This window comes from Lolium perenne, chromosome 7 (genome assembly GCF_019359855.2).
Source record: "Lolium perenne isolate Kyuss_39 chromosome 7, Kyuss_2.0, whole genome shotgun sequence".
Taxonomy (NCBI): domain Eukaryota; kingdom Viridiplantae; phylum Streptophyta; class Magnoliopsida; order Poales; family Poaceae; genus Lolium; species Lolium perenne.
In genome coordinates this window covers 328,693,895-328,765,983 of record NC_067250.2, presented here as the reverse complement: position 1 = coordinate 328,765,983, position 72,089 = coordinate 328,693,895, and the positions used below count along the sequence as shown (strand labels likewise).

Sequence of the window (72,089 nt, the reverse complement as noted above, 5' to 3'; positions counted from 1 at the left end):
ACAAATACTGTAAGAATGCCTGACAATTTTCTTACCAAAAAGGGTCTCGAATGGCTTGAGTGGCATTTAACCCAAAAATTGCTGTTGCAGTGGCATTTTTTAAAATCATATAAATTGGAGTGGCATTTATCTAGTTAATCCTTTCAACAATAAGGTTACACATCTTACAATCATTTTCAAGTTGACAACCAATCTATGGTTGGGTGGTTCGGAGGGCGGCTGAGTTAATTTAAACCCTAGGTTTAATATTTTGATGTCTCATAAATGCGGAATTTTCTTTAGTGGGAGGCAACGTTTCCGTTGACAGCGAGGCGTCTAAGGTGACTTTGTTAATCTCAAGACTCGTCGGATCAGTTTCTACGACCCAGTCTGTCGGAGGTGCTCATAGGGGTAGGGTGTGCGTGTGTTCATAGGAGCGAGTGTACGTATATATTTGTGAGCGTCTGCAACTGTAACGTGTTTCACAAAAAAATCACTTTCAAGTTTACATAAAAATAATTCATATTTAACGTACAAAAGTTACATTTGTGTGAAACTTTTTAAGACATATTTTCAAAACTTTTTATTACCAGTTTGGTTAAGTTGTCATCTATATTGAACAACCAAAAACTACTCCCTCATATTTAATTTAATTGACTCTACTTTATCTAGATACAGATGTACCTAATTAATAGGCGCAACTAGGCACGTAAGTATCTAGATAAAGTGAAGTCAATTAATTTGAATCGAAAATAGTATGTATTTTAAACATCTAAAACATGTTGTTGTGTCGTGTTACTGATGTCTACGCCCCCTCCTTTTCCTGTAGACAGTGTTGGGCCTCCAAGAGCAGAGGTTTGTAGAACAGCAGCAAGTTTTCCCTTAAGTGGATCACCCAAGGTTTATCGAACTCAGGGAGGAAGAGGTCAAAGATATCCCTCTCATGCAACCCTGCAACCACAAAGCAAGAAGTCTCTTGTGTCCCCAACACACCAAATAGGTGCACTAGTTCGGCGAAGAGATAGTGAAATACAGGTGGTATGAATAAATAGTAGCAGTAGCAACGGTGCCAGAAAATAGCTTGCTGGCGTGTAGTTGATGGTGGTAGTATTGCAGCAGTAGTAACGCAGTAAAACAGTAAACAAGTAGCGATAGCAGTATTTAGGAACAAGGCCTAGGGATTACACTTTCACTAGTGGACACTCTCAACATTGATCACATAACAGAATAGATAAATGCATACTCTACACTCTTGTTGGATGATGAACACATTGCGTAGGATTACACGAACCCTCAATGCCGGAGTTAACAAGCTCCACAATTCAATGTTCATATTTAAATAACCTTAGAGTGCATGAAAGATCAATTCGACTAAACCAAGTACTAGCATAGCATGCACACTGTCACCTTCATGCTATGTAGGAGGAATAATACACATCAATACTATCATAGCAATAGTTAACTTCATAATCTACAAGAGATCATAATCATAGCATAAACCAAGTACTAACACGGATGCACACACTATCACCATTACACCGTCCAGGAGGAATAAAACTACTTTAATAACATCACTAGAGTAGCACATAGATAAATTGTGATACAAAACACATTGCAATCATAAAGAGGTATAAATAAGCACTTCACTATGCCATTCATAACAGTGAATAAGTATTCTGTGAAATATAGCCTAAGAGACCCACACGGTGCACACACTGTCACCTTTACACACGTGGGACAAGGAGTCTCCGGAGATCACATGAGTAAAATTCACTTGACTAGCATAACGACATCTAGATTACAAGCATCATCATATGAATCTCAATCATGTAAGGCAGCTCATGAGATTATTGTATTGAAGTACATAGGAGAGAGATGAACCACATAGCTACCGGTACAGCCCCGAGCCTCGATGGAGAACAACTCCCTCCTCATGGGAGCAGCAGCGGTGATGAAGATGGCGATGGAGATGGCAGCGGTGTCGATGGAGAAGCCTTCCGGGGGCACTTCCCCGTTCCGGCGGCGTGCCGGAACAGAGACTCCTGTCCCCCAGATCTTGGCTTCGCGATGGCGGCGGCTCTGGAAGGTTTCTGTGGGTTTCGTCGATCGTGATAGGGTTTTCGCGACGGAGGCTTTAAATAGGCGGAAGGGCAGCCTCGGAGGGGGCCTGGGGCCACCACACCATAGGGCGGCGCGGCCCCCCTCTGTCCGCGCCAGGGTGTAGTGTGGGGCCCCCAGGGCTTCCCTCTGGCGGCTCTCGGGTGTTCTGGATGCTTCCGGGCAAAATAGGAACCTGGGCGTTGATTTCGTCCGATTCCGAGAATATTTCGTTACTAGGATTTCTGAAACCAAAAATAGCAGAAAACAGCAACTGGCACTTCGGCATCTTGTTAGTAGGTTAGTTCCAGAAAATACACGAATATGACATAAAGTGTGCATAAAACATGTAGATAACATCAATAATGTGGCATGGAACATAAGAAATTATCGATACGTCGGAGACGTATCAGCATCCCCAAGCTTAGTTCTGCTCGTCCCGAGCAGGTAAAACGATAACAAAGATAATTTCTGGAGTGACATGCCATCATAACCTTGATCATACTATTTGTAAACATATGTAATGAATGCAGCGATCAAAACAATGTATATGACATGAGTAAACAATTGAATCATATAGCAAAGACTTTTCATGAATAGTACTTTCAAGACAAGCATCAATAAGTCTTGCATAAGGGTTAACTCATAAAGCAATAAATTCATAGTAGAGACATTGAAGCAACACAATGGAAGATTAAGTTTCAGCGGTTGCTTTCAACTTGTAACATGTATATCTCATGGATAGTTGTCAATGTAAAGCAATATAACAAATGCAATAAGCAAGTATGTAAGAATCAATGCACAGTTCACACAAATGTTTGCTTCTTGAGGTAGAGAGAGATAGGTGAACTGACTCAACAATAAAAGTAAAAGAATGGTCCTTCAAAGAGGAAAGCATCGATTGCTATATTTGTGCTAGAGCTTTTATTTTGAAAACATAAAGAGAGCATAAAAATAAAGTTTTGAGAGGTGTATGTTGTTGTCAACGAATGGTAGCGGGTACTCTAACCCCCTTGCCAGACAAACCTTCAAAGAGCGGCTCCCATTTAATTTTATTTTTGGATGGCACTCCTTCCAACCTTTCTTTCACAAACCATGGCTAACCGAATCCTCGGGTGCCTGCCAACAATCTCATACCATGAAGGAGTGCCTTTTTATTTTAGTTTTATTATGATGACACTCCTCCCAACCTTTGCTTACACAAGCCATGGCTAACCGAATCCTTCGGGTGCCGTCCAACAATCACATACCATGGAGGAGTGTCTATTTTTGTTAATTAATTTGGGACTGGGAATCCCATTGCCAGCTCTTTTTGCAAAATTATTGGATAAGCGGATGAAGCCACTAGTCCATTGGTGAAAGTTGCCCAACAAGATTGAAAGATAAACACCACATACTTCCTCATGAGCTATAAAACATTGACACAAATCAGAGGTGATAAATTTTGAATTGTTTAAAGGTAGCACTCAAGCAATTTACTTTGGAATGGCAGGAAATACCATGTAGTAGGTAGGTATGGTGGACACAAATGGCATAGTGTTGTTTGGCTCAAGGATTTGGATGCATGAGAAGTATTCCCTCTCGATACAAGGTTTAGGCTAGCAAGGTTTATTTGAAACAAACACAAGGATGAACCGGTGCAGCAAGACTCACATAAAAGACATATTACAAGCATTATAAGACTATACATCGTCTTCCTTGTTGTTCAAACACCTCACTAGAAAATATCTAGACTCTAGAGAAACCACTCATGCAAACCAAATTTTAACAAGCTCTATGTATTTCTTCACTAATAGGTGCAAAGTATATGATGCAAGAGCTTAAACATGAGCACAACAATTGCCAAGTATCACATTTACCCAAGACATTATAGCAATTACTACATGTATTATTTTCCAATTCCAACCATATAACAATTTAACGAAGAAGAAACTTCGCCATGAATACTATGAGTAGAAACTAAGGACATACTTGTCCATATGCAACAGCGGAGCGTGTCTCTCTCCCACACAAAGAATGCTAGGATCCATTTTATTCAAACAAAACAAAAACAAAAACAAACCGACGCTCCAAGAAAAGCACATAAGATGTGATGGAATAAAAATATAGTTTCAGGGGAGGAACCTGATAATGTTGTCGATGAAGAAGGGGATGCCCAAGGCATCCCCAAGCTTAGACGCTTGAGTCTTCTTGATATATGCAGGGGTGAACCACCGGGGCATCCCCAAGCTTAGAGCTTTCACTCTCCTTGATCATATTGCATCATACTCCTCTCTTGATCCTTGAAAACTTCCTCCACACCAAACTCGAAACAACTCATTAGAGGGTTAGTGCACAATAAAAATTAACATGTTCAGAGGTGACACAATCATTCTTAACACTTCTGGACATTGCATAAAGCTACTGGACATTAATGGATCAAAGGAATTCATCCAACATAGCAAAAGAGGCAATGCGAAATAAAAGGCAGAATCTGTCAAAACAGAACAGTTCGTAAAGACGAATTTTAAAATGGCACCAGACTTGCTCAAATGAAAATGCTCAAATTGAATGAAAGTTGCGTACATATCTGAGGATCACTCACGTAAATTGGCATAATTTTCTGAGTTACCTACAGAGAATTTTGCCCAGATTCGTGACAGCAAAGAAATCTGTTTCTGCGCAGTAATCCAAATCTAGTATGAACCTTACTATCAACGATTTTACTTGGCACAACAAAACACAAAACTAAGATAAGGAGAGGTTGCTACAGTAGTAAACAACTTCCAAGACACAAAATAAAAACAAAGTACTGTAGCAAAATAACACATGGGTTATCTCCCAAGAAGTTCTTTTCTTTATAGCCATTAAGATGGGCTCAGCAGTTTTAATGATGCACTCGCAAGAAATAGTATTTGAAGCAAAATAGAGCATCAAGAGGCAAATTCAAAACATATTTAAGTCTAACATGCTTCCTATGAAAAGGAATCTTGTAAATAAACAAGTTCATGAAGAGCAAAGTAACAAGCATAGGAAGATAGAACAAGTGTAGCTTCAAAAATTTCAGCACATAGAGAGGTGTTTTAGTAACATGAAAATTTCTACAACCATATTTTCCTCTCTCATAATAACTTTCAGTAGTGTCATGAGCAAACTCAACAATATAACTATCACATAAAGCATTCTTATCATGAGTCTCATGCATAAAATTATTACTACTCCCAACATAAGCATAGTCAATTTTATTAGTAATAGTGGGAGCAAATTCAATAAAGTAGCTATCATTATTATTCTCATCAAGTGTAGGAGGCATAGTATAATCACAACAAAATTTACTCTCCATAGTAGGTGGCACCAAAAGACCACTATCATTATAATCATTATAGATAGGAGGTAAAGTATCATCAAAGAAAATTTTCTCCTCAATGCTTGGGGGACTAAAAATATCATGCTCATCAAAACCAGCTTTCCCAAGCTTAGAATTTTCTATATTATTATCAACAATGGTGTTCAAAGCGTTCATACTAATATTACTACCAGCATGCAAATAAGATTCCATAGGTTTTTTAGTTTTCGCATCAAACAATCCATGTTTTAAATCAGGAAATAGAATAAGAAGCTCATTCTTGTCCATTATGCCAAGCTAGTGTAAACAAGAAACAAAAAGATGCAATTGCAGGATCTAAAGGAAATAGCTTCGAGTACTTACAACGGCGAAAATAGCTTAGTAGCCGAGATCCGGAGTGTGAGTACCTTTTACCTTTCCTCCCCGGCAACGGCGCCAGAAAATAGCTTGATGTCTACGCCCCCTCCTTTTCCTGTAGACAGTGTTGGGCCTCCAAGAGCAGAGGTTTGTAGAACAGCAGCAAGTTTTCCCTTAAGTGGATCACCCAAGGTTTATCGAACTCAGGGAGGAAGAGGTCAAAGATATCCCTCTCATGCAACCCTGCAACCACAAAGCAAGAAGTCTCTTGTGTCCCCAACACACCAAATAGGTGCACTAGTTCGGCGAAGAGATAGTGAAATACAGGTGGTATGAATAAATAGTAGCAAGAGCAACGGTGCTTAAAATAGCTTGCTGGCGTGTAGTTGATGGTGGTAGTATTGCAGCAGTAGTAACGCAGTAAAACAGTAAACAAGTAGCGATAGCAGTATTTAGGAACAAGGCCTAGGGATTACACTTTCACTAGTGGACACTCTCAACATTGATCACATAACAGAATAGATAAATGCATACTCTACACTCTTGTTGGATGATGAACACATTGCGTAGGATTACACGAACCCTCAATGCCGGAGTTAACAAGCTCCACAATTCAATGTTCATATTTAAATAACCTTAGAGTGCATGAAAGATCAATTCGACTAAACCAAGTACTAGCATAGCATGCACACTGTCACCTTCATGCTATGTAGGAGGAATAATACACATCAATACTATCATAGCAATAGTTAACTTCATAATCTACAAGAGATCATAATCATAGCATAAACCAAGTACTAACACGGATGCACACACTGTCACCATTACACCGTGCAGGAGGAATAAAACTACTTTAATAACATCACTAGAGTAGCACATAGATAAATTGTGATACAAAACACATTGCAATCATAAAGAGGTATAAATAAGCACTTCACTATGCCATTCATAACAGTGAATAAGTATTCTGTGAAATATAGCCTAAGAGACCCACACGGTGCACACACTGTCACCTTTACACACGTGGGACAAGGAGTCTCCGGAGATCACATGAGTAAAATTCACTTGACTAGCATAACGACATCTAGATTACAAGCATCATCATATGAATCTCAATCATGTAAGGCAGCTCATGAGATTATTGTATTGAAATACATAGGAGAGAGATGAACCACATAGCTACCGGTACAGCTCCGAGCCTCGATGGAGAACTACTCCCTCCTCATGGGAGCAGCAGCGGTGATGAAGATGGCGATGGAGATGGCAGCGGTGTCGATGGAGAAGCCTTCCGGGGGCACTTCCCCGTTCCGGCGGCGTGCCGGAACAGAGACTCCTGTCCCCCAGATCTTGGCTTCGCGATGGCGGCGGCTCTGGAAGGTTTCTGTGGGTTTCGTCGATCGTGATAGGGTTTTCGCGACGGAGGCTTTAAATAGGCGGAAGGGCAGCCTCGGAGGGGGCCTGGGGCCACCACACCATAGGGCGGCGCGGCCCCCTCTGGCCGCGCCTGGTGTAGTGTGGGGCCCCCGGGGCTTCCCTCTGGCGGCTCTCGGGTGTTTTGGATGCTTCCGGGCAAAATAGGAACACGGGCGTTGATTTCGTCCGATTCCGAGAATATTTCGTTACTAGGATTTCGAAACCAAAAACAGAAAACGACAAGAATCGGCACTTCGGCATCTTGTTAGTAGGTTAGTTACAGAAAATGCATGAATATGACATAAAGTGTGCATAAAACATGTAGATAACATCAATAATGTGGCATGGAACATAAGAAATTATCGATACGTCGGAGACGTATCAGTTACTACAAGCACTGTGCATGTATTTTCTTTTTCCCACGATCATTTTGATATATTATACATTTTTTTCTCGATGTTGTATGCAAGCAGAAAAGCCGTTTTACCGATACGTGATGCAATTTTGCAAAAAAAATCGAAATTCATTTTTGTTAAATTCTCTTGTAACTAGACACACATAACACATGGACATCTCAAAGGATTTTATTTTTTGAATTTTTATCATTTTTTGCCATTCATTTGAATCTTAAAAAGGCGATAGGGGCCGGGTGTGGAGGGGAAAATAAGTTGAAGGCTACGCCGAGTTTGGCCACCGGCGTAGATTAAAAAAGGGGAGGACGCTATGCCAAGGGCAGCCCTTGGCATAGCTCTAACGCGGTGACAACTGACGAGGGATCACCTCGTTAATGCCTACTTATTGTAGACTTGGGTTTCGGGAGAGAGCGACGATGGAGATTCCGGGAGCGAGATTAGGCACACGACGTACCCAGCTTCGGGTCCCCTCGGTGGAGGATCCTGATACGTCTCCAACGTATCTATAATTTCTGATGTTCAATGCTAGTTTTATAACAATACCTACATATTTTGCTCACACTTTATAATGATTTTATGCATTTTCCGGAACTAACCTATTAACAAGATGCCACAGTGCCAGTATCCAACTGAAAATACATCTTATGGTGGATCTATTGATACAGATTTGTTATTCGAGATGCTCCTATTTGTTGTCTCTATATATAGTTAGTATCCAACTGAAGCAATGTTGACTTTTGACTAAATTTATATTCCTTGTTTTATGGAATGGACTAGGGAGGTAGCATTTGGTTAATTTTTAAAATGGGGATACGTTTAATTAGGATAGTTAGAAAATATGATTATTAGTCCGTACGAACGTATGATTCACGTTTTACAAACCTGTATTTCTTTTCCACGATAATTTGCGCTTAGCAGCATATATCAGTAATATTCGACGCTACCGAAGCTTGAGCTAGCATGCGGTGCATGTACTAGTAACGTAGTGTAGCCGACAGCATCGAGCTGGCCATGCATGCAAGTGCAACTAGCTATTAGTAGTAGGACTCAGCGTTCAGCTAGCCATGCATACACGTGCAACTAGATTACAAAGAAGACATGCATATGCATGCATGCACGTACGTCCAGTGTAATTTACTTCTGAGCACGTGCGGGTCCATTATCCACCGGCACGGTTGGGGCGACGGTTGGGGCTAGCTGGTGAGCTTCACACCAACGTTTGGGCAAATTTCTCTACGGTCAAAGAGTGGTGGTGCTCGGTGACCGGCAGTCCGGCACCTTCGGTTAGCGGCAGCGTAGGGGTCTCTTGTCCATCATCTTGCTAACCTCGTTGGAGCTTTGGAATAACGTGAAGGTCTTCCGTAATTCTCATCGATGCCTTCCGTTACCAAAAAGAATGTCGCCTATTTGGCGGAGGGTAGGTGCAAATCATTATACAACTAGAGTTGGCTTTTATTTGACTGGGGGTTCTTGAGGAATTGAACGTTCTGGTACAAGATGCTTGGCCATGGTTCAATTTTCTCAAAGGAATGAAGAACTCTGCAAGAATCTTCATGAGAATATGATAAATTCTCATTCGATTCTACATTTATGTAGCTTTCGTTCATTCAAATATACAAATAAAAAACAACAACAAAATCTGGAAAATAAAACCACAAAAAAATATTTTGGGTGATGGTGCATTCGAAGAGGTGTAAAACTTGCCAAGGATATCTTAGTAAAACGCAACTGACATGGGAGTTTAAAGTCCATTTTTTCATCAAGACGAGGCAATAAAACACTAATTTATCCAATGCAAGATCACCCACTGTATACGGCCAATCATTCAAGTGGCTTAAAACTTGTACCCGCTACTAGTGTTGCAGATACTTTTGGCAGCTCGTTACATAGAATAGATTAAAAGTATATAATTCTCATTAAGGTGTGAAACATCACGGCATGCTGAGTGCGCCACTTGATAGGGTAACAACATCATGTTGATACTCTACTCTATGTTATACAGCCAACAGGGAGATAAAAGCTAAAATGCTTCTTAAAGCTCATTTGTTCTTTGTTTCTATACAAATTTAAAAAATTAAGTACAATTATTCACATACATAGTATCAAAATCAAAACGTCTAACATGTTTGTTTGCACATTTACTTTCATAAAATATAAACTTTTTGAATAAGTTTAAACACTTTGGTATGCAAATGTGTGTTTTATATCTTAAGTTCTAGATATATGAGTGTGTAACAATTAAGTAGTTTCTCTGTTCCTAAATATAAAACGTTTTGGCAGTTCAGTTGGAGCTGCAAAAACATCTTATATTTAGAATCGGAGGGAGTAGCATATTCTGTGAAAACATGGCCAAGCTTGAAAAAAATGGACCTACAACGTGTGCATGGTTAATTTTTATGTGCATTTGCTCGATATATGAAATTGTAGTACACATATTTGGTTAGGTTTTGAAATGGGGATACGATTAGGATAGTTAGAAAATATGTTTATTAGTCCGTAGGAGCGTATGATTCACGTTTCACAAACCTGTATTCCTTTTCCACAACAATTGTGCTTAACAGCTAATATCACTATATCAGTAATATTCGACGCTACCGAAGCTTGAGCTAGCACGCGTGCAAAGTAGTAACGTACTGTAGCCGACAGCATCGAGCTGGCCATGCATGCAAGTGCAACTAGCTATTAGTAGTAGTACTCGATATTCAGCTGGCCATGCATACACGTGCAACTATATTACAAAGAAGACATGCATATCAGCATATGCATGCATGCACGTACGTCTAGTGTAATTTACTCCCTGAGCACGTGCTGGTCCATTATCCACGGGCGGTTTCAAGTTTCAAGATTCGTGCGACGGTTGGGGTTGGTGTGAGCTTCAACACCAACGTTTGGGCAAATTTCTATACTGTCAAAGAGTGTCGTGCTCGGTGACCGGCACCCTCGGTTATCGGCGGGATAGGGGTCTCTGGTTCACCATCTTGCAATCCTCGTGGGAGCTTTGGAATGACGCGAGGGTCTTCTGCAATGTCTCATCAATGCCTTTGAATACCTAAAATAATGTTGCCCCTTTGGCGGAGGGCAGGTGCAAATCATTATATACAAGTAGAGTTCGCATTTATTTGAGTGGTGGTACTTCAAATTTTTGAGTGAGGGCCTATGCCCACACTTAGTTGTACTTGGGTCCGCCCCTAGGCTAGTAGGGTGAACTCGGCCGGAGGAGATCGAGGGTGGGTATCACGAGCCAGGAGCTTCTGCAAGGACGACAATGGTGTGGTCAAGGAAGGATGGCGGCACTAGGGTGATAGAGGCGTGCACCTATTGAGGTTTTGGTCGGAACTCCGGTAGTGGGCGAAGTAGAAAGAAACCGGTAGGAAAAAAGCATGATAGAAAACGGTTCGTCTCACTTGATGGTAGCATATTACCTTTGTAAATACCACGACATATAGCTTATCCAAATCTCCATGGGAGCAACATGAATGCTAGTTCCACATGTGTACATAATTTTGGACTAAATCTATGAATTTAGCTTCGCAGATCTAGGACATTCGTGCCAGCTCTGGCCAAGGGTTTTGAGAAGTTAGAAGCTAGGACGTTACCAAACACGCCCTTTATGTGGAACGAGGTTGAGTACAAATCTCAAAGAACAGAAAGGTGTGTAGGGTAACTTCTGAACTGATCACGTATTAGTTAGTGGTAGTGGAATTGCATTAGTTTGCGACGCATGGATGTGGACGTACTCTCCATCCTCACATAAGTTTGTTCTTTTTATCCTTTGTCTTCTCTCAATTTTTCTCAAATTTAACTAACTTTATAGGAAAGGAAAATGTAGTCACGTTTATTATTACACTAATTTAGTATCACCAGATCCATTTTAAAATATGGATGTATCTAATTCTCAGTCATGTGACCATCAAATCTTAGTTGCAACTTATGTTATAAGGCATAACTAGCACAAATCACAAAGAAAATATAACGGACCAAACATCTCAACAAGTTGCAATGTTTCCAGGCAAATTCGCGAGTTTGCAAATGACGATCGAAGGGAGCAAAAAGTTCTGTGGCACGCGTAGCCAACATGGTCTCAAGCAGTGATCAAAACCGTAGTTCTAGTTCTACTCTCCGTAACCCTACTGCAAGTGCCGGTCTCGGCTGCAAGCACCACCAGCGTGCCTGCGCACCGCTCGGGCTGGAGCTGGCCAATCAAACTGCGTCGCCCGGGAGATCCTTGCCGATCTCTGGCTGCTGCTGCTGCGACTGGATGGGAGGCAGCTTGGCGTCGGCGAGCTCACCATCCGAGTCCGAGGGCTCTCCGACGTCGACGATGTAGTCGCGCATCTCAGCGCGGCGGTCGCTCGGCTGATCAGCGTAGAACTTGCCGCGGTCGGCCCTCCCCTCGCTGGCGGTCTTGGTGTCGATGCCGTGGGCGTCGGACTTGCCGGTAGCATCGGTGACGTGGGCGATCGGGGTGGACCTCGTCGTCGTCTGTGCTCCCACCGTCGTGCTCGGAGTGGTCACCGCCGACGTCGATGCTCCGGTCGTAGTGGTCGCCGCCGTCGCTCCGGTGGCCGTGCTCTGGTTCGATGCACCAGTCCCGCTGCCGACCCTCCGCTCATCGTCGTCGCTCTTGCTCTTGGAGTTGCGTGTGCTTGGCGGGAGGTCGGGGCGTCCCTCGTCGTTCACGTTGCTGCGGGCGACGAGCGGCTCTAGGATGCCGGTTCGCGCAGGCGGAGGAGGAGCCGGCAGCCACCAGAAGAGGGCGTGCAGCACAAGCTGCCCCAGCGCGCAGAGGGCGGCAACAGCGGCGGAGACCTGCACACGATCAGAGGCGAACGCCGGCCGTTAGTTTGCAAGCTACCTAGTCTACGTACTCACCCACGATGTAGCTGATGACATTGCATGATCGATCACAGGGCATATGCAGGAGCTAGATCGAGCACACTGACCACAAGGAACCAGTCGACGTCCTTGGGGTGTACCTCGACCGTGTTGCACAGGATCCATAGGATAGCGTTCACCAGCGCTACGACGGGGACGATCATGGGTGGCATCGCCGCCATGCTCTTCTCCCTCGCCACCCTCGGCTGTGGAAGCAACAGCAGACATCATAGCAAGTACAGTAGTAGCAGGCTGCAACGAGGATCATTACACATACACGGGAACGGCCAACACGCGCGCGCGCAGCGCAGATCGATCAAACAACACGGGAACGATCGACGAACACGCACGCAAGGATGAAGCTATATGCAACGCGACGCAACGCAGCGCTCACCAGGTTGTACGCTGGCGCCCCGGACGCGAAGCAGGAGGAACCGCAGCAGACGGCGTTGTAGACGAAGGAGCCCTTGCCGACGAGGAGGTCGAGGCCGACGGCGGAGACGAGCAGCACCGCCCCGCCGGCGGCGAAGCAGAGCAAGTTGGCGCTGCGCGGGTCGTTGCGGCCGGCCTTGAAGAGGAAGGCGACGACGTAGACGGCCGCCAGTGCCGCCCCGATCCAGCTGAGGGCGCCGAGAGCCCCGTGGCCCCAGTCCACCGCGTACCGGATCCACAGCCCGCAGCTGACGGCCGTGAAGACGTAGGCGTACGGGGAGTAGGTGGTGGCGGAGCGGGCGTACCCCATGGCGATGCTGCGCGCGCGGATCGACAGACAAGAGAGCGCGATTAGTTAGCCAAGCAAGCAAGCAAGCAAGCGCGCGCGCGGAAGAAATAAGCGAGCGAGCGAGCGATGAGTATGTCTTGGTTGAAGAAGAAGGCGGGGCGGGGCGGGGCGGGTTAAGAGATGCTCACGCGGGTGCGAGGTAGAGCAGGACCGCCATGACGCAGGCCGAATCGAACACCGCCTGCATCGTCTCCATGGCGCGCGCGCCCGCCCCCTGCAGCAAATCAACCAGCAGAAACCACCACGTACGCCATGAGATCGATCGAGATTAGTTAGAATGGGGGAGGAAGAAAGAAGCAGCAAGCAAGCAAGCATCAAATCGCGCGCGCGCGCGGTGGACTGGACTGGACGACCCCGGTCGAAGAAAAATTAACAGAAGCAGATCGCTGTAGCGAAATTCCGAGCACACAAGTCTGGATCTAGAAGCAAGCGGGCGAGCAAGCAAGCAAGCAAGGAGGCCTCGATGGGCGCGCGCGCGCGAGCGAGACGGCGGTCCATGGCCGAGGAAGAAGATCTAACCTGCTGCTGCTGCGGCGAGCGAGGGAGGGAGGAGGAGGATGAGGGTGGAAGTGGAGCGCGACACATTCTGAATGGATGGGTGCTAGCTGCGCTGCGCTATATATACAGGCGGCGCGCGGCCAGGATCGATTAATCACGGCCGGCTCTCTCTTCTCCTGCCTGCGCCTGTAGCTGCGGACGGAGCCCACCCCGCAGATACGCGCTGATCCGGTGCCAGCCAGCCACTGGCTCGTGGCTCGCTACCTGCAACTGCAACTGCAACTGCAATGGTGATTAAACCCTTCCAAGCGCTAGTGAAAACGTGAGTGCGAGTGGGGCCGGGCCCGCTCGAATATTCTCCCTCTCTCTCTCTCTAGCGTGGCCTGGATCAGTTAACTTGCGTCGCAAGATGAAGTCGCGCGCTTCGCCGTGAGCTGGTTTTAGCTTTGCTTTCGTGTTCATTACTAATATGTGAGCTATTATATCAATGTAAGGATACTAACGAGTTTTCCACCACTCGCTGAGCTTGATATTACTGAGGAGGTTGCCAAGAGGCGCGACACGCTTGGCAGACTTTTCTTTGTTTTGTTTTCATGAACATGAACTACATGCAGAAGAAGACCGCTACGTACCATCCAGAACACCGCCATTCGCTACTTCACCACCTTCTTCGTGAATTCTATTTTTGGCAAGGGGGTACCCGAGATGTGCGTCATCTACAGCGCCCTTCACCCCAACATGGTGAACCTCGGCGCCCACCTTATCCAGCATTTCCGCCGACAGGGGCCAGCAAACTCAGCTGATATCCGTTGCGGTGGGTTGATTACCCAAATTGCTCATAGCTCCAACATTGTTATGCCTCCCGGGAAACATTGTTCTCGGAAGTAAGTATTTGGATGCTAACCATATGGCTAGCAGCCTAGCACAAAGTTTTGGGGCGTGTATAGGCAGAACAACCAGTTCCGTGCCTATCGATTTTACTTTGAGCCTAACGGTGATGTGTTCCAAGAGTTGCTCCCTTTTCTTGCTGCCTTTGGTATACCAGGAAGGAGCAATTGGGTACTCTCACCGGAGGAGTTTCACTCTTTAAGGGTGGCGGCTGGACGAGAACATGCCCAGAAGGGAACGCTGCTTGGGAGTAGCAGAACGACCAAGCTCGAGATGAAGACCAGCAATAGGGAGAACAAGGGTGGGATGACTACGGTTGATACGTGCATTTCGCGTCATCATTATTGCTACATATAAGTTTAGTTTTCGTTCATATCTATCATCATACATCACTTTTTATGCATTTTTAGTCGATTTCCGGGACTTTCCTACAAAGTCCCCCTCTTTATTATTTAATTTCTGGGGGTGATGATTGTAAACCATAATGCCAAAAAGATCTTGGTACGATGGGACTCCAAGTGCATAGTGTTGTGTCAGTAGAGTATCTTTCCCGCAATGGTGACTCGAGGTTTTATATCGAACTCTCGGGGAACTGGTCAAAGAGTATTCTCTTCTCCCTTCTTCTAACAATCCTGCAAATAAAATAAAAGCCTTGTGTCCCCAACTCCACCATGTGGTTGTCAAGTACGGTTTCGCGTAAGTAAATAACACAAGTAAAAATAAAAAAGTAAAACTAGACTAAAGAGAATAACTAAGTAAAAACTGTAAAGGGGTTGACTATTTTTGGGTGTTTTGGATGCAAATAAGAAAATTATATATTTTTGTATTTTCGGATTAAAATAGTGCAGCAAATAGAAAACAAGATAACGTCAATACAAAAGTGTTTCTCAAGGTAAAAGGTGGATCGGGGTTCATGGGTTAACTTAACTATTATCTCTTTTAAGTTGTAGTGGACAAATAGTAATTCATCAATGAAATATGAGGATGCAAAATAATAATATGAGTAAGATAAGCATTCATATGAGCATCACGTCCTAACATAGAGATGATGCAACACATCTCTCTGATAATCCACAACAAAGGGAAAACTCCATGCAATATTGTATTAAGAATTAACATAGCATAACAATAAGTACTTTGATATGATGCTTGAATATCAAATATGCTACCTTGAACTAACAAGATCATCACTACTGTCACGTGATGAACATAGCACATGCATTCACTTTATCCCTAGTGAGGTAGCAAAAAAAGGCAAAGCTATAATAGATCATGAATTTATTATCACTATCCAATCACTAAAACCATGCTAGTCCATCTAATACACACATCACCCCACACACACTCTTTCATAGATGTTGGATCGGAACAAATACTTAAGAACGGGATACATAATATGCATCTATCAATACATCTTACACATAATACGATCAGATCTCATATCGTAGAATAAGGATCCACCACATAGGTATTACAAATATGGCCATAATCATGTTAGGCAGCTCATATGGCACTAAGAACTATGAAGAACATGAGATAAATAGATCAAGCTACTACCACAAACCCGTAGTCTAGAGGTGGACTACTCTCCCTTGATCATGGTGATGATGATGAAGACGTTGGAGAAGGTGGAGATCCCTCTGGCGGTGATCTCGGCGGAGTTCTTGACCCCCTCAAATCTTCTCTGCAGCAGCCTCCATTTTCGTGTTTCTGTCTTTCTGCGGCTGTCTCCTCCCGAGAACTCTTCGGGACATATATAGATAGTGATTTTTAGGTCAAAATACATCGTTAGGAGAAAAGATCACACGATTTGGATGATCTACGACCGAAAGAGGCTGGGTGGCACGCCACCTATGATCTTTTCGGCCTCATGCCTCTCCAGGTGTGGTTCCAGGGCCCAGGGTGCTTCTCCTGATGAAAAAGCGACGCTCCAAAAATCTCAGGTCAATTTGACTCCGTATAGATCTCTGAAAGTGAAAATTACACAAAACAAGGTTTTCCTGTTATGTGGAGTTATAAACCAAATAAATGAGATCATTGGTAAAGCCCATAAATCAATGTAAAACATGGTATTATCATCATATATTTTGCAAATATGTGGTAATTCATGTAATCATTTTACATGCATCAACGTCCCCAAGCTTAACATATGCTCGTCCCGAGCATGAAGGTGATAAAACTAACATGAACTTTGGAGTTTATAATATATAGGTTCTAAATAATGATGCAAAGTATCACAAGGTTCAGTCAATAAAGAATGACAATAATGAATATGAACTCATCAAGTGTTAACTCTTACATTCCACAAAGCATGTGCATAATAGTAAATAGCATTGTAAGAAACATGAATGATAGGTAATATGAATCATAAAGCATGCTTGGGAGAATTCTATAGAATTGTTGGAAGACTCTTCTCCTCTCTTTTCAGGAATATTTCTTTTGACTCTTGAACACAAGAAGTAAGGAGGGAATGTATGTGCTAAACCTCCAACAAATTAAAAATAGAGAGCATAAAATATGGTTTTTAGCTATTCAATTCATGTCAACAATAATAATAAGGATTGGGTACCAAGTATCTCATGTATGAAGTTATCTAGGTGTTATGACTTTGACCTCTTTTGAGTAAGTGTTGCATCATTTTTCTTGGAGATGCTAGTGACTGTCATGCTTATCACCTCAATCTCATGTTCTACTGCCGCCCTCAAAACCTCAAGAGGGTTGATGGATGTGACTTTCTCTATAATGAGCTGAGACGTTCTGTTCGCAATCGCATGACTCCAAACTATGCTCAGTACATTCAGCAGCTCATTGATGTTGTTGTGCCTGCTCCTTTCAATAAAAATGACCAAGTGATAAATATGGAGCCTTTCAAGTTTCCAATCTTTGGACACAAAACTGAGATTCCTGAGTTGATGCCTTCGGAGAGCAGGTCCAAGGAAAGACATGATCCGGCTGCTAATTCCAGCTCTTCTATGCGCCCTAAACGGGGTGCAGCTCGCTTCCTTGCAAGTCTGTGATAGATGTGCAAAAATACCAATGATGTGGCTCATCAAAGTCTGGCTATAAATCAAGAAACTAGGAGGCGCCAGAATACATTTATGGCTAAAAGGAACCATCATGTTCCTACTGATGGTCCTGAGATGGAGCCTGTGACTGCTCCCAACTGGGAGATGCCTTCCATTGAAGATCCAATGCTCCAAAACATTGATCTCTCTCTCTCTCTATGTTTGCTCCGAGTGGTTCTTCCCATGCTGCTCCTTCCTCCAGGACTCGCTCTAGGACTGCTCCTCCTGCTGCTGCTGCCTCCGGGTCTGGTGATGGTGATGAGGAGGAAGAAGATGATGCTGATGGCGAGGAAGACAATGAGGACTCCCCAGCTGATGGGGATGAGTTATATTGACAAGGAACGCTAGCTTTCCTGCTCTCTCCTGCCTTTTTGGTGTTCTGATGCCAAAGGGGGGGAAGAGAGTAGAGTCTAGGATTACGGGGCTTCCTTGGTGGGTGTTGATGTCTTGCACAAGCCGCCATTGATACTTTATTTGCTTCGTATTTTGGGGCTTGTGCTATTTGCTTGCTTTCATTTCCGGAACCATTTGCTACTTTAAATAATCAATGTGTGGACAAGTTATTGCATGCTTAATCTCTATGTTGGATGATTATGCTTGATGCTTATATCTAGTTATATACTTGTCTATACCATGCTTGCTTCCTAAATATACTGGGGGAGCTTCTCATATTCCACAAATGGTGCACTTTGCATTCAAACGCAAATTCTCCAAGTGCATACATTATGGGGGAGTTGTCTTAATATCTTAAATGGAATCAAGGTTTTAAAGCTTATCATAATATTTATATGTGACTGTACCTCGGTTTGTCATCGTATACCAAAAAGGAAGATATTGTAAGGGTATTTTACCCTTATCCATTATTTTGGTAACAATGACACCGTGGCTAGAGTATTGGACTAATACTTGCCTACAAAGATTACTCTCAGGTTTTAGTTCATCAAGCATATTGGTGTATCAATGGAACTGGAAGGTGAAGGGTGACCCCACCCCACTTCGAAGAAAAGAAATGAGTCGTTTTTCTCAAGAAGCCCGACATCTGGCTCGGCGGCACGGCCGTGGCGCCGGCTGGCCGGGCAAGCACCAAAAGCTCCAGATCTCTCTCTCCTCCTCCAGCCAAACTCACATCCCTCCGGGGAAAAGCTAGAGGAGGTCTTGATCTATAGTATCACCGAGCCAAATCTTGTTCCCCCTTGTACTCTACAAGTTACCTGCTCTCTAGGGTTAGGTGGGCAGAATCGTCCGGAAGCAACCGGGCTATGGATTTTCTCCTGACAAGATTGTGAAGGTTTGGAGGCTATCTCAAAGTCTACCACAAGTGGAAGAGCTATTCCTTCGTGGGATAGGCTCGGAGAAGAAGGTGAGCCTTCGTGGCGTTGGAAAATCCTTCATGGGATCCCCACCTCTCCAAACGTGACGTACCTTCTTGCAAAGGAAGGGAACACGGGAATACATCGATCTTTGTCTCTGCGTGCTTTCGGTTATCTCTAACCGAACTCTTTACTTGTGTTATTTATCCCGTGAGAGCCTTCGTGCTTGAGCTACTTGCATTATCATCTTGGTTGCCTCACCTAGTTTGTATTAGGCTCACATTTATATTCCGCAAAGCCTAATATTGTAAAGAAAGAACTAAAATTTGTAGAAACCTATTCGCCCCCTCTAGGTTTACCATCTCTGAACTTTCAATAAGTGACAAAATAAGAGGCATATATATTACAACACAATTTGAAAATATAATATCTCCACCAAATAAAGATAAGTTGCCAATCAGAAACATGCAAATAGCACTTAAACAATATTGGGGGTTCAATCAATCACAAACTATGAGGGGAATGAAGTGGATCTTGGAGATGGAGATGGTGATCATGATGGTACTGATGGAGATGTTGATGGAGAGGTCTCCCCCTACGCCAAGGAGGAGTGGTGATGACGGTGGCATCGATTTGCCCCTCACCGGAGGCTCCGGTGCTGCATGATCTACCATTTCCCAGAGTAGGAGAGGACTTACGCCTCCGCTGATGCATCTGTAAATCTTGGGAAAAATATGGCGTAGGTTTTCTGATGAGACGGAGGCGTCTGTAAAAATGAGGGGCCGAGACAACGCTCGAGGCCCAAACGGGCCTCGGTGGCGCACCCAGCTAAGGGGAGCGCGCCACCTTGTCTCGTTTGCCCCTCATGGCTCCCCTCTTATGCTTCTGTGGCCCACGGTCTTTCTCCCCTGATCAAATATTTTTTCTTTGATTTTTAGGCATCTAGAAGGTACCTAAAAAATAAAAATACGAAAAAGGAGGGTTTCTACCTCCCAGAAATTAAATACCAATGAAAGGAACTTTGTAGGAAAGTCTCATAAATCAACTAAAAAGACATAAATAATGACGGATCATGGCAAATATCTTCAAAACTAATCATAGAAGTCACTATATTGATGATGTAAAATGCACGTATCACTCACGCATGTCGTTATGAAGGCATAAGTATGATCCCCTATGAAGGCATTATTATGATCTATATGTTCTAAATCAAGCATAAGCTTCCAAATTTATTAGATAGTGTGGCTACATGCTACAATTCAAAAGTTATATGTTCGGAGTGTTCTTTTTTTGTCCCATTAAGAAAACATTACATTAGCATGGCATTTTATTTACGCATTAGTGAATGTACCTTTTTGTAATTTAACTCTCGTATATTCCGGTGCTACATGGAATCAAGCTTGACTATGAAATCATGGAGAGTACAGAACACCATTCTCGCATATTCAGAACTTACATGGAAACTCACACCAGGTGCCAGATAAAATTGTTCGATTTCACTTTCTACTTTTTACACATCCTTGTACATGATGGAGGTGTGTGTACATGAAAGACCTCCTCGGAAAGAGCTGCTGGCATGGGATGAATGTTTAAGTCCAATGAATGTTGCAATATCCGTGCACAACAGTTAAATTTGTACATCCTAAGTGAAGGTGCATCAATGTGTGGACCACAATAAAATTGGAGAAGTGTAAGGAAAGATGCATTTTAGTTAATTAAGTTTTTGTTTTACTTTATTCTTAGTTATACATCATGTTTAAGTTCTCAGTTATCTTTATTGTCGTTGAAGAATAATGAGGGACATACTTTCTAATTGCACGATGCTTATCTTCATTATTTGTAAATAATAAATCAGTACAACATCATGTCTTGTGGTAGGTGAGAACGGTTTCATCTAAAGGTATAATAGATGCCCCCCATGGGGGTCTCACAGCGTTTTGAGCTTCTCAGCCGTCGGATCTTTCCATCTGTGCATCTCGTCCGTTCATCTTTTTCATCGCGTGGTATAAAACGAGCACCCACCGGTGGAAAACCCTAGCCGCCACAGCCTAATCCCGTAGCGGGTCGTCTTCCCCAATCCTCTCGCTCGCTCGCCTTCCCCAATCGCCTCCCTCGCTCGCCCTCCCCAATCCCCTCGCTCCGACCCTGCTCTCCTCCTATTTCCTTACTCCTCTCCCTCTTCCTCCAGCCTTATCCATCTTTCTTGTTCATGGCAGCAAGAGGAGGGCAGGGAAGACGATGGACTGAGCTCCTCCTCCACGCAATGTTTTTTTGCTCTGGACGGGAGATGGAGGCAAGTTAGTCAGGAGCTCTGCTTTCCCCTTTCCACCCCATGGCGCCCACCTTCTCCCCTCTCCCTTTACTCCGTGCCATACAATAGCTCATCCTTCCCTACAGCAAGAAGGGTTTCTGGTCTAGGAGTTGGAGGAAGAAGAGGTGGCTAGAAGAGGAAGAAGAGAAGGAGAAGGAAGAAGAGAAGATCATCACCTTCCCTATCCAATTCCTCTTGATCCAGCTCCAAGGTTGAGTTTCCCCATCCTCCATGATCTTATTAGGTTCTGAAAATGGTGGTTTCTAGATTCTTATGAAGGGGATTAGCAGGATCAAGTGAAAATTAGAGGAAGATGTTTATGTATTCCTGTTTTTACACATACAGGTTCAAATAATATCAGTTTCGAGTATCCATTTGGCCGAATCAGAGGAATCTTATATGGAGTGTTTTGTAGGTCTCGTTCTTGCGATCGTTTTGACTAGTTATTCACTCAATTTGGTTCAGCGGTTTAGCTACAGAGGTGAAAACAAGTTGCTGGCCTGTTTTTGCATAACAGTATTTTATCGCTTTCATTCATAGTTTTTCATGCTATTCCATGGTAGATTAATTTTTTTTTCAACACGCTATAGCTACCCGGTGCCTTATAGTTCATAGATAAATTATAATTACTTTGTGCCTCGACTGGCTAGACTAAGACGCCGGGGTGAACTGTTCCTCTCAAATTTGTGCAGATCTAATTTTTATATGTGCCTACAAGGTGCTTGATGTAAATCCTTGCTAACATAATTGTATGAACTATTTGAGGAGAAGCAAATGCAGCGGGTGGTGACTTTCAGAGATGTGATAGAGCAAGGAGCGTTGTGGTTGGGCTATTTGGTGAAGATGAAGTGGCTCTCACAAGGTAAGAAGGAGCACTATTTAAAATCATGCACCTCATGAGCTTGATTTTTTATTTGGATCATATCATTAGGTAGACTGAGTTAAGATGTTTTGATTCTATATAGCTTCATTGTAATGAAGCCTAATATTGGGTGTTATTGGGTGGATTAATTTATTTTAGCAGTACAAGATTGGTAGGGGATTAGCAAGATCAAGTAAAAATTAGAGGAAAATGTTTTTGTATTCCCGTTTCTGCACATACAGGTTCACAAATTGTCAGTTTCAAGTATCCAGTTGGCCAGATCAGAGGAAGCTTAGTTGGAGTGTTTTGTAGGTCTTGTTCTTGCGATCATTTTGAGTGGTCATCCAGTCAAAGTAGTTCGGCGGTTTAGCTGGTTTAGCTGCAGCGGTGAAAACAAGTTGTTGGTCTTTTTTTTGCAAAACATTACTTTTATAGCTTTTGTTCAAAGTCTTTCATGCTATTCCATGCTAGATTAAATTTTATTTCACCATGCTATGGTCACCTAGCGTATAAGTTCGCCACGGCGTCTTAGCAAGAGAGGACCAGTTCATAGATCAATTATGTCTACTTTGTTCCTTCGCTGGCTGGACTAAGACGCCGGGGCGAACTGGTCCTCTCTTGCTTGTGCAGATCTAATTTTTATATGTGCCTACAAAGTGCTTGATGTAAATCCTTGCTAAGATAAATGTATGAACTATTTGAGGAGAAGCAAATGCAGAGGGTGGTGACTTTCAGAGATGTGATGGAGCAAGGAGCGTTGTGGTTGGGCACTTCGGTGAAGATGAAGTGGCTCTCACAAGGTGAGAAGGAGCACTATTTAAAAGCATGCAGCTCATGAGCTTTTTTTTATTTGGATCATATAATTAGGTAGACCGAGTTAAGATGTTTTGATTATATATAGCTTCACTGTAACGATGCCTAACATTTATTAAGAGTGAGATCAATTCTGAAACTAATCTGTACATGTTAATACAGTATTAACCAACTAATCCTCTCAATACTGTTGCTTTCTGGAAAAATCACCATCTTCCCTAGAACAGGGAAGTACTACTTCGAACTGTTCTTTGCACCATGTTTATATCTTTTTGAGATTCCATCAGGAAATTTAGTTCGTAGTGAATGTCACGCTGCACTGTTCTGATGCTTCGAAGTATTTGGTGTATCCCGTATTGCTGTACCCGTGTCACCGTATCCGTGCCGTCGTATCGGTGCTTCGTAGTTCCTGTCTGGCAGTTGCTTATGAATCTGCCTTTTTCCTTTTTTAAGCTGACACTATATTCCTTGAGCATTTGTTGTTCATTCACTGTAATTGCTGATATTGATGTCTTGTTTACTCAAGTATTTTGTTTTCTTCTTATAAAAGTTAGCCCCAATCGACAATAACTTGAATTGTCGGTCTAGAAGAGAACAATGGCTATACTTCTGTAATCTTTTTCACTGAAAATAATTTTGGATTTGTATCTATTTGACTAATGCCCAGAAAGTCATCTCTTTGATTACATTTTTATTTTGCAGGGCATAACGAAATTATTATTGCTGGCTTTTTCCTAAGTCCACCTGAACAACTTGGATTCCGTCGATGTCATGAGCTCGATGTTTCAGGATTAGATTTTAACTCCTTGGCCTGAAGTTAAGTCATACCAACATCATTTAGTTCTTGAGTTTTTTTTGTAGAGTTTTTGTTTAGTGACAACCTGCAACGGTACTCATGGTCCTTATATGTACTTGCATATGTAGAATACTGAACAATATGTGTTAAACAAAGCATGTAATCTTATTTTTAGATCATTGAAGATGTAGTTATGGACATCCTAAACTGGATTATATTAATATGTGAAGATCTTTAAGTATGACCTTCCAATTTATCTAATAATCTTCTATCCTGTTAGCACACAACTTCTTAAGTTCTTAATATACATTATACAAAAAAATTCTTCTGTCCAGAATTGAAAACAAAGGATATTTTGCAAAGATTCAAAATTAATTCCCTTATATGAGGCTTATACATTAGGGAAATTCGTATATTATTACATTGAAGCAATTACTACTTTCTGCTGCTCTGGGTTTTTTGAAATATTTTCAGTGATAAACCCCCTCTTCTCTGATTCATTCATTTTGATCCATTGATTAGGTTTTGAGTTGAGTGATGTGGTTGTTGTGGGTGCAGGATCAAATGCAAATCTCAAGCTGCCCAAAAAGAAGAGAAGGTTCTTCTCCATGTTTGAGAGGTAAATAATGGATCTTCTTTAAAATATTTTGGTATCCTTATTCTAAGTTGTTGCTGTCAAATTCTGTTATTACAACAAGGGGGTCTCTTTAGCATATTTTTTTAAATCAGCTATGGTTCAGTCTGGATAATGAAATAGGGTAGGTTTTTCTTTGTCTTGAAATGCTTTATGATATCGATGTTGTTTCTTGGGTAATGATATGAATAGGATCTGGTTCAACTCTCCATTTTGGCATTTTGTTGAGATATGGCTTTTTGCAAAGTTAATTTCTATAAAGGAGCTCATATTTATGTTTGTATTGAATAATAGTTTAGCTACAACACTTAGATGTAAAGGGTAATACTAGGCACTACATTCTAAAAGAGGAGGGGAATGAACCCCTTAGGATCACAATTTTTTTAATATCTGGGCACTGCCATTTCATATACTAGGCACTACATTCTAAAAGGCGGACAATTTGAGTCGTTCGTCAAATGAAACACTAATTGGAAAATCAGAATAGTTTCTGTTTTGCCTTTTGTATTCTTTCAGGTTTATGGCATTTGACTATCATAACTATGTGCAGGTTTGCAATTACTGATTCCATGCTACCTTCCATCACTGTATTTGCAAACTGCAAAGAAGTTTGAGGTTGGTTTGTCTGCAATTTTATTCTCTCTTAGCATGGTCATGGCCATTTCCACCTTCTAATGTGTATTTTAGTGTTATCTATGTAATCCAATAAGTAGCCTGAGAGTTGATGCATATGTGTTGCTTATAATTATTTAGTGATATAAGCTGCCATGAGGGGTTGGCATCAACATACATAATTTGAAAAATTATTATTAAGTTAATTTTGTTGGAGCGTTAGTTTTTTTAATTTACAAGAAAATTCTTGATAATAAAAATCTGAAAAGGCACATGTAAAGAAGGTGCATGACTGCAAGATGTACTAGAAGCTAGATCAGTGACGGTTTTTCAGCTGGAATCCATTTTTTTTATTCTCCCCTTGGTGCAGCGATATTGGTTGGTCTATGTACCAGTGAGAGGTTGAGGTGCTCCTTGGGATAATGCGGCAAAAGTGACAGATTTAGGTGAAGTGATTCACTTCTTGTTGTCTAGGATCACACATTGATTCAGTTTGTTGATGGATATTGGTTCACTATTGTTATCACCAGGATTTGACCGAGTCAGAGGTGGGCCGCGATCAAGATGGACTTGAAGAATATACATGGAAGAAAAAACGTGAATCGGCCTGTTATGCAAAGTTTGGGCTAGTTTGCCCTTGTATCTGTAACATAGTAGATTACGTGTCGGTTAGTTAGAGTTTGCCTCGTGCACGGTTGGGATTATTCCCACGTTAGAAAGTCCCCTGGACTATAAATATGTATCTAGGGTTTATGAAATAAACAACAACCAACGTTCAACCACAAATCAATCTCGGCGCATCGCCAACTCCTTCATCTCGAGGGTTTCTACCGGTAAGCATCATGCTGCCTAGATCGCATCTTGCGATCTAGGCAGCACAAGCTTATTTCCGTTGTTCATGCGTTGCTCGTACTGAAGCCTTTTTTATGGCGAGCAACGTAGTTATCTTAGATATGTTAGGGTTAGCATTGTTCTTCGTATCATATGCTATCGTAGTGCAACCCTTGCATATCTGGCCGCCCTTACACCTATCTTAGGTGTAGGGGCGGCACCCCGCTTGATCATTATTTAGTAGATCCGATCCGTTACGGTTGCTCCTTGTTCTTCAAGGATTAGTTTAATATCTGCAATAGTTAGGCCTTACAAAGGGTTGGAGGATCCAGCGGCACGTAGGGTGTCGTTTGCTAGTCCTAGACAGGATGTTCCGGGGATCAACCTCGTGTTGGTTTTTAGGCCTTGTCTAGGATCGGCTTACGATCACCGTGCGTGGCCGCGAGGCCCAATCGTGAGTAGGATGATCCGATTATGCGGTGAAAACCCTAAATCATCGTAGATCGTTTTAGCTTTACCTTGATCAAGCAGGACCACCATATATTCGTGCACCTCGTACGAATCATGGGTGGATCGGCTCCTTGAGCCGATTCACAGGATAACCTGAGAGCCGATCGAGGCTCGTATTTAATGTTTACGTGTATGCCATGCAGGAAACTAAGCGAGGCATCTCCATCACCTTCCTGACCAGGTATAGGTCAGGTGGCACGCCCTTGCACCAGCATCGGACGTGTGTACCAGAGGCTTTGCGGGCCGTCGCTCGGAGGGACCAGGGCCAGCCGCAGCCCTAAGTTGTTCCCGGCTCTACTGTGTTGCCCGTCGCTGCCCGCCGGTGGGTTTTGACCGCAACACATTCTGGCACGCCCGGTGGGACAAGCTTCGACATCAACCACATCGCCATCTACATCTGAGATGGCGGACGGCACCCTGATCCACGTACGAGGATCTGACCGACGAGCTCAAGAAGAAGTATGACGAGGTCAAAGCAATCCTCGAAGCCGACCTCATCGGCTCTTTTCACAGAACCCGTTCACATGGCATCAGGTGGAAGGGGTTCTCGCCTGATGGTGCGCTCGATGGGATAGACCTCTCTGCCCCGTCAGAAGAACGCACCAGGTCCCTACGTCAGGAGATCAACTACCTGGTGGCTCACTCGCTGCATCGCCACTCTGAGAACCTGGTGAACACTTTGGAGCGTGTCGCTCTCCGGGTGATCCAGGAGATCATGAGGCACCAGTATTCTCCGTCAGGACCAGCTCTCGGGACACACCAAGAAGAGATGCCACTCCAGTTCCGTCCACCGCTGCCATTTGCGTTGGCAGCACCAGAAGTGCCGAATTCACCGGCATTCGTCGTCTACAAGATCGGTGGTGACCCTAGTGACTGCCAGTTCTTGCATGAGGCGCCTAAGGAGATCCCTCACGGGTACATGTGCACGTACGTGCCAGACTGCGGTAACTGGGCACTCACAAGCCAGGCCGCAACATCAGGGACTTCTAGGAAAGCAGGGGGAACGTCAGCAATAGATCTTGAGAAGCAGACGTGGCTAACTAAATATGCCACCCCGACGAACCTCCAGAGCTCAGCTCCTGCAGTTGGCTCAGAGCTGGAAAAGCAAGCATGGCTGGCTAAGTACGCCACCCCGGCGAATCTTCAGAGTTCGACTCCTGCAGCCAGCACCGCGGATCAGATCAGCATGATCCTGAGGGACCAGTTCGGCATGGTGCCGAAAAGGAGGACAATCGGCTATTCCAAGCCGTACCCCGATGAATACGAGTTGGTCCCGCTACCACCCAAGTATCGGCTCCCTGACTTCTCCAAGTTTAGTGGATCAGATGGTTCCAGCTCCATCGAGCATGTGAGCCGATATTTGGCACAGCTAGGAACGGCCTCAGCGTCGGATCCACTACGCGTGAGGTTCTTCGCACAGTCCCTCACGGGATCGGCTTTCGGGTGGTACACTTCGTTGCCACCAGACTCGATCCGGACTTGGAAGCAGTTGGAAGAACAGTTCCACATGCAGTTTCACTCAGAAGCTTCCGAGTCTGGCCTTGCCGATCTAGCACAGATACGTCAGAAGCGTGGAGAAGCTGTGGCAGAATACATCCAGCGCTTCAGAAATCTAAGGAACCGATGCTATTCGGCTCGTGTGACTGAAAAAGAAGCAGTCGAGTTGGCAGTGGTGGGCCTTGCCTCACAAATCAAGGACATGGCTTCCCAAGCAGACTACCCTTCACTGGCGCACATGGTTCAGAAACTGTCAGCATATGAACGGCGCCACCCGGACCTGTACCAGGACAAATTCAAGCGTGCAGTAGTCCTGGTCAAGGCAGAGGAAGACGAAGTTTCTGCGGGAGATCAAGAGGTAGCAGTGGCTGAATGGATTCGGGGGGCAACCCCCGTGTCCTGCAAATGGGTTAAGCCACCAGGTCCGCCCAGAGGGTTTGATTTTGACGTGACCAAAACTGAGCAAATCTTCGACCTCCTGCTCAAGGAGAAGCAGTTGAAGATACCCGAAGGTCTCAAATTCCCCACGGTACAGGAGCTGAACGGAAAGCCATACTGCAAATGGCATAACTCACTCTCCCATGCCACCAACGACTGCAGGGTGTGGCGTCAGCAGATCCAAATGGCGATAGAACAAGGACGTCTGATTTTCAACCAGTACGCCATGAAGGTCGACACTCACCCTTTCCCCGCCGTTAACATGGTGGAGTGCACTTACCCTGAAGGTTGCCAGCCAGGATCCTCGTTCAGCATCAACATGGTAGGACCTGGGCACCACTCTGGCAAGGATGGAGACGAGGGCAGCTGCTCTCGTAGCAAGGACACAGAGGAGGCCGCTCCACGCGATCGGCTCCGTCATGATGGCAAGCGCTACGTCACAGAGGGAGAAGTGAAGAACATAAGATATCAGCGACCCCTCTCTGATCACCTCCTCAATAAGTATGTGAGTCAGTATGACCAACGCCGACGATCCAGCGATGATGATGAAAGAGATCGTCTGGCTAGAGAAGCCAGAAGACATCGTCGGCATGATCGCGATGAGGAGGAGTACGAGCGCCGTGCCAAGGAAAAGTCGAGGGAGCAGGACGACGAAGATAAGCACTGGGACTGCCCCTTCTTCAGACACTGCTGGGATTCAGGAATGAGCCGATTGCCTACAATCGGCAATTGCCCAGAATGCAACCAAAAGAAGAAGGAGGCAGCCAACGTGTCCGTGTTCCAACGCTTAGGGCCTCTCCCGCCTCGAAGCAAACGCGCTGAGTCCCCTCGGATGGAAGATCTTGAGGATTTGGAAGACGAGGGACAAGAAGAAGAAGACAGGTACCACCGGCCAAGGTGGTGCCCTGATGGACTCAGCCGTTCCCAAAAGCGTAGGGTTCAGCGATTGCGCGGCTTGGAGGAAGCCGAAAGGTTATACCTGCACACGCTAAGAAAGGCGCGACCTGATCTGGCCGCGAAAATTCAGCGAACCCTGGATGAAGAGGGTCGACCACGGAAAATGGAGTGGCGCCCCAAGCAAAGGAAAGCCGATGATGATACATCGGCTGGCACAAACATGGTGCTCGTCCTTCCGACGGAGCTTAGTGCTCCAGGATTACACGATGCACTCAAGGTGGACGACAGCGAGCGCATCGACATGACAAAGGATGAGGTTGGGCTGGTCTTATCCACCGGCCTGACCGTGTAGCAAGAACAAACCGATGAGCAAATGTGGCGAGGCCGATTCTTGGGATCGGCCCCCAAAGGTATATGAAGGAAAAGCACAATGCCTTCATTGAACACTTCGATCAATATGGAGGCCGATTCCAGCAATCGGCCAAAATCATCCTCACCACATGTTCTGCTTGTGTTCAACATCAATCTACTTGGCAGCGGTTTTTACGTCGGCTAGTGAGTTAAGAAGAATCAACATTGGTCCTACCGGAGCCGACGAGAAAATACAATGCCTTGGCTAAACTACAGAGCCGATATCTGCAGTTACCTGACAAATTCGGCTCGGGGGGCACCTAATCAGATGAACACGTGCAAATGAACATGTGTGCAGTGAAACATTGGGGGCCGATTAGAAAAAATCGGCCAGCTAAAAAAAAAGCATACAGCCGATGCAAGGACATCGACTTTAGAACTAAGGGACAAAGCCGATGCACAGTCATCGACTCTAGTACAATTACACAAGACCAAGACCTACCGGCTATGTGCTCAGGGCTCACATTTTTGCCAAGATGGTTTTCAGTTCGGCTGCAATGAGCCGACAACCCTTTGCGTCAGTTAAGCTGTTGGTGTTTCATCTACAACATCGGCGTTCAGTGGAAGAAAGCTGATCAATGGGGGCAAGTCTGGCTGACTCTTCAGGGTGGCTATCTCGGATTACCAGATTACCTAAGGTCAAAGCCTTTTGGTTTGACCTGTGCATCCTCGTCGGTATTCTCGCCTTGATTAAGGCTCGGGGGGCAACTAACTTGGTAGATGCTCTGTTTTTGGAGCCGATTGGAGTTGCATCGGCTGACCCTGCATCGTAATCTTCTCCGAAAGCAGTGAGGTGTTGCAGAAGAAGACTGCTAAAGCTATGGAGAGGAGCCGGAAAAGGAAGCCGTCGGCTTTTACGGGGTTTGGACCGTCCTGTTGCTGCGAGAAAAGGAAAGAGACTGGATTCTCAAAATAGCCGATGAATAGTCATCGGCTATGGGATTGCGAAATTTTATGGTCAGGTATCAAATCGCGGTCTGAATTTGAGAAGTACTTGACTGACGGTCTAAGCAATATTTGAGTCCGGCTTCACGGGCGTCTAAGGAAAAAGAATCCGATACGTTGCTATCGGTCTTGGTGTGGCAAGCGGAAGGATTGGAATTGGATTAATTGAAAGATGAATTGGAAGAACAATTTTCATTAATTCAAAGGAGCGGCTTTACAGGAAAGAGCCGATGGCTCTCAAAAGGGGGATCTGGTGCCTAGTGCACTGCTACTACTAGTCCTACTCTACTAGTTGTCGCTGTCCTCATCGTCGCCGTCGTCGATGTCGTCGGCGCTGCTCCCAGGAAGTTCCTCGTCGCTGCTGCCCCAGCCCTCGGCCGGAGCTTCGTCTTCCTCGTCATCATCATCATCCTCGCTGTCCGCCCAAGAGCGGAAGCGCTTTGTCGGCGGGTACCCGATGGAGGAGGAGGATTCATTCTCCTCCTCCTCCTCCTCCTCGTCATCATCATCGTCTTCACTGTCCGCCCAAGCGCGGAATCGCTTTGCCGGCAGAAGCTTAGCGGGGGAGGAGGGGCCGCCCTCCTCCTTTTCCTCTTCTTCCTCTACTTCTTCTTCTTCCCCCTTCCCGTCGGAGGAGGTGGGGTTCACCCAGGGATGAAGGTCGTCTTCGCTTTCGCTTATCAGCTCCCCTTCGATGAGGAACTTGAGGTCGTCTTCCCCATCGGTCAGAGGCAGGTCGCCGTCTGGTCCGTGATCGGAGTTCCACTCCGGCTCGCTCGAGGAAAAAGATTGGAGGGAGAGGCCGGAGGAGACGGAAGAAGAGGAAGACATTGCTACAGGGGAAGAGGGTTGTTTGGTGCCGATAGCTAGAACAGAGGAAGGGGATGAAGAGGGCTAATCGATCGGCACGGTTAAATAATGAGGAGCCTGGTGGAGATTTAATGCCATTGCAGTTTCCGAGGAGGTGATGCTAAAGCTATCGAATTTTGCAGAGAAGCTGAGAAGACAGGGCATCATGATGAATGATACTGCAACGGTTCTGCTCTGCCACGACATGACCCTTCGAAGGAAAAACAGCGTGGTTTTGAAATTATCATTACCAAAACCAGGGGGGCATGTGTTATCACCAGGATTTGACCGAGTCAGAGGTGGGCCGCGATCAAGATGGACTTGAAGAATATACATGGAAGAAAAAACGTGAATCGGCCTGTTATGCAAAGTTTGGGCTAGTTTGCCCTTGTATCTGTAACATAGTAGATTACGTGTCGGTTAGTTAGAGTTTGCCTCGTGCACGGTTGGGATTATTCCCACGTTAGAAAGTCCCCTGGACTATAAATATGTATCTAGGGTTTATGAAATAAACAACAACCAACGTTCAACCACAAATCAATCTCGGCGCATCGCCAACTCCTTCATCTCGAGGGTTTCTACCGGTAAGCATCATGCTGCCTAGATCGCATCTTGCGATCTAGGCAGCACAAGCTTATTTCCGTTGTTCATGCGTTGCTCGTACTGAAGCCTTTTTTATGGCGAGCAACGTAGTTATCTTAGATATGTTAGGGTTAGCATTGTTCTTCGTATCATATGCTATCGTAGTGCAACCCTTGCATATCTGGCCGCCCTTACACCTATCTTAGGTGTAGGGGCGGCACCCCGCTTGATCATTATTTAGTAGATCCGATCCGTTACGGTTGCTCCTTGTTCTTCAAGGATTAGTTTAATATCTGCAATAGTTAGGCCTTACAAAGGGTTGGAGGATCCAGCGGCACATAGGGTGTCGTTTGCTAGTCCTAGACAGGATGTTCCGGGGATCAACCTCGTGTTGGTTTTTAGGCCTTGTCTAGGATCGGCTTACGATCACCGTGCGTGGCCGCGAGGCCCAATCGTGAGTAGGATGATCCGATTATGCGGTGAAAACCCTAAATCGTCGTAGATCGTTTTAGCTTTATCTTGATCAAGCAGGACCACCATATATTCGTGCACCTCGTACGAATCATGGGTGGATCGGCTCCTTGAGCCGATTCACAGGATAACCTGAGAGCCGATCGAGACTCGTATTTAATGTTTACGTGTATGCCATGCAGGAAACTAAGCGAGGCATCTCCATCACCTTCCTGACCAGGTATAGGTCAGGTGGCACGCCCTTGCACCAGCATCGGACGTGTGTACCAGAGGCTTTGCGGGCCGTCGCTCGGAGGGACCAGGGCCAGCCGCAGCCCTAAGTTGTTCCCGGCTCTACTGTGTTGCCCGTCGCTGCCCGCCGGTGGGTTTTGACCGCAACAACTATTGACCTTCACAGTCAAATATTTCCGTTTCTCAATCAGGACTCAAGAGTTCAACAATATGAATGCTAATTATTGATTTTAAATATTTGTAGATTCTTTCTGTGATGTTAGAAAGAGACACAACAGTAGCAAAGAGGTATAGTTCTGAACTTGAGTTCTATTTTCTCACCATATGATGTGCCAATGCCAATGTGCTTTCCTTTTTACTAGACATGGTCATGATATTTTTATCCTAACTTTATACACTAAATCTGATGGTATTCCTGCTTCATGACCTACGCATAACCATTCATGCATGTCTTGAGTAATTAACACACTAAATCCTTATTCATCTCATCTCAGTTTCCAGACAAGCGGGCATTTCCTGTCCACCTATTCAGACTACATATTTTTACACTAAAGAATCTGTGATTAAGTAGGTGTAACTTCAGTGGCATGATTGTAGTGCTTTTGATACATGCTACTATAACTTTGTACTCAATCTGTGGTGTTATCTTGCAGTCCTTGCTCCCCCTTTGGTGTTGCCCTGCAGGCCTTGGTCTCCTGATTGGGTTGTTGACTGCTTCCTATAGATCTAGGTATAAATCCTTTGTTCTTTTGCTCAGTTCAACACGTTTGAATTTTAAACCTGAGTTTATGCAACGTACCCAAACTGTTAGAAGCATCATACCGGGCATCTGCGATGCATTGTAAAATTCACTAAAAATTAAGAAGAGATAATGTTTGCTGCTAAAAGTTTTTAGTATTAAAATCTACAGAGAATGGTAGAAAAAATTATGTCTTTATGTTTTGGGCCTTTGATTAATTTTTGAGCATACAACAAAGGTGTTGTGGGCCAGTATCCTCTTCTATGAGTCTCCTCTGTTTGATAGTTCAACATTGTTCTGTTCTCCTGCAGGTGTTATTGTGTTTGTAGGTTGCTCCTTAAGCTGGTTTGATGTGTGTGTCAAAATTTCCAATTCTGATAATGCGCGTTGGCCTATAAAGGAGATGGCAGTGTGCCACAATTATCTTCCTTATGGAGGTAAATATCAGAGAGAAATTTACACTGCTTACTGTGTTATAATTGTAGGTACCACTACAATATTTCTGATGATGGATTAGCGCAACATATACTTATAAGTTCAGTCCCTCCTCGAATATTTGACTTTACCAATGGATGCAACCACTGGTTTGGCTTCTGAAGTATACTACATGTGATTACTTCACAAGGTGAGCAATTAGATCAGGGATACTACTTTCCAGAGTATACATTTTCTCTCTGTCTAAATGTGTGTCTAAATGTGTGTTTTCCATTTGAGAATGAGAATGTTCAGTTCCCATACGAAAAGTATGTTTTATAAATATTGAGGAATTAAGGATGAAATTACTATGGTGGATTAGTTGTGTTTCCAGAGCTGAAATTACTATGTGAACTTGATGATACCCCACACGTTGCAGCGGGACATTAATTGGGAGTTGTTGTGTATACATAATTATAGTATATCCATATTTTAATTATTAATATGCACAACCAACATGAGAGAAGAACAATGGTTGATGAGATTATTTTCACAATAATTCAAGATACTATAACTTAACTGTATTGTGGGTGCACTGGAGCAACAGACATAGAAATTTCATGCTATGAGAACCTTGCAGCATAAATGCGCACGGATAGGAATTAGTGTCACCTTGAACCATTTTGAGCGGAAGAATAACCAAAGGTATACAAAATGAGATGGTTCCTGAGTAGGAAAACCTGTAAACATTTATTAAATCTTATTCAATAGTCTGCAAGCCTGCATAGAACAATATTAACATGAAGACAATAAGAACCCGGCATACCGGATCCTCTCGTCGATGCTAGAATTGTCGTTATACCAGCATAATCAAGTAGTTCAACAGTAGAAGAACAACAAATAGCAATAATTCATTTGTATCAGTATCACTCGTGTATTAGATCAACTCCATGGTATTCAGAGGCGAATGATACTGTCGAGCGAATGGCATACCTGAGATTGAATAGGAATATCCCCCATTTCTACAAAACAATCATAGTAAGTAATAGAAAATTACCAATAAATTCGTATACTAAACTAACATGAGGTTGAGAGAGAGAGAGAGATATCAAGGATTCCAAGGTTGTAGTTGGACATATCACAGAGATCTATTGTTGAGGGATATGGCGTAATCTGCAGGTTGGCGTGACCGTTGGCCGGATGGATGGCTGCGGTACCTGCACTTGCCATCGCAGATTCGATAGACACAGCTGGTGTTATCTCACGTGGTCTGTATGGGAACAGAGTCTGAACGGCTAATTTCTGCACATGATTCGGATGACAAAGGTAACATTAGCCAAATTTCGATTTATTTTGGTTAAAACTTTTACCTGTTAATAACAGTGCCACATTTGTTGTTTTGAAGGGTGTATTAAATCACTGCATGTGTCTGCCTTGATTCCAGCACAAGAAAAGCACATTGCTGACGGAGTTGATGGCATCTGGTAAGTGATGCGCGTGAGACACACGTCCGTTGGGAACCCCAAGAGAAAGGTGTGATGTGCACAGCAGTAAGTTTTCCCTCAGAAAAAAACCAAGGTTTATCGAACCAGGAGGAGCCAAGAAGCACGTTGAAGGTTGTTGGTGGCGAAATGTAATGCGGCGGAACACCAGGAATTCCGGCGCCAACGTGGAACCTGCACAACACAACCAAAGTACTTTGCCCCAACGTAACAGTGAGGTTGTCAATCTCACCGGCTTGCTGTGAACAAAGGATTAACCATATTGTGTGGAAGATGATTGTTTGCGAAGAACAGTAAAGAACAAGTATTGCAGTAGATTGTATTTCAGATGTAAAGAATAGACCGGGGTCCACAGTTCACTAGTGGTGTCTCTCCCATAAATAGCATGTTGGGTGAACGAATTACAGTTGGGCAATTGACACATAAAGAAGGCATAACAATGCACATACATATATCATGATGAGTACTATGAGATTTAATCAGGGCATTACGACAAAGTACATAGACCGCCATCCAGCATGCATCTATGCCTAAAAAGTCCACTTTCAGGTTATCATCCGAACCCCTTCCGGTATTAAGTTGCAAGCAACAGACAATTGCATTAAGTATGGTGCGTAATGTAATCAACACAAATATTCTTAGACATAGCATCGATGTTTTATCCCTAGTGGCAACAGCACATCCACAACCTTAGAACTTTCTGTCACTGTCCCAGATTTAATGGAGGCATGAACCCACTATCGAGCATAAATACTCCCTCTTGGAGTCACAAGTATCAACTTGGCCAGAGCCTCTACTAGCAACGGAGAGCATGCAAGAACATAAACAACTCATATATGATAGATTGATAATCAACTTGACATAGTATTCAATATCCATCGGATCCCAACAAACACAACATGTAGGATTACAAATAAACGATCTTGATCATGATAGGCAGCTCACAAGATCGAACATGATAGCACAATTAGGAGAAGACGACCATCTAGCTACTGCTATGGACCCATGGTCCAGGGGTGAACTACTCACACATCGATCCGGAGGCGATCATGGCGATGAAGAGTCCTCCGGGAGATGATTCCCCTCTCCGGCAGGGTGCCGGAGGCGATCTCCTGAATCCCCCGAGATGGGATTGGCGGCGGCTGCGTCTCTGGAAGGTTTTCCGTATCGTGGCTCTCGGTACTGGGGGTTTCGCGACGAAGGTTTTAAGTAGGCGGAAGGGTAGGTCAGGGGGCGTCACGAGGGCCCCACACAACAGGCCGGCGCGGCCCAAGCCCTGGCCGCGCCGCCCTAGTGTGGCGTCGCCTCGTGGCCCCACTTCGTTTCCTCTTCGGACTTCTGGAAGCTTCGTGGAAAAATATGCCCCTGGGCGTTGATTTCGTCCAATTCCGAGAATATTTCATTACTAGGATTTCTGAAACCAAAAACAACAGAAAACAGCAACTGGCTCTTCGGCATCTCGTCAATAGGTTAGTGCTGGAAAATGCATAATAATGACATAAAGTGTGTATAAAACATGTGAGTATCATCATAAAAGTAGCATGGAACATAAGAAATTATAGATACGTTTTGGACGTATCAAGCATCCCCAAGCTTAGTTCCTACTCGCCCTCGAGTAGGTAAACGATAACAAAGATAATTTCTGAAGTGACATGCTATCATAATCTTGATCAATACTATTGTAAAGCACATGAGATGAATGCAGCGATTCGAAGCAATGATGGAGATAATGAGTAAACAAATGAATCATATAGCAAAGACTTTTCATGAATAATACTTTCAAGACAAGCATCAATAAGTCTTGCATAACAGTTAACTCATAAGCAATAAATTCTTAGTAGAAAGCTTTGAAACAACAAAAAGGAAGATATAAGTTTCAGCGGTTGCTTTCAACTTCAACATGTATATCTCATGGATAATTGTCAACATTAAGTAATATAACAAGTGCAATAGGTAAACATGTAAGAATCAATGCACACGGTTTACACAAGTGTTTGCTTCTAAGATAGAAGGAAGTAGGTAAACTGACTCAACAATAAAGTAGAAGAATGGCCCTTCGCAGAGGGAAGCATGGATTACTATTTTTGTGCTAGAGCTTTTCATTTTGAAAACAAGAAACAATTTTGTCAACGGTAGTAATAAATCATATGAGTTATGTATAAGATATCTTATAAGTTGCAAGCCTCATGCATAGTATACTAATAGTGCCCGCACCTTGTCCTAATTAGCTTGGATTAACACTGATTATCATTGCATAACATATGTTTCAACCAAGTGTCACAAAGGGGTACCTCTATGCCGCCTGTACAAGGGTCTAAGGAGAAGGTTCGCACTGGATTTCTCGCTTTTGATCATTCTCAACTTAGACACCCATACCGGGACAACATAGACAACAGATAATGGACTCCTCTTTTAATGCTTAAGCATTCAACAACAGATAATATTCTCATAAGAGATTGAGGTTTTATGTCCAAACTGAAACTTCCACCATGATTCATGGCTTTAGTTAGCGGTCCAATGTTCTTCTCTAACAATATGCATACTCAAACCATTTGATCATGAAAATCGCCCTTACTTCAGACAAGACGAACATGCATAGCAACTCACATGATATTCAACAAAGGTAAAAGTTGATGGCGTCCCCAGAAACATGGTTACCGCTCAACAAGCAACTTATTAAGAAATAAGATACATAAGTACATATTCTTCACCACAATAGTTTTTAAGGCTATTTGTCCCATGAGCTATATATTGTAAAGGCAAAGAATGGAAGTTTAAAGGTAGCACTCAAGTAATGTACTTTGGAATGGCGGAGAAATACCATGTGGTAGGTAGGTATGGTGGACACAAATGGCATGGATTTGGCTCAAGGATTTGGATGCACGAGAAGAATCCCTCTCAATACAAGGGTAGGCTAGCAGGGTTGTTTGAAGCAAACTCAAGTATGAAATGGTGCAGCAAGACTCACATATAAACATATTGTAAGCATTATAAGACTTTACATCGTCTCCTTGTTGTTCAAACACCTCAACCAGAAAATATCTAGACTTAGAGAGACCAATCATGCAAACCAAATTTTAACAAGCTCTATGTAGTTCTTCATTAATAGGTGCAAGGTACATGATGCAAGAGCTTAAACATGATCTATATGAGCACAACAATTGCCAAGTATCACATTATTCAAGACATTATACCATTTACCACATGCGGCATTTTCCGTTTCCAACCATATATCAATGAATGAGGTAGTTCAACTTTCGCAATGAACATTAAGAATAATGCTAAGAACACATGTGTTCATATGCAACAGCGGAGCGTGTCTCTCTCCCATATAAAGAATGCTAGGATCCGATTTTATTCAAACAAAACAAAAACTAAAGCAAACAGACGCTCCAAGCAAAGCACATAAGATGTGACTGAATAAAAATATAGTTTCACTAGAGGAACCTGATAATGTTGTCGATGAAGAAGGGGATGCCTTGGGCATCCCCAAGCTTAGGGATGAACCACGGGGGCATCCCCAAGCTTAGACTTTTCACTCTTCTTGATCATATTGTATCATCCTCCTCTCTTGACCCTTGAAAACTTCCTCCACACCAAACTCAAAACAAACTCATTAGAGGGTTAGTGCATAATTGAAAATTCACATATTCAGAGGTGACATAATCATTCTTAACACTTCTGGACATTGCACAAAGCTACTGAAAGTTAATGGAACAAAGAAATCCATCGAACATAGCAAAACAGGCAATGCGAAATAAAAGGCAGAATCTGTCAAAACAGAACAGTCCGTAAAGACGAATTTTACAGGGGAACTTAACTTGCTCAGATGAAAATTCTCAAATTTAATGAAAGTTGCGTACATATCTGAGGATCACGCACGTAAATTTGCAGATGTTTCTGAGTTACCTACAGAGAATTCTGCCCAGATTCGTGACAGCAAGAAATCTGTTTCTGTGCAGTAATCCAAATCTAGTATTGACTTTACTATCAAAGACTTTACTTGGCACAACAATGCAATAAAATAAAGATAAGGAGAGGTTGCTACAGTAGTAACAACTTCCAAGACTCAAATATAAAACAAAAGTACTGTAGTAAAAACATGGGTTGTCTCCCATAAGCGCTTTCTTTAACGCCTTTCAGCTAGGCGCAGAAAGTGTGAATCAAGTATTATCAAGAGATGAAGCATAAACATTATTACCAGAGGTGTTGGGAGTTGCCTCAACAATGCATGTTATCTTATCTATGTAAGTTTCAGAGGCTCCTTTTTCATTACTCTTAGGCTTGCTATTTTCATCAAACAAATTTTCAGGAACAATCCAATCATAATTCTTTTCTAGTGCCTCGAACATTCCTGCGAGCTTGCAAGGTATTGATGTCTTAATATCCCCTACATCATTAACATTATTAGTGTACTTTATTCTATCAATGTCCATCTTTTTAAGGGTACTAGCAAAGTTGGTGTAAGAACCAAGCACCTTATATTTAATAAAGACTTTTCTAGCCTCTCTTGCTACACCACCAAATTCTTTAAGAAGGGTTTCTAAGACAAAATCTTTCTTTTCTCCTTCCTCCATATCGGAGAGTGTAAGAAACATATGCTGAATTATAGGATTGAGATTAACAAATTTAGTTTCCAACATGTGTACTAAAGAAGCAGCAGCAATTTCATAAGTAGGAGCAAGTTCTACCAAGTGTCTATCTTCAAAATCTTCAGCTGTACTAACATGAGTGAAAAAATCTTCTATATTATCTCTTCCAATTATAGACCCACGGCCTACCGGTATGTCTTTTAGAGTGTACTTAGGAGGAAACATGATGAAATAAATAAAAGGTAAATAAAGTAAATGCAAGTAACTAATTTTTTTGTGTTTTTGATATAGAGAGCAAGACAGTAAATAAAGTAAGCTAGCAACTAATTTTTTTTGTGTTTTGTTTTAATGCAGCAAACAAAGTAGTAAATAAAATAAAGCAAGACAAAAACAAAGTAAAGAGATTAGAAGTGGAGACTCCCCTTGCAGCGTGTCTTGATCTCCCCGGCAACGGCGCCAGAAAACAGTCTTGATGCGCGTGAGACACACGTCCGTTGGGAACCCCAAGAGAAAGGTGTGATGTGCACAGCAGTAAGTTTTCCCTCAGAAAGAAACCAAGGTTTATCGAACCAGGAGGAGCCAAGAAGCACGTTGAAGGTTGTTGGTGGCGAAATGTAATGCGGCGCAACACCAGGGATTCCGGCGCCAACGTGGAACCTGCACAACACAACCAAAGTACTTTGCCCCAACGTAACAGTGAGGTTGTCAATCTCACCGGCTTGCTGTGAACAAAGGATTAACCGTATTGTGTGGAAGATGATTGTTTACGAAGAACAATAAAGAACAAATATTGCAGTAGATTGTATTTCAGATGTAAAGAATAGACCAGGGTCCACAGTTCACTAGTGGTGTCTCTCCCATAAATAGCATGTTGGGTGAACGAATTACAGTTGGGCAATTGACACATAAAGAAGGCATAACAATGCACATACATATATCATGATGAGTACTATGAGATTTAATCAGGGCATTACGACAAAGTACATAGACCGCCATCCAGCATGCATCTATGCCTAAAAAGTCCACTTTCAGGTTATCATCCGAACCCCTTCCGGTATTAAGTTGCAAGCAACAGACAATTGCATTAAGTATGGTGCGTAATGTAATCAACACAAATATCCTTAGACATAGCATCGATGTTTTATCCCTAGTGGCAACAACACATCCACAACCTTAGAACTTTCTGTCACTGTCCCAGATTTATGGAGGCATGAACCCACTATCGAGCATAAATACTCTCTCTTGGAGTCACAAGTATCAACTTGGCCAGAGCATCTACTAGCAACGGAGAGCATGCAAGAACATAAACAACTCATATATGATAGATTGATAATCAACTTGACATAGTATTCAATATCCATCGGATCCCAACAAACACAACATGTAGGATTACAAATAAACGATCTTGATCATGATAGGCAGCTCACAAGATCGAACATGATAGCACAATTAGGAGAAGACGACCATCTAGCTACTGCTATGGACCCATGGTCCAGGGGTGAACTACTCACACATCGATCCGGAGGCGATCATGGCGATGAAGAGTCCTCCGGGAGATGATTCCCCTCTCCGGCAGGGTGCCGGAGGCGATCTCCTGAATCCCCCGAGATGGGATTGGCGGCGGCTGCGTCTCTGGAAGGTTTTCCGTATCGTGGCTCTCGGTACTAGGGGTTTCGCGACGAAGGCTTTAAGTAGGCGGAAGGGTAGTTCAGGGGGCGTCACGAGGGCCCCACACAACAGGCCGGCGCGGCCCAAGCCCTGGCCGCGCCGCCCTAGTGTGGCGTCGCCTCGTGGCCCCACTTCGTTTCCTCTTCGGACTTCTGGAAGCTTCGTGGAAAAATAGGCCCCTGGGCGTTGATTTCGTCCAATTCCGAGAATATTTCCTTACTAGGATTTCTGAAACCAAAAACAGCAGAAAACAAAGAATCGGCTCTTCGGCATCTCGTCAATAGGTTAGTGCCGGAAAATGCATAATAATGACATAAAGTGTGTATAAAACATGTGAGTATCATCATAAAAGTAGCATGGAACATAAGAAATTATAGATACGTTTGGGACATATCAGTAAGCTATTTCCAGATCAACAAGTAATGCTACTACAACTTAGATGGTGTTGGAAGAACCAAAAGGCATAACTTTGCAATGTATTTGAACCTCTGCCTTTTCTTTCTTTTTCGTATTAATATATAGTCGAGTACAAAGATATGTGTTTCCTATTCTTTTTTCTTCGTTTTTCTTAGCAGAAACTCAATCTGAGTTTGGTGTTTATCTGGACTTATCATGAAGCAAACAACTTACACAATTGCACCTAGCTATTAGATGCAGTAGATATGATTTTATTAGTGCCCCCCTCTTTTACCGTACTCTCTGGAAAAAACAGTTATGTTCAGATGTGTACCAGTTCAGATTTTTTCCAAGAGAGGAAACAAAGAACCTTTTGGTACATACATTATCATGGTTGATTGTTTTTTCATCACTGACGACTCTCATGGCTGTGTTGGAATGAGAGTACTGCATATTACATATACGCAAGCTGTTGATTTTAGTCTTATCTTCCTGTATCTTACTGCAGGGTCTCACAGAGTCAAATTCCGATGAACAGGCCACGAACAAGGCTTGGACTCTTGGTGTATTTGGGTCCCTGCACTTGTGGTCGGTAGGCATCATCTCGTGACACTGCTGCAACTGAACGGACACACGGGTCGTCCTCCTCCAAGGGCGACTCAGGCGAACCCTAGCCGCCGCCGCCGCCGCAGCCTTCCCCTCCCCCTCCCCTCCCCTCCTCGTCGTCCCTGGAGGCCGCCGCCGGTGAAGCATGGCGCGGCTGGTGATGGGGGCGGCGGGGATCCTCGCGTGGTCCCCTGGTGCGGCGGTAGGAGGCACGCCTCCGCGCCGGGGGATGGTCCCGGTTCTGGTTGATGGCGGCGCGGGCGGCCGGTGTTGGGGGCAGCGGCGCGGCCCTGGCCATGGCGGCGCAGCCCTCTCCGCTGTTCCTCGCCGTGGCCTCGCCAAGAGGGCGGTGATGGGGGCGACGGCGCGGCCCCGGACCCTCTCCTCCTTCCTCGCCTTGGCATGGACGGGCGGGTGGGGATGGGGGTGGATCTCCTGTTGCTCCGCCTCAAGAGCTGGGATCACGGCACCAAGGGCGGCGGCCCTGGATGGCGATGGTGGTGATGGCGCCGACCTGGTGGCAGGTGGCGGACGTCAGGTGCCGCTGACCGTGGCACCGCGGTGGTGGTCTTCTTCTCGCTGGAGGAGATCGGCTAGTTGTGTGGCTAGCCGTGGCGGATCTTGCGATCCGTCGCCTAGCTCCCGATGGCGAGGCGCAGCTGCCGGTGAAAGCCGGCCCGGACTTCGGTCATGGCGGATGATGGCGGCGCCTTTCGTCGTTACCTTGTTGAAGGCATTGTCTCTGCAGTCTGCGTTTCTTCGTCTGGGCTGCTCCAGGGGAAACCCTAGACCCGGGTCTCCCGGATCGGACGATAGCGGCGCGCAACGCTGTTCTCCCTGCTGGGGGTATCGTTTTCGGAGCAGACAACGGATGGTGGTGGTGCTAAGGTGGAGCGGTGTGCTTTTCCTGTGTCGGCGTCGTCGAGTCGCCGCGGCATGGTGCAGCGGTGTCTCGGGACGGATGCAGTGTGATGGACATGCGCAGGATGGTGGAGTCGTCTGGCGCCGTGGCGGCATCGATGGCAGGCCTGGCATGGTCAATGCGATGATCTCTCTTGAAGATGGAGTCAAGGAAGACGGCGGTAGCAACTTCTATGGCGTGTGCGTTGGCGTATGCTGAGAGTCCGCTTGACTGGATGTGCTTCTCATCTGCTATTGGGCGGCCTGGGAAGGCATTTGGTTTTTTTGGATGATATGTGTTGGTGAATTGTCACCCCCTTCATCCCTCTGTAGGTTTAGCGAGGTGGCTTTGAGTTTGATCTTTTGTATATATTGCTCTTGTAAGGTGTTGTGAATGATCTAATAAAAAAAGCCGTGTGCATCCTTTGGATGCAGAAGCTGGGGCGATATTTCCTCCATTTCGAAAAAAAAAATCTCGTGACACTGCTTGTGGATAACCACTGGCATCATAGCATAATTGTAGAATAGCGTCTATCCAAAGGTTTACCTTTTATTTTCTTCTTTTACCATAGAAATGGAATTCTATTTTCTTCTTTTACCATAGAAATGGAATTCTTTTATCTCCTGCTCCCTTCTCAAAAAATTTAGAATTGTATATAAGAGTTTGCTACTCAGTTCGTCATTTGGTATGCTTTATCGTGCCGACTTTGTTTTGTAATAATTAAAAACGTGTTGTCATCTTCCCACCTATTTTTTATTATCGTTATACAAAAAGAAAATTGGAGCAATTTTACAGGGTCGTGCGCCAAGGGACTCATATACCAGTGTCGCCTTATAGCATACATTGACCTTCTTGAAACATTTTAGTACCAATGATGTTTGCACCATTGCTATATTCGTCGGTAAACAATATGTAAGGTGGGTTGCATGTGGCAAGTTGTGACCGAAAGTTACTTTTGTTATTCTTACCTTACTGATTTGGTTTTTTAAATCCTATGAACTTAATCCCATTTACCTGCAGATTGGTTCGAATTTCACGGGATCGTGCGCCAAGACGCACATTTAAATCTAGTTTGTAACTAAGCAATTGTCATCATCTTGTGAGGGCAATTTCACACATCTGCCAACCTTTTAAAAAATACGTAGACCATGGTAAAGTGATGTCATATTTTTAAAACTGTAACAAGGAAATAAGCGGGGAGATAGAATCCACATGTTGCCATGTTTAATGCACATTTTTAAATAAAGACAATTGTTTAACCACATAACATTTTCTATCTCGTAGCAATGCAAGGGCATTTAGCTAGTATACACGAAAATAATTAATACTAGGTACTTCCTCCACTTAAAAAGGTACTTCTTAATTTTTTATCTAGATGTGTGACTAAAATGTGTAGATACATCTATAGAAGAGGTAATTAGTTAGGGTGTGACTATTTCTTAGTTAACTGACAACTAACTTTATTTTTGATGTCATTAAATTTCAGTTGCAAGTTGTAACTCATAACTAGCACGAATCACATTGCAAATTAAATGAAATAAGATTTAACTGACCACGAGCTGAGAACTAGCAAATCCCAATTAGTTAGAGCATCTCTAACAGAGCCCGTAAACACGCGAACTGAAAACACCAAGTTTAGTTCACTGAACTCGTGTTTACGATCAAAAAATTGTTGGCACATAACAGAATCCATAAACCAAAACTGTAAAACAACTTATTCAGAAATATGTCATTAAAGGCCCACCTGTCAGTTTTTTTACCTTTTACCCCTTTTTTCCTTTTTTTTCGCTTGGTCGTCTTCTTCCTAGGTCTAGGCCGAGCCTCACGCCCGGGCTCGCTGCCGCCCTCCACCAGCCCTGCCATCGCCCTTGGCCCAACAACGCGCCCGCCCTGAGCTCGCTGGCCCGTCGGTGCGCTCGTCCTCCCCCGTCCCGACCCGAGCTCACCGCCCCGCGCTGCGCCACCTACCGTCAGCTGCCCTGCTATAGTCTAGAAAGGTCGCGATGCTACATCCTGATCGGATTAGGTTGAGATTCGCCGGAATTTGGCTGGATTTCGGCAACTGTACCGACGAAAGCAGTTGGACTGATATGAAATTTCAGCGGCGACACGAGTTGAAGTTTGTATTCAATTCACCCTTTCAGCCCCTACTATTACATGCCCAGTTGGGTTTCCGGTGCGACATGTAAAGTTTTTTTACAGCAAGTGATCTGCGCTATTTTCTGAACAACCTTTTTTTTTGAGAATTTCTCTGCATTCATATCACGGAAAGATACAAAGTTGTTGACCCTTACAAGCACAGAGAAACACAAATACAAAGGACCAAAAACACCTAGAACACCCTAAGACCACCATAGCCCATGAAGATCTCCGGAGCCCTGTGTCATCATCCCATAAACTTGAGAGAAGACCCCTGCAGAAAGAACTACAACCAAGCGCAAGCAGGTCATCATCTTCGACCACGGTGCAATTGCCACCACGCTGCTTCCTCCTTCCTTGACACCAGTGCCGAGAAGGCATGGACACCAATCCAACACGCCTGCAGCAGCCGTCGCCATCTTTGGCTTTGAGTACCGCGAAAAGTGTCCCTTCCAGAAGGAAGGGAACTCGAGTCAACCGACCGGTCCAGCACCGCGGCCGGGCCATCCGCCCGGGCAAACCAGGAACTCCCTCCAACATCAGCGCCGAGGAGGAAGAAAAACAGCAGCAGCAAATCATACCGACAAGGAGGAAGAAGGGTCTTTCTCCCGACCATCTGGCCGATTTTGGCGTCGCCACGTCGGACCGCCTCCTCCCCTCGCCACCAAGGCCGGCCAGAAGAAGCTGCAAGACGTGACAGCCGCAAGCCACCAGAAGAACACAAACCCTAAAAAGGAAGACAGTGGTGCCATCTCCTTCCTCTCCCTCGCCACCACGGCCGGCCGAGGAGAAGGCAACAACATCAGCACTCCTCCGACTCCAGAACAGACTCCGCAAACTCCACGGCATGGTCGAAATTCGACCGTGCCCGGGGAATCCACCCTCCCCCGATCCGCAGATCTGAGAGGAAACCAGGCCAGCAGCTCGCCGGCGCCGCCACAAGTGGCCTTGCCGAGATGGGGATCGAGCTCCAGCATCCTTATTCCGACGCGACGTCGCCTCCACCATCTCGACGCCGTCCCAGAGCACCACGCGAAGACTAGGCCGGGCGCTTCCCGGCGCAGCTGAGGAGAAGCCCCCGCCGCCGCCACGCCACCGGGGCTTTGCCCGGCGGCGCCACCGGCGGTGGCGGCGGGAGGAGGGGGTGCGGTGGGTGTGGCGGCTAGGGTTGGGGTCGTGGGTTGCTACGTTTCCCCCTGGAGATCAGTGAGGGCATCCGCATTTTCTGAACAACCTGTTTCTTCTCTCATGACGTCCCTCTCCCCCACCGTATTGCCGCCACCGCCGGCTCTCGACCGGCGCCGACCTATTCCCGCGCCGCCGCTCACCGGAGCGGCACTGCGTTGGTCTCCTCCGCTATTTCCCTGCCCCCGTGACGCCACTCCATCCCCGTGTGTGACCCTAGCGGAAACCCTATTTGACACAGTCGCCGGCGCCGTTGCCGCTGCTCCGGCGCCGAGGAATCCCTGGCATCCGAGTCCCGCCTTGGCCACCCTCCGCTCTCTGCAAGCGGGATGTCCGAGGCCCTGTGCTCCAACTCCCAAGACATTCCTTTCCCATCCTCTTCGCATCGCCAGAATGGCCGCGGACCCTAACGAGCTCGGCCGGAGGGTCGTTGCCGTACGTATTGTGGACTCCGACGCCGCCGGCACCAGCAAACTCATGCGTGCCGTCGAGGACGCCGAGAAAACCATCCGCCAGCAGGTGACCCTAGTGTCCAATTCCCCATCCCCCTCGCCCCGACCCTTTATTGAGAGCGAATCCTCTGTGATGTCATTGATACGAGTGCCTGTATCTCTTACGCACACGCACAGCTCGAGGAGAACGGCCGCCTGAAGGACATAGGTGAGGCTAGCAATCAACGGCAGTAAGACGAGGATGCTATGTATGTGTATCTGCTTTTACTAGTTCGATTATAGATTAGTTGTTGTTCCCTACTCTGCACTTATTCAAGTACATTGGTGTTTTTTTTTTCGAAATGGGGCATTGCCCAGCCTCTGCATCAATGTGATGCACACGGCTTTTCATTTATTTGAAAGGTTCAAAAATATTCAGAAGTTTACATCACGGATCAGAGATGGTTGAGACAAGTATCAACCATCGGAAAATGAATAAAAACACAGAATTATCCATTTTGTATCCTACTAGTGTGTCGCCACCCAGTAGCCTGGAAAAAGAAGTCCTGAGTAACCGTCAGCAGACGGTTGCACCCAATATCCATAGTCTGCACTTATTCAAGTACATTGGTGTATAGCTGGCACTTGTGTTTATGCATTGATGCCTTTCCTTAGGGAAGCTTATAGACTGATACTAATGATACAAGATACTAGCGTATATCTGCTGCATTTGTGAAAATGTTTCACTTTTCAGTTTCAAAAGTTCTCATCTAATCCTTCAGTTGGTCCTGGTCTTAGATTTAACTGGGTATGTTGCCTCGTAGTTTCTCTAAAATTAGCAAAAAAAAATCTGTATGATTCCAGAGCGCACTTTTGGGTGGCCTCTCGCTAACTTCATATCATACTTAGATCACTACTAGTGTACTTGTACATCTTTGTTTTTGCATTGTTAGTCTCAAAAATTGTCTTTCTGCCTTGTTTTGCAGGCATGTACTTCATAGGTTAACTAGCCATCTTTCCACGCTTGGTTCGAGCTGAAGCTTAGTAAGGTGGTAGCAAAATTCAGCTGATGGGCAAGACCCAGGAGGTTCACAGAATCGTAAGTCCAACCCCATCACCCGCTCTCTATGCCCCGACCACCACCTGCTTATTTAATTGGATATTTCCCTGCCCAAACCCTGCTCCACAGACTGATAGTTGGAATATAGAACACAAACTGCAGTTAGCTTTGATAATAACTATATTAAGAAATTACACCTGCTTTGCTTAGCTGTTTAACTCTAGCAACTGGTACTCTTTTATTTGTGACACTGAATCCAAACTGAAGTAGATAGTTCAGCTTTCTGAACATTGGGATGATTTAAGTTTATCATAGGATACACTTATTTGCTCAGCTTAACATCTGGAGTACTGTTTTCAATTTTTTTTGTGCACTGTTAATGACCAATTTGATAATATACATGCATAGCTTTATTTCTGTTTGAAGTTTACGTGTGGTATGGTTTTTCCATTTGTAAAGTTGCCCTCCAAGTACAGTTGGCGTTATGTTACTCTTGCTCATGATTCAAGGTCTTCATTTCTTTCAGCTACCGATATCATCTTGTGGAAGTCTAGACGTGCTACAGTTGGTGTTATATTTGGTGCTACCATTGCATGGTGGTTGTTTGAGAAGTCTGAGCTGTCATTCTTGACTATCTGCTGTGATTTACTGCTCATTTTGACTTGCAGAGTAAGCAAGGAACCCATATCCCTGCTTTTATGTTCTTAAATATTCCAACGGAGGTGTATCTATATTTTCTTGTCGGTAAATTATTGTAGCCAACCTAGGAGTTAGTTTCTAAAGTGCAAGCTGTTAACTTCAACGGAATTTAGTAGTCAAAGATGGTCATGAAAATAAGAAATTTCAGAATTTCATGAAAATTCTTTTAGACCTTCAGTGTTCAGAGTGAGTGGATTAAGCATGTATGGCTGCTGTTTGCATAGGTTCTGTGGAGCTTACAGATTGCTTAAATTTAATTGCTAGTCTTCCACAAGTGGCTTTTATGTTTACTGTAGGTAGCTTCTCTTTTATTGTATGCACTATCTTGGATTACACTAACCAGAACATGGTATATCTGTAATTGAAGGTTTTTTCAAATTCATATTTTGCATTTCCAGACTTGAAATCTTACCCCTGCAACAATATGTTTGTAGTGCGATTATGGACTCTGTTGGATGTGAAGATTCTTTAGCTAGATGTTTGCAACCTAGATGTTTCATTGTGTCAAAAGGGCCAGGGCTCTAGCTAATTGCTCCTTTTTTTGAGATACTAGCTAACTGCTCTTTCATACTGAAAGCAAGCATCTAACATACTGGATCTACTTGGCTTCGTTTATATTTTGCTTTGTTGTTGTAGATTTGAGAACTATCTAGCAATGTAGTGATCATTAGATTTGTGCCGAAGTTTGTCTCCATTGTCAGTTAAGGTGAAGTACCAAAACATCATGTTCTCATTTGATTCTCCATTAATAAACCCAATGAATACAACAATTTCTCTTTGTTTCTCATGATCTTATCTGAAAGTTACCATGTATCTCTTGAATTGATTATAACTAATTTCTTGATGTTTACTTTGCGGGACTGGAAAACTTACATTTGGTTTGACATGTTCATATTTGTTCTTTTTTTATTGAAGTTGTAGCTCTATAATTTGTAATTCCTTGCAGTTTTCTTCTGCATGGTTTTATGGTCATTTAACTGGGAAAATATTCGCTTTACATTTCTCATTAAATTCAGTTGTACCTTCAGATCAACTAGTGGTGGTCTCTCATGTATGTCATGTTGAAGATGACAATGGACTTGATCTGGAGTGGTATTTGGTTCACACATGGGACATACAAATACAACATAGTTTTTGAATGAATTACCCGTTATAATTAATATTGCATAAGGGAAATACCTGTAGCTTGATTGCATGTGAATGCCAAATTCTATATCTATCAGTACACACATGAAATTTTAACCACTTTATTATATCTATCAGTAAAGTTTTTGAATGAATTGCCCCTTGTAATTAATATCCGTTATAATTATATCTATCAGCTCATGATAGAATTTAACCCAAGGTAAGGACAAACTTATCCGTGTTGTTGTTTCAAATGTCCTTATTTCTTTACCAGTAGATTAGGAATAAACCGTCTGGTAGTAAACCAAGGGGCAATTAACTATATGTCATTGAGTGAGTGCGACATGGATTGCTCGTGTAGTATACTGTGATTAGATGGTTGGATACCTATTGATTACTTGTCTCATCGATCATTATCTGGTTGTTCTCGGAAGCATTAGTTAGGCTGTGTATGTTACATAAGTAACTACCTCTGGATTGGTTAATTGCTCTCGTGTGGCGCTATTTTTCCCCATCCATCGTCTTTAATGTAAGATCAGAGTTACTCGCTGATCATGCATGCACCCTCCTCCCTCCATCGTATTATCAAATATTTAATTCATCTGAAGTCTGCATCAGTTGCTTGTTTTAGATGCCCTGTTGTCTTATGCCTTGCCCATCTCCCCCTCACTATTTGAATCACAATCACTATCTATGTGTGAACTTGAAACATGCAAGCAACTTCCCAATTATTATCTTACTTATCTTAGACCCCAAACTGTTGCACAGACCATACTAGTTCAACAGACCAAACTGTTGCACAGACCATACTAGACCCCAAACTGTTGCACAGACCCCAGCTGCTCTTTCTTTAATATTGGAACCCTTTTTTTGTGTCCACTGCTCTCGAAACTTTTCCTTCTTATTTGTATCTGTTAGGGGCTTGTGATTGTAAAGCTTACAAGATTTTCTGTGGTTTCCATCATCGATGGCAAGAAAAGAGCAGAATAATGTTAAATTACCCCAGAAAGACATCACCAGAGCATGACATCGGATATTTGTGCTCATGTGTGCAATCTGGAAGGGAGGGCAAAAGTATATTATCCATCTTCACTAAAATCCAGGTGACTGAATTATTGTTTTACTACCCTACTTTGTGTGTAGTTCATGATTCTTAAAGCTATCAACATGGGTCAGCAACGACAAGATCCAGTTGCTCAATGGAAGGTGGTGATAGTGGGGAGACAGAGGCGGTGGTGGATGTGCTCGAGTTCACTGTCACAGGGGGGGCCATGGGTTGACATCTCCATAAGCAGGCCAAAGCAGGCACAAGTGAGCCGCTCGCCCCAAGCAGCTAGCCACTCTTCTTCTCACTCTCCATCCATTGCCTCTCTCTAAATGTCTCTGTTTTATTGTCTTTCCTTCTTCTCATTTCCAGCATGAAGGCATCACTGGCTGTTGTTGCTACCAGTAGAGAGGATAGAATTCAGTAACATGTCTGTAATTGCAGTGGCAATAATGGCTAGAGGATAGAATTCCAACTGAACTGTTGGGTGAAGATTTATGTTGAAAAGGTGTAGCGTCTTGGTAGTTGCGGGATAATTCCTAGGTTAATATTTGCTCATGCAATAAATATATAACATTGATATCCTATTATGTTTTTGTAAGTTCATTATTCTTTTCTGATAGCAGTTTATTGTTCTGTTCAGACAACTATTAGTTCAGCTTGTTCCTATTCTCTTGCACTGAGTAGTGAGTAATACCCCACTTCAGTTTTGACCATATATTAAAGCTCTTCATTTGAATGAGCTGTAGCTACTACCTCGTGATTACCATATATAAAGGTATGTCTGAAGCTATATACATTATGTTCATAAACTGAAAATCATTCTTTTATTTGGATTGGCAAAGAATAGTTCTGGCATTAATGCTTATAGTTTATCACAAACTCTTGCTCATGAGGAACTGGCCTATTATACCACTTAACTGCAGAAGAAATTGTGTTAATTTTCAGTACCGAACATTGGCCAATCAAATGCTTATAAATCCCCTGTTCATTGTTTTTCTGAATCGGGATTTAACTATCAACATAGATGTTCTGAAGTTTCCATTTGATTTTTAACATTCACGCAACATTTGTTAATTCATGTTAGTTTTGGCGTCTTGAACGAGTAACACCCATAATCTATGTTCTGTGCTACCTCTTATTGGCAGTCATGAACATTATTGCATTCCAGGTCAAGTTCTTTCTCTGATAAAATTAATACTCCCTCCATATCACAGCTTAAGGCGTAAATCTCTGAGCACGCTTATTAAGGAGCAACTAGGCAGCCATCACCAGGAGAGAAAAAAACGAGCAGTTCCCCTTTTACCCCTGCATGCATGCAATTACTCATGTTTTGCTTGGACTCTTCGGTTCTCACTCAGCGCTTATTAAGGAGAAGTACATGGTCTAGATGATCTAGCTGAAGGATTGAAGCGACAGCTGTTAATACACGCGTGGAAGTCGAAGCAAAATATGAGCAGCGCTTTTACTCCTGTTGCGCTTTTCTCCGGAACGAGGGAACGGAGGGAGGGGCAAAGTTGGAATCCATCTACACAGCTGGACACCACGCCTTAAGCTATGAGCAAATTTTGAAAAAAAATATGCGCCCTAAGCTGTGATATAGAGGGAGTATGCATTAATGCTTCAGATTTTGTGTTCCGTGAAACAACGGATGACCTGGCATCGGATCCAGTGCTTGAAGATGCATACGCCCTCAAGATGCTTCAGATTTTATTGCAATGTTGCAGGTTTGCTCACACAATGGTAACATCTGATCCTTACAATGCATTCTTTTTTTCGAGAAAACGCAAAGGACCTTTGCGTTTCATTTCATTGAAAAGGAAGAGTTTGGGTTACATCCTCCTAGGAGGCAAAACACAGGAAAATGCAAGAAAAGATCAGTGCACGTCCCAGGTGGCAATGCATTCTTTTTGGCGGCCTACAAAGATATTTTTGTGCATATTTATTTATGTAAATACATATGAGGCCTGTTTATGGCTCATCCCTGATCTATAATCTAAATAGACTGAGAAGCTTTCTTTTCAACGATTTTTCTAGACATGTTGGTCCACATGATCATTTATATATCATCGCCTGTGTTTCACATAGATTTCTTCATTTTAACAATTTGATCAACAATATCATAAAAATAGGGATAACTGATAGTTTGGATGAACACGTGTATATTGAACTCCATATATTATGTTATTATGAGAAAGAATTCAATCCATGTTCTGATATCTAATTTTAATATTTTGGCTGCTTGCAAGTGCCACTTTTGAGTTCTCTCTGCTCATTATAAGAATATCAGCTCCAGAGTTCTCTTGCTATCAGGTTACCAATGAACCACCGGTTACTTTTCTTAGTTTATAAAAAATGGGAATATATTATTTCAGCTTATAAGTATTTTTTTAACCAAAAACAGTATTCCAACTTCACCTGTCTATATTGCAAAAAAGACCTGATTGTACTTTTTTTTTTTTGAACTTGGGCTTATATTAATAATTAAGATGGAGCAATTCTGTTACAGTCACTCTCGGCATAACACATCACACAGGATGGTAGAGAGCCGAGTAAAACACACACACCGGAAGCAAGAAGCCCTAACCTAGCTAGCTCATGAGCTACCTGGTTGTTTCCTCTGTTTACCTTGGATATACTGTAAGTAGGGAAACCCAAAAGCAAAGTCTTAGTATCTTTCACGACATCAGCAATGGCTGATTTTGAGGTAGTAGGTCCTTTCAGTTCACTGATTAGAGTGGCACAGTCGCTTTCGACAGTGATAGGGCCTGCGAAGCTCGGGATGGTAGCTTTGATTCCTTAAGCAAGCAAACGCTTCAGCGGCTTCAGCGTTGCTACAATGTTGAATGTTTCCCCAAGCAGACAAAATAATGGTACCATTTTTGTCACGCAGAACAGCTCCCCAGGCTCCTGAGTTTGTGTCTTCACTGAAACTTGCATCAGTATTCAGCTTTGCCCATCCCATATCTGGAGGTTTCCAACCTTCAGCGATTTTCTTTGGCTTGGAATCTGTTTGTTCGTCTTGGCAGAAAACAGGCTTTTTACCTTTAGGGTCTACCACGTCCCAGTTTGTGTTGGTTACCTGCATAGGAGATAAGTATGATTGTAGAAAAATAGCAGACTCTTCGATGTTACATTTACCATCTCCAAAAATGATGTTGTTTCGCAGGTGCCAAGACCTCCACCAGAGTAGCATGAGCTTCGATCTTGTCTCAGTATCAACCTGATTGAGCAAGATCAGCACCCAGTCCTTGCCGGTGAATTTTAGTTTCTCTTCATCTGGGAGATACCATGTGTCCCTCATTTTCTGTCTCAGGGCTTTAGCCTTCGTACAAATCATAACAGCATGGTGGCTAGTTTCTGCTTCCACTCCACAGATTTGACACGTTGGAAGATGCTCCATGTTTCTTTCATATCTAAGAACTTGAACTCCCAGTGTATCAGTCGCAAGCTTCCAAGCAAACACACGAACCTTTGGTGGCACTTTTGCATTCCAAATAATTTTCCATAAATCTCTTTCGCCCGGGGGCCTGCAGCTCTGTCCAGCCCCATCAGTCTTTGAATTTATCTCAACTGCGAGTCTGTAAGCACTCTTAACCGAGAAAAAACCATTGTTCTCATGGTTCCATGCAATGTAGTCATTCCCATTGAAAGAAGGTATTCTGATATTCAGGACCATTTCAGCATCTGGTGGGTGGAAGATTGTGCGCACCAGATCTTCTTTCCAAGACTTAGAAGAAGGGTCGATAAAGTCGGACACCCATCTTAGTCTTGATTTACTAGCATTTCCAAAAACCTTTAGGTTTCCTCTAGGCACCCAGTTGTCTCGCCAAATCCTAATTTTTTCGCCATTGACGACGCGCCAGATTACACCTTTTTTCAGTAGATCCAGCCCGTGGGCAATTCCTTGCCAACAAGGGGAGGAATTTTTGATGAAGGCAGTGTCGATTAGATCACCAGCTGGGTAGTATCTCGCTTTAAGCACTCTTGCACATAAACTCTCAGGGTGCTCAATCAGCCGCCAAGCTTGTTTAGCCAAGAGGGCTTGGTTGAAAAGCCGCAAATCTCTAAATCCAATGCCACCCTGCAGTTTTGGTCTTGTCATTTTGTCCCAGCCCATCCAGTGTGTTTTCCTTTGATCCTCTTCATCCCCCCACCAGAAGTTTCTAATGATTTGGGAAAGGTCATCACATAGGCCAGCTGAAAACTTGAAAACGCTCATAGCATGACAGGGTATTGCTTGAGCGACAGATTTTACTAAAGTTTCTTTTGCTGCAGAGGACATGTTTTTCTCTGACCAGTCTGTACACTTTTTTCGCAGTCTCTCCTTGGTGTACTGGAGTTTACCATTTTTCATCCTACCTTCAGGGATTGGTAGACCCAGATACTTTCCATCAAGAGTCGAGATATCAGCTTTCAACAGATTTGCCACAGCTTCCCCTTCGTTATGGCTGCAATTTTGCCCCAACATCAGAGTGCATTTCTGTTGGTTCAGCAACTGCCCCGACCCTCTTTCATAGCTGCGCAGAATGTCATTAACAGTTGCTGCCTGATTCAAACTTGCTTGGAAAAATAAGAGGCTGTCATCAGCAAAGAGAAGGTGAGATATTCCTGGACTTTTCCTACATATCTGAAGCTCTTGCATATTCCCAATATCAATTTGTTGTTGCAGCAGCTTGATCAGCCCTTCGGCGACAAAGAGGAAGAGGTAAGGGGATAGAGGATCCCCCTGGCGGAGACCTCTTGATTGTACTGGACATACTTTGTTCGAGTTTTGTAACAAAGTGGTTGAATGGAGGAAACTGATTCCATCCATTAACTAAGAAAAGACAAAGGTCGAATCCTTCATCTGAGGCAAATCATTGCATCCATATGTATGGTGTAATGTGGGTGCTTCTGTAGCATGGATAAGCTAGCACGTTTCTTGGAAACTGCTACTGGATATGAGGGGGTCTTATTAACTGTAGTGTCATGGAAAGGATCCAAAAAGATGTGGCTACGTATTGGGTTAGTAGCCCTGGTGATTAACATATCTTGGTGCTTTGTTTGAATTTTAAAATGTGCATCCATTTTCCATTTCCAAAATCACTAGATGCTGGCTCACTTTAACTAAGCATAAATCTAGTACTTAAGATTAGAAGTGAAAACTAGGAAATGAATGCTTCTGCTTTTAGAGTAGTGTATATGCAGTGGTTGGTGGTTGGGATTTGTTCTTAGTCGATGGATTTAAATAAATTTCCGATATTCCCACTATCTGGATTGTGTCCCTCAGGCCTTAGTTTACTCATTGGGTTGTTTGCCTGCCTCCTATATTTTTTCAACTCTGCCATATTTTTTCAGTTGCCACAATACCAAAATATATAGACTAACTAAGATAATTTCCATGCATGTTGCTGCAAGCAGTGTAAATAAGTGATCACCACCATGGTTTTCATCCATGAAGGAATCTGATTGTCCAAGCGCATCCAGGAACCTCCGTTCTGCAAGCTGCACCATAACTGATAAGGCAGACACCATGATATTTATTTCCATTTGATTTTGCTACTAGGATACCATGATATTATCTACTTGTACAAATACAGTAGACAGCATGCATTCAATGTTCGCAGCTCTTGATGGCAATTTAGCTTAACATCGTGGATCATTATTGTATACTTACAATACTTGGAATGGTATTATGTTTTTCTCTTAAATCTTATTAACCTTCCTCTGTATGGATCTATGGTAGGGAAATTTTATTCTCAATTACCAAATTAAATCACAGACATTCTCATATACTTTCTTCCTCACATATAGAACATGTACTTTCTCATCAGCCAATGCATGTAGAACAGGATTAGAGGGCACCTGTCAGACATTCTTCTCTCAGCGACAGTGATACACTGGATACTCTCACAGATTATGAACTTATGGTGAAGGGTCTTCCACATATTAGTGCTGAATCAGATGACCATTTCATATTGATTACAAGTCAGCTTTCTAAGCTCTGTCATATAGTATTGCTTCATTCTGCAATGTACATTCTTATTTAAATAGCAGCACTTTGTATCTGAAAATGCATCACTGGACCATCTGAAAATGCATCACGGGAGCAGCACTGATATGCTACAAAGAATATGAGTATGTAATTACTTTTTTGTGCTATGAAGCTGTCACCTACTTGAGTTACCGTAAATCACAGGCTTATTCTTCAGCAAGCAATTCAAGTGATTGGAGTTATGTTGCATGAATTCAAAATTACCGACATGGGTGACGGTGATCTGACTACTTGGTCAGGTAGTATCTGTACGACATTAGTCCATATTTTGGTTTCAAACACATCAAATATTGTCTCAATACTCTCTTTTGTGGTTTTTCTACTGTCGTTACAACCAAACATATGCAACATTCCTTACTACTACCTCTACAAATGCGTGGTGAATGAACACCGGAGACACCGCACAACAAGACTCGATTCTACCTCTAATTGCTTCCTCCTGTAGACTTTTGTCTTTGTATCACAATGTAATTATACCATTGTGGTACTGACTGTTCTCTATCGTAAAGCAGATGTTTATGTGTACTAACAAAATGAATACTCGACTGTTCTCTAATCTTTGGTCATTGATAGGATCTACTCCATCCATCTAATGAAACTTGTCTACCATTTGATAAAATTTGGATGTGTCTACATACTAGATAGTGTTTAGATACATCTAATTTTTGACAAATCTCGGACACCTTTCGTAGGATGGAGGGAGTAGTAGGTATTCTATAATTATGCACGGATTATTTATGTTCTCATCATGTCAATGATTATATGTTATGTAACTTGCTATGCATGACATGTTGTAAATTTCTTTAGCGTCTCAGCAAGACCATCTTTCAAAATGCTTGCTCATCAAGGTTTCCTGAATGTAATAACTAGTAATATCTGTCTCAGCTTGGTTCACATAGCATGAATAGCTAGAGCACAATAGTTGCAAAAAAAATGGAGTTAACATGTGCATTTCATTTGCCAACCTAATGGTAAATCAAATTGTATATTTTGGTCGGTATTCATATGATTGCTCGCCATAGCGTGGCAGGCCGCGCCTACCTGCTATCTAGTGAATTAAGTTCACCATCACATCTATGTACATGCTTATCTATGCTGTGCAAAGTATCCATTTACCTATTTTGTCATAATATTCTGACATAATTTTGGGGACATGTATGTGTATGTACTGTATCTTCTATTCATAGTTCTGAGATTGTCCATATGGTTAAATAAACTACATTTTGTTGTTTTTTGTAGAATGGGATGACAAGGAAGATGGTAACGAAGCTGTCCAGCAATGGGAGATGGTTGGACGTCTGGAGAAACTAAAATACTCAGATGAAGTGAACTAGTTGCCTAGCAATGGCAAGCTACCGTACATCTGTCTTCGTTGAGGCATGGAGGATCATTGTGAATATTGGTTCCATGTTTTCTTCAGGTTATGTAATGATGTCATAAGTTAATTGCGAATAAATGATGTTATAAGTTAACTGAACAGTAATAGCATTGGTCATACTACATCAAGCAGTCAGAGAAGAAGGCTGCGTGGGCTAGGTATGTTGAGGAATCGTAGTATTCATCCTTTTTTGCCACGAGTTTCTTCATGGGGCTCCTCAACTGACGGACGCAGGACACTGTAGCACGATCTAGACTCCAAGGATGCCCGAATCAACCTACCTCCACTCATACACCTAGAAGGGATAGGATCTAGCTGGATTTGAGGAAAGGGATAGACTAGTTGGCACTTGGCAGGATCTAGCTGGATTTGAGGAAGATGACTAAGTGTTCACCATGATGTACATTACGCCCCTAAGGCTCACGTCCTGAGCAGAGCCCAACACCGGCAGCAGATCGCCACCCCAAAACATTGTGCTCTTACCGAGTAGACTTGGTGACTTTTTTAAGAAGACCACGGCACTATGGCGCCACAAGTGCATGGTCTGGTAACCAGGACCGGTTTTCCCCGGCACCTGAGAAGAGGAAGACACAATTCAGGACATGACCATGCTCCCAAGGAGGTAGAGGTACTTGCATGCGTTGTTGTGGCCAACAGCATTGCTTCCACCCCGGCCATAGCTTGTGTCCCAGAAACCCGCCCAAAGGCTGAATGAAGATGGTGGGAGAAGACGCAAGACACCGGCTTGAGACATCACAACAAGAAGGAAAGAGAGAGATATAGAGAGGGTCACTGCTGGCCTCACCATCAAAGGAGAGAGATGCGTCGGTCACCTGGCACGACCTCTGCTTGATTTGGGCGAGATCGGACATAGAAGCAGAGAGGAAGGTGGGAGAAGAAAGCAGGAGATAGAAAACCAGAGGTAGAGACAAGGACACACAATCAGCGTTTAATTTCTTTCATAATTGTCTCGTTACAACGATGGTGTATTTAACCCAGCAACACACACATACGGTACAACCTGGCATGGCCCAAGAGGAAACCTGACCACGTTTCAGCCCAAACAACCCAGCTCTTGCTCTTTCAAGTCACACGACACAAGTTAATCAGGTTCATCTGACGGTGGAGGTGCGACATCACCACCGTTTCGACTATGAGTTTGCATGAGCTCGGAGGAGGAGCATGCCATGCTGCTCGGCCACTAGCGCTGTTGCACCATCCCCGCGCTCCAAGAGATGAGCTATTGAGCCGAAAGTGTGTGTCTGAGCCGTGGCCCACCAGGCCTAGATTGGGCCCGAACTCTGGGAGCGACCACCCCCCAGTCCCCCACCGATGCCAACTAGCAAGTGCTACACCATCATGAAACACCAGCCACACCACATCCACACCCCCTCCTTGCACATGGCACGCTGACCGCGCCGCCGAAGATCCATCGTCGCTGCCTCGATAGACGTTGCCACGACGGCAACAAAACACTGCAAGAGGCCTCGCCTCCATCGTCGGCAGCAGAGGCTTCACTGGCTACATCCTCTGATAGCGACATGGAGGGTGATGAGGTCTAAGACCCCGTTTGTGGCCCGATCTTGCGGTTGACCCGAAATCCAAAGAGGGATGAGAGGGAGAGCGCGAAGAACACGATGAACACGAAGAACACGAGGAACTCACGCACGCACACCAACCCGATACAATCGATACTTACCCCCGTGGCTCGATGGACCACGCCAATAGAATCAACCCGGGAGAGACGCGAGGTAGAATCCCGGAGCGGAGAGATTGGTGAGGGAGATGAATCTAGGAGTGGGAGAGAGAGTGGGTAGCACTAGAATCTCACACACCAAATCCAATCATCCAACAAGGGTAGCCTTGATACAAAGGGGATGAAACCCTAGGGAGACAAAGCTCAAATCCATGTCTAAGCCTAAATCTTGTCTAAAGAGGTAAGGGGGCAACCGGGGTGCTTATATAGGCATACAAGGCAGCTCGGGTCGAACGGGTACAAGTTGGTGGGGTCAAACACGTGAAATCCGGTCACAGGGCCGGTTGGACCGGGTCTGGGACCGGCCCATCCGGTCCAAACCGGATCCTGGACCGGGCGGTGACCGGGCGGGGCTTCGGGAGCCCCGGGATTGCGTCCGGATGGCACGAGCGTAGATTCCGGTCGAAACCGGACCGTCCGGTCTGGGGGCCGGTCAGACCGGGCCTGGGGCCGGCCTGGCCGGTCATAGGGCCGGTCAGACCGGGCCTGGGGCCGGCCTGGCCCTTTTCCCCTCTTGCCTCTTCTTCCTCTTCCTTCTTCTTCTTCTTCTTCTTCTTCTTCTTCTTCTTCTTCTTCTTCTTCTTCCTTGCACCATGATGAATGGCTCCTCTTCCCTTCCCTTGCTTCCTTGCACCATGGGTGTTCCTCCTCTCCGGTCCTCGATGACTCTTGTACCTAATGACATATAGCATGTCGACATGAGGTAGCATTCCATTCAAGGTATCTACGAGGTCGAGTATCGAGAGGAAGGAGTTCACCTTGTCGCGTGTAGCGTGGGTTAGGGTTGAAGGTCCACTTGGGGGACTCTTTGGCCATGGTGTAGCGTCGACGATAGGCGGGGCTGCACTTGATGGTCTTGGTGTAGCGACGTCGGTGACCGGGGCTACATCATTTCCCCCCCCTTGGGGAAGAGTCGTCCTCGACTCTTGTTCCTCCTCATCGAAGAGGTAGTCCATGATGGTTGTCCCATGTAGAGTTGGGTAGTCGCGGTCGAAGAAGAACTTGGAGAAAAACCACTTGCGAAGGGAAAGCTCCAAGAGGCATTTGGCAAAAATGGGAACCAAAAGAGTGTGGGTGTATCCAACATGTGGAAGGGCACAAATTTGTGCATGTAAGAGTTGTATGGTGTCAAAAATGTGTGGTGTAGCCTTGTCCCAAGCAAATGGAACAAACAAAAGGCAAGTATCGTCGGCAAAATTTGGGGCAAAATTGTTATGTGCAATGGCAAAGCGATGGAGACTTCGAACTTGGGAGAGTATGGTTGGCTTGAGCCGAGTATGAGTGTCCTCAAGTGTGAAAGAATCCATTGCAAATGCCAAAGATGAAATGAGAAATCCAAAGAAGAGCAACTTTTTATGTGACATGTGGCACAAGATGCATAAGGTGTCTCTCACATGTATGACATGGTCCTTGAGATTCTCGGAGTGTATGATGATAACATCAAGGCATACAACAATCATTGTGCCAACAAGATGTTTCAAGATAAGTTGCATAAGAAGCAAAAGAGGTGACGAGGCAACGGACCAAACCGGAAACTCGACAATGCAAGCCGGAAACACACGAGGGCGAAGGCGTTTGGGAACATACCCTTTGGCGTGAATCCCATGGGTTGGATCATGTATCTCGTCCGTGTTGGGGTAGCTCTCAATTGCGCGTTTCGTGAGCTCATGCTCCGTAGCGGTGGAAGTTGTCATTCGGGTACCTATACACACAATAGAGAGAACAAAAAGCGTGTGTGCATGGTAGAGGAACACATCATCCATCATGATGTTCCATGTCTTGTGCACATCACCATTAGTGTCAATCAAGATAGTATGAAATGCATGGCGATGGTGCATATTGCAAGAAGGTGCATTCATGGCATGTGGTAACTCATGATCATCAAAAATAGAGGAGGCTATGGGGGCCATCTCATGGACAATGAAATAAGCATTCTTGCATATCAAGCATAAGAAAGAGCAATTGTTCACAATCTTGGATGCAAGGATCATGGAATGGTGCAAACATTTTGGGCAAAGCATGTTCAACATGTTATCATTGTGGTCGACAACCCTATGTAAAGAGCAAGTGTTCATCAAGGGTGTCACAACACAAGCATGATCATAATCATTATCATGGCAAGCAAGCGGGGAAAACGTGAAACTCTCGTAGCATGGCATGTTCATGGTATCACAAGCAAACAATTTCACATGATCAACAATGTTATCAAGCAAAGCATCACATGGGAAAGTGAAAGTAGCATGTGATGTAGCAAATGTATCATCAAGATCATGCATGCACTCATAAGTCATCATGTCCACTAGTGGGATCATGGCATCATCAACACCTATGTTGTTACCTTTGTAGGCCGACTCATTTGAAGTAGGTGTTGTGGAAGTAGGAGGATCCATGTGGTCGACATGTCCATCTTGGAGCAAGCATGGTGAGATATCATCATCTTCATGCACCATGTACATCGTCTCCATGAGCGGGAACTCATCCTCCGTGGAACCTAGTGCAACATAAGAAGACACAAACGAGGGAGAGGTTAATGTGTTAGCAAAAGCGATGTCCTCCATGGACCTATCATCTACCTCTCTCAACTCACTTTGTGTATCACTCATGTCCTCCAAATGGAAGCACTCAAACTCACATATGGGGTGGAAGTCACTCAACTCACTATCACTCTCACTCAAGTGGGCTAAGTGGCTCTCATTCTCACATGGGATTGGTACCAACTCATCAATGAAGCATAGGGGAGTAGGCTCGACTTCCTCATCTCCATGTGCCTCCTTGGTTGAAGGGAAATTCCCATGCTCAACCATCTCAACTCCATGCGCCTTCATAGGTGATGGGAGACTCCCATGGTCACCATGCTCAACTCCAACGCCTCCCAAGTCATCCTCAAGCGGTGGCGCCATGGTGTTGATGAGAGTTAGGCTCGGCTCAACTTCGCCCTTGAGTTCACCTTGGCGATCTTCATCTTGAAGTGTTGGCGCATTAGGCATCTTGGGGACTTGTGCATTGAGCTCGTCGAAGTAGAGCTTCTTGGCGCTTGGCGTTGTGCATTGCCATGCCACGTGACCCTTGGCCTTGCACACCTCACATAGGAGATTGGGACATTCCCGTGGAGGGTGGCCTTGTTGCTTGCATTTGTAGCATCGGAGTCCATAGGCACATGACGAGGTAGAGGCCATTGTGGTGGTGGCACAAGAGGTGGAAGTCGCCTTATGAGGAAGGTATGCTCGATGTGCACTTGCCATTCTTGGAGTGGTAGGCACCCTATCATGGTGTTTGTCGCCTTCATGTCGAGGCTCTCGTCTTCGTGCATCATCACCATCGCTTGAGTGGTGTCGTCGAAGACTCGTGGAAGATGTTGGTCGATGGCGATCATGAAGTGGCTTGTGGCGGCGAAGCTCATGTGGTGACGTATGTCGATGACGGTCCTTGCCATGCCTAGATGATGGCTCATGCGACTTGGCATGTTGCTTGTGGCGCCTTGTGGAGCTTGGAGAAGAGTGTCGATGACGCTCATGATGGGGACGCTCTTGATGCTCCATATGGTGTACTTGAAGTCGACGATCTTGTGCATAAGCACTCTCATGGTGGCGCCTTGTGGAGCTCGAAGAAGTGTGTCGATGACGCTCATGATGGGGACGCTCTTGATGATCCATATGATGGTGCCATCGTGGAGGTCCTCTATCTTCATATGTAGCTCCATTGGCGACGTAGGTGTACTTGGGAGCATCGTCTTTGCTCATCGTGGAGCGTAGGTGAGGCTCCGCCATGGTGTCGATGTCGTAGGCGTGGCGTTGCTCCACCATGTCGTCGATGCTTGACGAGCCATTGTCGATGTAGAGCTCGTCGATGTCGTCCTCAAGGTGGTGCTCCACCATGTCGTCCATGCTTGACAAGCCATTGTCGATGTAGAGCTCGTCGATGTCGTCCTCAAGGTGGTGCTCCACCATGTCGTCCATGCTTGAGGAGCCATTGTCGATGTAGAGCTCCTCGATGTCGGTCATGTCGGTGATGCTCGCGGAGCCATAGTCGGTGTCGAGCTCCACATGTTCCTCCACATCCGTGGTGCTTGAAGAGGTATCCTCCTCGAAGTGCTCCGTGTACTCCTCCGTATCCTCATCTTCGCTATACATGTTAGCACGACAATATCTATATGGTGTATGTTAGTGGAAGAACACTACCCCGCAACCTTACCGTGATATGACAAGATTGGGGTGATCCAACAAAACTGAGAGTTAGAACAATTGTATCGGGTACTCACACAAAAACACACGCAAAAGCTAGCAAATATGGTGTTAGGTGAGTATGGTGGAAAGCCAAAAGACGAAATCCAAGATCAAGTATGTTGTCAAGAGTGGGTGAAATCCAAAAATTCAAATGTCAAAGCGATGATCACTATAAACACGGAAAAGATGTGGAACGCACACACGAGATGAACGGGGTTAGTGCGACCAAGGAATGAGCGGAAAAGTGTAAGAAGCCCTTAAGCAAGGGTGCTCGGTGTCACACTAACACAAGAAGAGATCAAAGCTTTGGTTGCAAACGAAGAGACAACAAGATTCACACGCGGCCTCTCTTCTCTTCTCTCTCTTTTGCTTAAAAGCTTTTTCTCTTTTGTATTTGGTGGCACTTGCACTCTTTTGTATCTATGGTGGCACTTTGTACACTTTTGTATGTATGATGGCACTTGCACTCTTTTTGTGCTTTGTGGCTTTTTTTCACGCTCTATGTTAGCGTTAGTTCGCTCTTGCTATCTTGCCACACGAGTTTTGCTTAGAAGCTTGACTCCACACTACACACACACCTCACAATCGGGGCCACGTGCAATGTCTCGCAACACTAGATAAGCAATGCTCGATAGGATAGATCGCAAAAGAAAAGGGGTTACAAGGTGGGGTGCAAGTTATACCTAGATGTTAGGCGGTGTCGGAACACACAACTTGCGATGAAGGCGGTGATGTCAAGAGTACGGTTCCAAGTCCGGGGTGCCGAGGATGTCGTCGCTTGCTTCGGAGCTGCGGGTTAGTTTCACAAACAAGGCACTCAAACCGGAACAAGCAAACACAAGTTAGCGGAAGAAAACGGTCAAAGTAGCTTGGCGGTGGTGGCGATGGTAAGCCGGTGGTGGTGGTGTCGATGCTCTTGCGGATGCGGCGGTGTTTGTTGGGGCCGCGGTGGTGTTTGCCGGTGGTTGGGGATGATGGCGGTGCTTGCCGGCGGAGGAGAGGAGTGGCGGTGGTCGGCGGTGGCGGTGGAGGGGTGGCGCCCGGTCCAGGGGCCGGTTGGGCCGGACCTGGGGCCGGCCTGGCCGGTCACACGGCCGGTCGACCGGGTTCTGGGCTGGCCCGGCCGGTCTGCAGCCCGGTTGACCGGATTTCTCAACCGGGACGCAGTTTCTCTCTCCTGTTCTTCACGAAAATCGACCAAATTGACCAAAACGGAGGGGAAACGATGGAATTGGGGGCTAAAAGTTGGGGAGATAGTAGATCAAGCACTCCAACACCAAATCCATGGACCAAAACCACTCAAAACGCAACGAAATCGCAGATCGGTCAAGAGGCAAATTAGGGCTATTTTTGGGGATTTTTGGGGAAAATTTTTAGAGACGAAATTGGATGGGTGGGGGGTCAAATCCGCGGAAACCAAAGGCTGCTGATACCATATGATGAGGTCTAAGACCCCGTTTGTGGCCCGATCTTGCGGTTGACCCGAAATCCAAAGAGGGATGAGAGGGAGAGCGCGAAGAACACGATGAACACGAAGAACACGAGGAACTCACGCACGCACACCAACCCGATACAATCGATACTTACCCCCGTGGCTCGATGGACCACGCCAATAGAATCAACCCGGGAGAGATGCGAGGTAGAATCCCGGAGCGGAGAGATTGGTGAGGGAGATGAATCTAGGAGTGGGAGAGAGAGTGGGTAGCACTAGAATCTCACACACCAAATCCAATCATCCAACAAGGGTAGCCTTGATACAAAGGGGATGAAACCCTAGGGAGACAAAGCTCAAATCCATGTCTAAGCCTAAATCTTGTCTAAAGAGGTAAGGGGGCGACCGGGGTGCTTATATAGGCATACAAGGCAGCTCGGGTCGAACGGGTACAAGTTGGTGGGGTCAAACACGTGAAATCCGGTCACAGGGCCGGTTGGACCGGGTCTGGGACCGGCCCATCCGGTCCAAACCGGATCCTGGACCGGGCGGTGACCGGGCGGGGCTTCGGGAGCCCCGGGATTGCATCCGGATGGCACGAGCGTAGATTCCGGTCGAAACCGGACCGTCCGGTCTGGGGGCCGGTCAGACCGGGCCTGGGGCCGGCCTGGCCCTTTTCCCCTCTTGCCTCTTCTTCCTCTTCCTTCTTCTTCTTCTTCTTCTTCTTCTTCCTTGCACCGTGATGAATGGCTCCTCTTCCCTTCCCTTGCTTCCTTGCACCATGGGTGTTCCTCCTCTCCGGTCCTCGATGACTCTTGTACCTAATGACATATAGCATGTCGACATGAGGTAGCATTCCATTCAAGGTATCTACGAGGTCGAGTATCGAGAGGAAGGAGTTCACCTTGTCGCGTGTAGCGTGGGTTAGGGTTGAAGGTCCACTTGGGGGACTCTTTGGCCATGGTGTAGCGTCGACGATAGGCGGGGCTGCACTTGATGGTCTTGGTGTAGCGACGTCGGTGACCGGGGCTACATCAGAGGGGGCCAGTGGCGGGTTTCCTCGTGTCGCCTCCCGCGGGGGATGGGTGCTTCACAAACATCAATTCCACTTCTAGCCACCAATTGCTCTCTTAGTGCAAATGGTACAAGTAAAGAGAGAAGTAGATACTACCCATCTAATTTTTTTTTCCGATAAAGAGCATATATTAATATGTCGCGGAGATACCAATTACACGCAGCCTCTAAGGCAATCTGTTATATCTAACATCTAAGAGCATCTCCAGTCGCGTCCCCCAAACCGTCCCCCAAACGGCGCCGGATTGAGCGTTTGAGGGACGTGTTTTGTTCGTGCCGCATTTGGGGGACGGCGCTCCCCAGTCGCATCCCCCAAACAAAATTTCGGAAATTTTAAACTTGAGCAAGATTCGACATCCAAACTTGACATATATTACATAGATTCGAACGAGATTTGACTAAATTTAAACTAAACCTAATCTAGAAGTACTTGCAGCGGCCAGAGGCGTCGTAGTACTGGTGGAAGTTGTACATATCGTCGGTGATGACCTCCTGCTTGACGTGCTTGTCGGGCTCGTCGATGGGCTCGTCTGTCACCGGGCCGCTTGGTCCTGCCTCGCCGTCATCGGTGAGGTCCACGAGCGGCTTGCCGGTGTCGCGGATGGACATGGCGATCGCCGTGTGGAGGTCGCCCCTCCATGCATCCTTGTCGTTCAGCGATGCCAAGTACGCCGCTCGCAGCCCTGGGCAGTCCTCGGGGTCGTCGCTGCTGGCGATGAGGCGCTGCTGCCGCTCGTACTCTGCCAGCAGCGCTGCCTTCGACGCTTCCTCTGGCTCCTCCTTCACCTCCGGCTTCAGGATGAGGAGGGCACCGCCGCGCCTCTCTTGCTGCCGCCGCGCCTCGGATTGACGAGCGTCGCCGACTCCTCCTTCACCACGCGATTGGGGATGGTGTAGGATCGATCGGGCCGGTCCTAAGGAAGAAGAGTTCGAGGAGGACGAGTACGTCCTCCTCGGCTGCCATTGCGCTGCGGGAGACGGTGGCGGTGAGGACGGCGCCTCCAACCTTGGAGCGCCGTTGCGGATGCCGCGGATAACGCTCTCCAGGGTGCACCCCGGAACGTCCGGCGTGCCCGTCCCTGTTCCAGCTGTTCGGCCCGCCGATGAGGCCGGTGGTGCTGCGCATCTCCATGTCGTACTTGGCCTTGAAGTAGGTGCCCCACCAGTCGTTGTTGTTCTTCGCCACCCAGGTCGGATCGGCCAGGTCCTCGGCGTCGAGTTCAGCCCGCCGGGCCCTGATGGCGTCCTTCCAGCGCTCCGTGCCCGGCATCGGTAGCGGCGGGATGCCAATGCCGTTCACGGCCATCTTCCAGCTGCCGCTACTTGGCAGGCGCATGTTCGGCGGGATGGGATATCCCGCGTGGTACAACGCCCACGCCTCCTTCACGTGAGGCTACCGCGGCCAAAGCCGTTCGCCGAAGCCGTTCGCCGCGGCGATCTTGCGGGAGGACGAGGACGACATTGTTTGGAAGGGCGAGGAGAAGATCTGGGGGCGGCGAGGAGAAGATTTGGGAGCGGCGAGAGATTGGGACGAACCGCAGGGCCTCTTAATGTACAGCTGCGGCAGCGGTTGGTTGCACGCAATAACGCCGGCGCGGACGGTGAAAGTGCATGGAGCCCCCATGTGTGGTTTTGGTAATTAATGACAATCCCTATGGACTAATGTTTGCATTGAGTTATATTTGTAGGAGTTGTCCATAGGCAATTCTTGAACCATTTGTTGGCTTCAACGTTGCAATAAGAAGAAATTGATGAAGGATATCAAGTGTCAAGTATGTCTTGAAGATGAAGATGAAGTGAGCCCTCAAGTTGCTTGAAGACATCAATATGATGAAGAATGAAGAATGAAGTGCAAGTTCAAGATGAGCCAACTCGAAGAGTTCATAAGCTTGAAGCTTGCCATGGAGAAATGAAGTGCAAGTTCAAGATGAGCCATCTCGAAGAGATCCTTTGCTTGAGTCTTGCCATCCACATGGTGGTCATGGTTATGTGAAGATGCGCCGAAGAAGAAGCTCTCCCATGGTGGATTATGGGGGAGCAATCCACAAGACTTCGTCAAGCAAGCACAAGCAAGAAAGGCGTTCCATCTTGTTGAGGTCAAGATCGTCGTCATCGAGCTCAAGTGGAATGCGCAAGTATAATGTTTGCTCTTGATAGGGTTTCTTTCTCACCGGTCTCATAGTGTAGTTGGAGACCGGTTTATAGTTTAGTTGCCGTACTATCAAGAGGGCTCTCGAGTGAGTATCTCGATCGTATCATTCGGAGAGAGCTCAAACCTTTGCATCCTTGCATCATCTTTCTTGGTTGTTATTTGGACCTTATCCATGTGATGTTTTAGAGCTTGTGCTTATTCTCATGACAAGCTCTAGTTCATCGAAAACGGATTTCGCATAGATCACTTGTTGCGTTTTCAAGTTTGGTTCATCATCTTACTTGGTTTTATTTGGATATTATCCATGTGATGTTTTAGAGCTTGTGCTTATTCTCATGACAAGCTCTAGTTTATTGAGAATGGTTTTTCCATGGGCAACTTGTTGCATTTTCAAGATTGGAGGTTTTACCGGTATGTCTTTTTGAGATAGGTCAAACCTTTCATCATTTGTTTCTATCCTCCTTTGCTGGACTATGATGTTTCTATGCATATTGTTGTAGAGCTCGTTGTTGTGATTTCAAAGAGCCCAAGATCATCGAAATCGGAGTCCGGATACAAAAGTTATGCCCGTTTTAGTTTTGGTGTTTCTGCAGTTTGCTTAGGCCGGATATTTCGGAAATATCCGGGCCGGATTATCCGGGCCGGATATTTCGGAAATATCCGGCCCCCTCGAAATCGGCTAAGGACCTCAGGAATTGCTGCTCAGTATAGGGGCCAGACATTTGCCCGGATTTTGACCAGGTTTTGTCCCAGAGGCCGGATTATCCGGGCCGGATTATCCGGCCCTTACTTAGGCCGGATTATCCGGCCCTGGTTTTGCCCAACGGCTCGATTTTCTTGGGGGGTATAAATACCCCCTTCTTCCTCCTTGGGCTGTTGCTTCTTCTACTCTCTCTCTCCTCCATTGTTGTTCTTGAGAAGCTTGCCCTTTCTCTCTATCCCTCCATGATTCTTGCCCCATTTTGAGGGAAAAGAGAGAGGAGATCTAGATCCACACTTTGACCAAACCAAATCATCTCTTTGTGAGTGAATCTTTGGGATCTAGATCTTGGAGAATTTTGTGTTCTCCTCTTTGTTCTTCCTCTCCTATTCCCCCAATAGCTTTTGTAGCTTTGTTGGAATTTGAGAGAGAAGGACTTGAGCATCTTTGTGGTATTCTTGCCATTGCATTTGGTGCATCGGTTTGAGTTCTCCACGGTGATTCGTGGAGGTGAAAGCAAGGAAGTTGTTACTCTTGGGTTCTTGGAACCCTAGACGGATTCTAGGCCTTTGTGGCGGTTTGTTGGGAGCCTCCAATTAAGTTGTGGATGTGTGCCCCAATCTTTGTGTAAGGCCCGGTTTCCGCCTCGAAGGAAATCCCTTAGTGGAACCGTGACCTAGGCCTTTGTGGCGAGGGTCACCGGAGATTTAGGTGAGGCGCCTTCGTGGCGTTCGGTGTGTGGTGTGAGTACCGCATCTTGGGGTGAGGCCTTTGTGGCGTTGGTGTGCATCGAGCAACCACACCTCAAGGTGAGCCTCTTGTGGCGTTCGGGAGCACTAAGCAACCGCACCTCTCCACCGGAGATTAGCACTCGCAAGAGTGTGAACTCCGGGATAAATCATCGTCTCCCGCGTGCCTCGGTTATCTCTATACCCGAGCTCTTTACTTATGCACTTTACCTTGTGATAGCCATCGTGCTTGAAGTTATATATATCTTGCTATCATATACTTGCTTGTATTGCTTAGCATAAGTTGTTGGTGCACATAGGTGAACCATTGCTTAGAATAAGTTGTTGGTGCACATAGGTGAACAATAGTATATAGGCTTTGGGCTTGACAAAGTAAACGCTAGTTTTATTCCGCATTTGTTAAGCCCATCTCGTAAAAGTTTTAAATCGCCTATTCACCCCCCCTCTAGGCGACATCCGTGTCCTTTCAATTGGTATCAGAGCAAGGTCTCTCATTCTTAGGCTTCACCGCCTTGAGAGTAAAGATGTCGGCTAGAGGATTAGTGCACGATAACACTCTTATATTAGATGGCACAAATTATGATGTTTGCAAAATTTGCATGCTTAGTCATTTTCGAGACATTGACCCTCATATGGAGAAAATTGTAGATATAGGTTTTTCTCCTCCTATGGATTCACAAAATCTATCGTTAGAGGATGAGAAAAATTTATATCTCAATTCTCAAGCTTCTTATGTTCTTATGAATGCTTTGAGAGATGTAGGTCTTTTTCCATACTTGCCTTTTTGGAGCGCTCATGAATTATGGACAAAGATTCAAGATAAATATGATGTGTCCAATATTATTAAGGATGGTTGTATTGCTTCCACTTCACCAATGTGTGGCAAGACACAAGGTAATGATATGGTGAGTGGTGATGAAAATTGCGATGTTGATATTGAGCTTAATATTGATGATTCTTCATCTCTATCTCATTGCAATGCTTCATCTATGGACATAAACACATATAGCACTATAAATCATCTACATGCTTGTGTTAATAGTCCTTGCATATCATGTGTAAGTTTGTTGAATAAATCTCAAGATGATATGCTTTCTTTTGTCTTGTGACCATGATAAAAATGCTTCTATTTCCTCTAGTTGTTATGTGACTAACAATGTAGAGGAAACCAACAATTCTATTGGTCAAGACAAGATCTTGAAAGGAGCCTCAAGTAACTCCTCATCTTTATCTCACGGCCCTCATATATGCCTTATGGCCAAGGGTTCCACGGTACCTCCTACCATGGAACCTAATATTTCTCGTGGTGATAAGGATGAGGATGAATATGAAGAAGAGGATTGGGTTGTCTCTCTACGCGATAAGGGTAAGAGTGTATTCAAGGTTCTTTACAAA

General features: G+C 44.9%; 3 long non-coding RNA genes across 10 annotated transcripts; all 3 read left to right on the top strand.

The window, feature by feature from the left end:
- Positions 1–25,381: 25,381 nt before the first annotated feature.
- On the top strand, positions 25,382–33,424 carry LOC127313334 (uncharacterized). Its single transcript, XR_007858897.2, has 3 exons — positions 25,382–25,475; positions 32,936–32,979; positions 33,345–33,424. It is a non-coding gene; the product is annotated as an uncharacterized lncRNA (long non-coding RNA).
- Positions 33,425–33,909: 485 nt separating this feature from the next.
- LOC127313333 (uncharacterized) lies at positions 33,910–42,619 on the top strand. The gene is made up of 3 exons (XR_007858896.1): positions 33,910–34,055; positions 35,250–35,328; positions 42,511–42,619. It is a non-coding gene; the product is annotated as an uncharacterized lncRNA (long non-coding RNA).
- A 4,219-nt stretch (positions 42,620–46,838) lies between these two features.
- Positions 46,839–58,736, top strand: LOC127313315 (uncharacterized). 8 transcript variants are annotated; one of them, XR_007858879.2, is made up of 6 exons: positions 46,839–47,493; positions 48,251–48,363; positions 48,851–51,701; positions 52,821–55,793; positions 56,597–57,469; positions 58,470–58,736. It is a non-coding gene; the product is annotated as an uncharacterized lncRNA (long non-coding RNA). The 8 variants fall into 8 exon arrangements; XR_007858883.2 differs by having other exon boundaries at positions 46,841–47,493; positions 52,821–52,920; XR_007858881.2 differs by having other exon boundaries at positions 46,841–47,493; positions 52,821–52,936.
- Positions 58,737–72,089: the final 13,353 nt, after the last annotated feature.